We start from the raw sequence: 72,089 nt of genomic DNA on the forward strand, positions 1-72,089 counted from the left end.
GTGAAGACGGAGGCAGCAATTACAGTGATTCAGCTGTAAGCCAAGACGTTCCAAGGATTTCCAGCAACCACTAGAGAGTAGGAAGAGGTGAAGAATGCATTCCACAACACAATAATGCCATTTGAATGATAATGTGGGAGTACTTTCCTCCAAGGAGTTCACTTATAATTGGTCGCAATATGACCAAATAGTCTAAGTCATACAGGATTTGGCATCACAGAATGGTTATAGTCATAGGTAATATTTAGCAATGAAATGCCCGAAGTAACCAGAAAAAAACACTTTTTTCTTTTTTCCTTTTTTGAGTAATGGTGGGAGATTTTCAAGGTGGCGCTCAACAAGGGAGTTGTCCCTGCCCAAAGTCGGGGGAGTCTATAAAATCTTGCTGCAGCACCCCCAGGCACCAGAAGACGGCTCTGGACAGTTGCAGCAGGCAACGGCAGTTACAGAATTCACTCAGCACTGCGCATGACTGATCAGAGCAATCACAGCGAGAATTCTGGATCACGGCTGACTAATGCACTCTCGACCCAGGTCTCAAGCGATCGCAGCCAGGTGAGAAGCCTGTACGGTAGCATATCAACCTTGACAGAAGGATGTAACCAGCCCCCCGTGAACTGCCCGGATCCATGTTGAATAAGAAGGAAAATTCAGGACAGGCACACTAGGAGCTACACAGTGGTCCGTTCACTTCAGGATCCTGCTCTAGTTATACCTGCATCTAGTTACGGCACACGAGTGCTTGTCTCAGGGTCTTTGTTAGTAAACTGTCCAGGGCTCCTCCACCACACGGGTTTGGTTCCTCTCAACCCCATATTTCCCCTGACTTTACAAAGTCCTAGAAAAGAAGCCTTTTGGATGTAGTGGAAGAAAACCACCTGGCCCACAGTCTTAATGATAACCACAGTCAAGACACCCACAGCTCAGGTAAGGAGAACTTTTATAGAAGAACTCAGCCAAAATGAGACCTCTTGCTGAGTTGGGGAGTAGAAATGTGATCCCCTGGAAGAGAGAACGGATCCATAGTTCATCAAGAAAATCCACAAATCTTCAAGTGATCCATAGTCCCTTTATACACTGACTGATCACCCAGAAAATCATAGATATATTTCGATATTACGTGGACTTATGTTCTCCCACCTCAAAAAGATGTATGCATAACACGCTTTTACTCAGCTGGGCACTGACTAGGGCACTTGGATTTCCTCGGAAATCTGACAGTGTTCATTGTCATCAATCCCTTTCTGGACTAGAACTATGCTCAGTGCGCCAGCTATCAGCTTGCCTCAACTCTTTCCTTGAACCAACAGGAAGCAAATGAGTCAGTGTATGAAGAGCCTTGAGTTCACAAACCAGCAGAATTTTGAAATATATTTTGGTTGCCCAATGCCCAAGGGCTGATACCAGGTGATACCAGGTCTTCCAGCATCCAACTTTTTGGGTCCCACAGACCTGTTATTCAGGGCACAGGTAACCCTTGTGGATATAGGACATATTTTAACACAACTTTGGTTAGCATTCATTTGCCACTCTCAGCCCTCAGGTTCTTGAACAGTGACAACCATCAGCACACACACTTCCCTCACCCACCCACCCATACACACTATGTTTAGAAATGCCTGGAATCATTTTGCTGGCCCTTTGCCCCCCTAGTGATCAGATTTGCCTTTGCGTATCGTCCTGTGCCCCACATTTCAGGACCTAGACTACTCTAACCATAGCCTTTGATTGTCAAGAGGTAGCTGGTGTGAGAAGACTCTGCCTCCACATCCCACTTGCCTAAACTTTTGGCAACCCTAAAGGGGTGCCCAGATCTCCAGAGGAACAGCCCAAGAAACTCTGTCCCAGCTGAGTTTTAGCAGGAAGAGAGAAGGTCTGATTCAGCAGGCAAACAAAAGCTAGATCCAGAGGCTTAACAAATAGTTCAGGTTAGAACAGGACCAAGGATCATAACCACACTGAAAAGGCCAGAACACTAGGTGACCGGTGACCTCCTGAACAAATACAACCAGGGTGGTTCCTACCTTTCACCTCCCTGCAAGAAGCTGGCATGTGAGTAGGACACAGGCACGCAGAAGACTTACTCTGCATCCCCATTCAGAAGCATGCATGGCAGCTGTGCCCTGCCACACAGAGATTGGCTGGGGAGCCCACCATTGGTCTAGCAGAATTTTGTCAATGCACTTCAGCTCTGTCATCTCCTAGCTGAGTAACTTGGAAAAAACAAAATTTCTGAGTTATAGTTTCCTCATCTGTAAAAACGGGGTCATAACCCAACAGAATGACCCATGCGTGCGAAGTTTCTGGTTTTCATAGTAGGCACTTATTACTGACATCTGTCATTATTATGCACCTCACAGTAATCATTATCCTAAACAGCAGAGAACACAATGCATGGTGGGAGGTTATAAAGTAGTGAGCTTCATTTCATACGCTGGCATGAGGGTCATCCTCTTTATATTGGGCGCCTTGGAAAAATGTACACTTGTTCGAAAGCTTCTGCAATTGTTTACAATAAAATAAAATAAAATAAAGTAAAGTAAAGTAAAATAAAATAAAATAAAGTAGAGTAAAATAAAATAAAATAAAATAAAATAAAATAAAATAAAGTAAAATAAACAGGGGCGCCTGGCTGGCTCAGTGGGAAGAGCTTGTGACTCTTGATTGTTGTGAGTTCGAGCCCCACTTTGGTGTAGAGATTACTTAAATAAGTACAACTTAAAAAAAAAGCAAATAAACACAAAGAACCTCCTCTTTGGGAGCTTTTATTCATAATCCATTTATTACCCCATTTGAGATCTGCCTTATCATATGGTTTTGACTACAAAAATAATATATTGTTCATTCTGATCTAAGAAATACATACAAAGTTGTATTGGGGTTTTTTGAAAAAATAAAATACACCTTCAAAGGCCAAAGATTTCCCCCACTGAAGAAACCAAATAAGACTGGAAAGAAGGAAGGAAGGAAGGAAGGAAGGAAGGAAGGAAGGAAGGAAGGAAGGAAAGAAGGAAGGAAGGAAGGAAGGAAGGAAGGAAGGAAGGAAGGGAGGGAGGGAGGGAAGGAGGGGAATAGGACCAAAGGGAAGTTCAAACCAGAACCCCCCAAATTTTCATCAGTGAGTATCCTCAGAATAAGTGTATAATTTTCAGGACAACTGTTTTAAACGTCAATACATTTATTTACATTCGTTTAAAAAGTCAGTCTGTTTGCATTAATATCTACACCTCTAAAAGAATGTATCAAAACATAGGATGTACAAATGTATAAATCATTCGATTTATTTTTTTACTGGACATACATATTATCCACTTCCTTTTACTGACTTTTAATTAACGGTTAATTCATTCATTTGTTTGTTCATTCATTCATTTATTGGTTCAACAGATATTTATTGAAGACCTACTATGTCACCCACAATGCAACACTGCAAAGTAAAAGTTCAGATAAATAACTTCCAGCTGGGAAGATTTCTTCATCAAAAATATCTCCTGTTATTTTTTCCATAAAATGACTTTGAAGTTTTAAAGGCATCACAGTCAAAGCCTTTGGGTGACAGACACTCTGTGAGGGCATGCCATGGACTGCCTAATTGATATTTCAGAGGCTTCTACTTCAAGATGGTGAACTGAGGCCAAGAATTTGCCTTCCCTCCTTCCTGAGATCCTTTTGAAATGATAGAAAGGAATTTTTTAATGATAAAATCAATAATAGTGAAGAGAATAGGAGGGGTGCCATCTTTGAAGAAATTTCGACAGATCTCAGGAAGACAGAACGTATTTGGCAGAAGGTCAGTACGTCAACAGATAAATCAAGTGGAGGTGTCTTCAGCCCAGAGTACATGAGGTGAGTGACAATGGGGGGGACAGTGGAGAAGGGACTACATCTTATAGGCAGGACTCCAGGCTTAACCCAAGCCCCCAAAAATCAAGTTTTCCCTCTGAAGAAATTCATTATTTTGTTTAGTGTGAGTATTGACATCCTAAAGTAAGGTTTTCTTGTTCAGGAATACCCTGGAGAGAAGCTTGCCAGTTGATATGACAAGCCCCCCTACGCAGAAACTGACAGCATTTCTTTCTTCATTCTTAAAAATGAGCTGACACCTAAATATGAACAAAAATTTAAAGGAAAAAGATAAACAAACACATCATAAAATGGCATTCCTATTTATTCATTCTTAAAAATTAATGGACAACTAAGGAAGAACAGATACTTGTGGGGGGGGGGGGGAATAGAAAGGCACACCGTAAGAGATAGAATTCAAGAAAACAAAGACTTGAACAGACATTATATCCAGAAGGGAAAACCAGGAAACAAGGAATTTTTTTTTCTTTTAATGAAAATGAGAAAACGGTAACTATTTCTGGGAAATTAAATTGCCAAAATAAAAACTAACATACTTTAATAGAAAGATTAGATGATGTAATTGAGGAAATTTCCCATAACACTGAGTGAAATGACAAGGGAAGGAACTGATAAGAGAATAAGAGGCATGGAAGCTAAATCCAGGAGGTTCAATAGCCAATTAAAAGAAGTTCAGAGACAATAAAATAATTCCAAGAGCTAAAGGGAAACACAAATATTGATCAGAATTAATTAAAAGACCAAGCCCTTGGCACACCATGGTGAAATACCAAATCACCGAGGATAGTGTTCCTGAGATTGTGGCAGGGGTAGAGGGCAATGTAAACCAAGAACCATAAGGGAATTTGAATCAAAACGGATCAGACTTCTCATTAACACTGAAGATGCTGCAAGACACTCAAATAAAGGCTTCATGGGACACCTGACTGGCACGGTCAGTTGAGTGTCCAACTTTGGCTCAGGTCATGATCTCATGATTCATGAGTTAGAGCCCCACGTTGGGCTCACTGCTGTCAGCACAGAGTCAGCTTCGGATCCTCTGTACCCCCTCTCTCTCTGCTCCTCCCCCACTTGTGCTCTCCCTCTATCAAAAATAAATAAAACATTTTTAAAAATTGAAATAAAGGCTTCAGAATATGAAGGTAAAATTATGTTGGACCTAGACTTCCATGTCCAGCTTAAAAATGAGAGAAAGAACATTGTTTTCAGATCTTCACATTTGGAAGATTTTGCCTCATGTCTCCATTTTCTAAAGAATTTTACCTATGGATGTGCTCCCAAAAAAGAGAGCAGTGAGGGGCGAGTGGGCAAAACCAAGAAAGGGAGAACTGTGGAATATGGGAAATTATAGAGCTAACCAGGATTCCAGTGAAAAGAAGCCCCTGTTACAAAGTCAACCACAGGTCTTGAAAGCAACTGGAAAAAGTCACCAAATTTCAAGAATATTGTCTTAAAGAGGAAAACTGAAAAGGATTCTAAGAGTGTAATTAGACAAATTCTAAGAAATAATGAAGAGCTGGATGATATTTGGAATATAGTAAGAATATGTGTCTTCCTCTTTATAAGAAAAAAAATCAAAACTTGAAGAAGTAAAATTTGTACAGAATAGGGGTGCCTGGGTGGCTCGGTCTGTGAAGCGTCTGACTCTCAGTTTCGGCTCAGGTCATGATCTCAGAGCTTGTGGTATCGAACCCTACGTCAGGCTCTGGGCTGATAGCGTGGAACCTGCTTGGGATTCTCTCTTCCTCTATCTCTGTCCCTCCTCCCCTCACTCTCTATCTCTCTCTCTCGCAAAATGAATGAACATTTTAAAATATTGTACAAAATAGTTATGGTCTAAATGGAAAACCACCCAAATTAAAGTAAGTTTAAGAGGGGGAGAAAGTACATTTGACCTGATGCTAGGGTGCTTCCCTTTGACTAGCAAGGCACCATGACATTGGACCTAGAAAAGCCAAATACATGCTAATGGGAAAAAGACTGTTTTTTCAACATGTGGTGTTGGGAAAACTGAACAGCTACATGTTAAAGAATGAAACTGGACTACTTTCTTACACCAGACACAGAAATAAACTTAAAATGGATTAAAGATCTAAACGTGAGACCTAAAACCATAAAAATCCTAGAAGACAGCATAGGCAGAAATTTCTCTGACATCTGCCATAGCAACATCTTTCTAGATTTGTCTCCTGAGGCAAGGGAAATAAAAGCAAAAATAAACCATTGGGACTACATCAAAATAAAAAGCTTCTGCACAGCAAAGGAAACAATCAACAAAACTAAAAGGCAGCCTTCTGAATGGGAGAAGATATTTGCAAATGATATATCTGATAAAGGGCTAGTATCCAAAATTTATAAAGGACTGATATGACTCAACACCCAAAAAACAAATAGTCCAATTAAAAATGGGCAGAAGACACGAACAGATATTTCTCCAAAGAAAACATACAGATGGCCAACAGACACATGAAAAGGTGCTCAACATCACTGATCATCAGAGTAATACAAACCAAAACTCCAGTGAAATATCACCTCACACCACTCATGATGGTTAAAATAAAACCATAAGAAATAACAAAGACTGGTGGGGATGTGGAGAAAAAGGAACCCTCTTACACTGTTGGCGGGAATGCAGAACTGGTACAGCCACTGTGAAAATGGTATGGAGATTCTCAAAAAGTTAGAAACATAACTACCCAATGATCCAGCAATCGCACTACTGGGTATTGACCCCCAAAATACAAAAACACTAATTCAAAGGGATACATGTACCCCTATGTTTATTGCAGCACTATTTGTAATAGCCAAATTATGGAAGCAGCCCAAGCGTCCATTGATGGATGAATGGATAAAGGATATATCTATATATAGAGATAGATAGATATCTATCTCTATATAATGGAATATTATTCAGGCATAAAAAAGAATGAAATCTTGCCAGTTGCAACAACATGGTTTAAGCTAGAGAGTATGATGCTAACTGAAATGAGTCAAACAGAGAAAGACAAATATCGTATTTCACTTGTATCTGTAACTTAGGAAACAAAACAAATAAGCAAAGGAAAAAGGTGGGGGAGTGCTGGGGAGAGAAGAACCAAGGTACAGAGTCTTAACTCTAGAGGACAAACTGATGGTTCCCAGAGGGGAGGTGGATGGGGGATGGGTGAAATAGGTGATGGAGATTAAGGAGAGCACTCGTTGTGATGAGCACTGGGTGTCGTTCTGCACAGCAAAGGAAACAATCAACAAAACTAAAAGGCAGTGTTGAATCAGTGTTGAATCATTATATTGTACACCTAAAAGTAACATAGCTCTATATGTTAACGATACTGGAATTAAAAGGAAAAAAACTAAAAAAAAAAAAAGAGAGAGAACGCATGCTGCTTAGTTCTGCACTAAACAAAATTGACATAACGTAAATGCTGATTACTGGCTTTCAGTTTTTAGAAACATTGGTAGACAAAGCACAGAAAACTGAGTAGTTACAAAACAGAATGTAATCATTATCTAGAGTGATAATGTAAAAAATAAAGATACAGCTGTACAGAAGCAGGGAGGGGAAAAGAGGGAAGGCTTGAGAAGGAAAGGTCTTCATTTTGCAAAAATGAAAGGTTAAGAGACAAAATTGAAAGCAATGGAACAAGAAACAGAAGCCTAAGTATATGTTATTTAGGGGCGCCTGGATGGCTCAGTCGGTTAAGTGCTGGACTCTTGATTTTGGCTCAGGTCAATGCTCTCATGGTCGTGGCTCTGTGCTGAACACAGAGCCTGGCTTGGGATTCTCTCTCTCCCTCTCTTTCTTTCTCCCAAAATAAATGTATAAACTTTAAAAGCACAAAACACTTCAAGAGTGATGATGTTCCCTTTAAAATAAAAATAGACATATAATTTAAACCTATATGGCGACCAGTAGAGGAAGCTAAAAATCTTACTATAACTATCAAAAATTGGAATGATCGAGGGAGGAGAGGAAGGGGCGATGTGAGAGAAATTCTCATCCAGCCCAGCAGGAGGCATAGATAGTGTCTCGAGTCCATAGAGCCCGAAAAGTGGCCCTGGCATGTTATTTTGAGGTATTGGAACAACTTATTTAAGGTAAAACCAGAAAGGGTTTCGAAGTTCTTGCCTCTATGTATTGGGTGGGGGGCAAGGAGCGTTTGGGGAAAGGATTTTCATTCTCATCATAACTGTTTTCTGACTTGTTCATTAGTACTGCATGATAAATATTTTTCAGAATTAAAAACCACAAGCTTCACATCAGGGCTTCAGGCAGGGGCCTGGCAGGAAACAGGTGGCACACTCACCCTGAGCCATTGAGCAGAGCTTCCCAGGACTATTTGTAATTATGTGGGCAGGGAACACACAGAGACCTGTGGCCTGCCAGCCGTGGGCTGTCTTTACCAGCCCACAACCCCAAAGGGTTGGGAGCGCCTGCCGAACCCGGTAGATAGTATGGAGAGGGCTGTGAAATCGCGATTTATAACAAGAAATATGTATTTGGACTTCGTCCCCACTTCTGGCACAAAACTCCTAAAACGTTGGGAATTTAAGTGGTAAGAGCAGGACAGGTGTCCTGATGGTCACAACAAGCCCCTCTCAACCCTTTCAACCGCACCTGAGTTATGCTAGTGAGGTGACTTGTGGACAGCCCTTGAGGATGACGGGCCAGTTGCCAGGAGAGCCAGCTGCTTGATTAGAAGGTTGGAACTTTCAATTCCACCCCACTGACCTGTGTGGGGAGAGGGGCACCCGGAGGTCAATTGCCAACGGCCAATGATTGAACTGATCACATAAGGAAACCTCCATACAACCCCAAAAGGTCAGGTTTGGAGAGCTTCCAGGTGGGCGAACTTGTGGATCATGGAAGCTCCACACCCCTGTCCCTGCACCTCACTCTACGCATCTCTTCAATCTGGCAGTTCCTGAATTATATAATTTATAATAAACTGTAATCTAGTAAGTAAAATGTTTCTCTGAGTTTCTCTGAGTGAGTTGCCCTAGCAAATTAATCAAACCCATAAGAAGGTTGTTGGAACCTCTGGCCTATAGCGGATGGGTAAGCAGCACAGGCAATGAATGGCCTGGACTTCCTGTTAGTGACTGACTTAGAAGGAGGGGACAGGCGGCCTTATAGGACTGAGCCCTTATCCCGTGGGATCCGATGCTATCTCAGGAAATAGTCAGAATTCAGGTGAATTGCTGGATAATTGCTTGGTGTTGGGGGGTGGCGGGAAATGCAAATGTTGGAATTGGTGTCAGAATCCAGGACTGTGTGTCAAGAGCTGAGGTCTTTGACAGAAGACACAGCCACCCCGTGATGACCACATAAGACAGGGCCAAGGAAATCAATAACTCTTATTCTCCTTTTAGCCCCCTCGTCTCCCGTGGGTGCTTCTTATTGGCCAAACCCAGCCAAAATCCAGAACTGTACTGTCCAGGACAGGAGCCAATAGGCATATGTAACTATTTAAACTAATTAAAATTTAAAATTGAGGTCCTTAGCCACATTAGTCACACTTCAGGTGCTCAATAGCCACATATGGCTAGTGGCTCTCATACTGGACAGCTCAGATACAGAGTATTTCCATCATCCCAAAGTTCTACTTGGACAAGCTTGATAAAGGGCAAGGGAGAGCCACCGTGCATGGCGGTCAGCCTCTTGGGCACAGAGCAGGTAAGGAAGGCTGGGGACTGGATCTGGAGGGAGACACAGGGGATATGGAGCATGTTCAACATTTACAAAAGCAGGTCTCATAAGATACTCTGAAAACTATAATAAAATTGGGGGGAGGGGCAGTTGATGGTCGTATAAATTTGACAAACTCTATACACTGTTTTGTTCTCTTGAAGACTCAAGATATATATCAGCCTAGTAACAGCTGTGAGAAATCCTGGAAATGTGTTTAACACTGTTTAAAAGCAGGTGTTTTCTGAACTCTTTTGGCTACGAAATCTTTTTTTTTTTTTTTTTAATGGAATGAGTTACAACACCTTTCACAAAGTTCTTTTTTTATACTGGATATTTATCATTTCGGGGCTTCCAAGATCCTGTCGACCCTCCTTGTTTGGGGTGGAGGATCCTGGATCCATCTGCCCAACACAGGAAGCTGACCAGTGGCTGAGAGGCCTTCTACCAAGAGACCCAGGGGAGACCATCAGATGCCCCCACCCAAGCGGCAGTTGCAAAGAAGCCCTACTCAGATCTCCAGCTCAGGGAAGCATGATTGACGGACAGTCCCAGATGCTGCCCCTCTGATCTACCCTTTGTTCATGCCATGCTTCCCCTGGGCTGCTCCCAGCCAAAGACTAAACACAGCGGGGGCAATCATGGGAGTATCCCACACAGACACGGGAGTCTAAAGTCACCTTTGGCTTGAGGATTCCTCATTGGTCTGGTTGGGACTTTCTGAGGGCTGCCCTGCAGCCCGACACTCCTATCTGCTCTCCTTTCCTCCTACCTCATTTCAAAACTATCAGACCTGTATCTCTGACCGAAGACTCTGGCTTCCTGCTTTTTTTTCCTTCACAGGAATTTCCCCCAATAAATCTCTTTCAGGCATGTGTAATACCATATTGGTGTCTGCTTCTTAGAGGATCTGAACCAACATAATTTAAGATCCGAATCTTGAGTAGTGTCTCAAAGAGGTGGGAACACACAGAAATAATTCAAGGCGGAGCTCAGCATCACGGACAATCCTTGGACATGTTTTGTTGGCCAGGCTCGAAACAGTTACTGAGTAAACTTCCCAACCTATTTAAAATCGCCTGATTTTCACGTTGGTTAGCCGTGAAAACTGAACTCTTCACACCGGCATCACTTGCTAACGTGCTCTGACCATGTCAGGAAAGAGCCACTGCCTTGTCGGTGGTCCAAAGCCTCGCCACACGTTATCCTCCTGATTGTCTGGGGTGAACAGCTCCTGGCCGTGGCCACTGAGACTTGTATTCTGTGGAAGACCAGACTTTGAGGAGAAGAAATGGGTGTTTTGAATAAAAGGCACTGTTCTTGTCTTGTATCAATACATAACATAGGGTTTGGGGGTATACACTTACCATCAAGGCTCAAAAAGATGGTTGGTAGCCTTTAGAAAGTGCAAAACAGGGGCGCCTGGGTGGCGCAGTCGGTTAAGCGTCCGACTTCAGCCAGGTCACGATCTCGTGGTCCGGGAGTTCGAGCCCCGCGTCAGGCTCTGGGCTGATGGCTCAGAGCCTGGAGCCAGTTTCCGATTCTGTGTCTCCCTCTCTCTCTGCCCCTCCCCCGTTCATGCTCTGTCTCTCTCTGTCCCCAAAATAAATAAACGTTGAAAAAAAAAAAAAGAAAGTGCAAAACAGGGGCACCTGGGTGGCTCAGTCGGTTGAGTGTCTGACTTCAGCTCAGGTCGTGATCTTGCAGTTCAAGCCCTGCATCGGGCTCTGCGCTGACATCGCAGGGCATGGAGCCTGTTTCGGGTTCTGTGTCTCCCTCTCTCTGCCCTTCCCTCGCCTGTGCTCTGTCTGTCTGTCTCTCTCTCTCAAAAATAAACATTAAAAAAAGAAGAAGAAAAGAAAAAGAAAGGGAAAAACAAGTTTTTTTCTTTTTCTTTTCCTCTTTCTTTTTCTCCCTTTTTGGAAAGCTGGTGGTGAAGTGCGTGCCCTGGCAGCCACCCCTGGCTCCCTACAGTGAAACTACCTCAGACCCTGAGGATGCTTGTTTGGAGATGGGAGCCAGGGTGGGTGCTGGAAGGTGGGAGGTAGGAGCTGTGCCTAGCTTTCCAGCAGAGGTGCTCTTGTGGCCCCCGCGGGGAAGGGTTGAGAATCCGGGGGAAGAGATGGGGAACAATGCCCAGCAACTTCAGCTGTGGGACCAGGCGGGAGACGGGAGCCCTGGCCATGGCCCACCAGGCCACTGCTCCTCTGTCTATGGTCCACATCGCCCGCCACTTCGTGAACATGTCACTTGCCGAAGGAACCACGTTTTGGCCAGTTTTGGCCTGCACCTTCACCTGCCAGCACCGTGCTAGGCCTAGGAGGAGACGAAGGTGAGTCACAAGGTGTCCTTGCCTTTAAAATCTCACAGAGGAGTGAAGATGTCAGAAAAAGGGAGAATGAGAGAGAGCAATGCCACTGGGTGGCACCGACCACGGAGTCTAGGTGGCCTGTAGGAGCCAGTGAGGCTCCCGAGGGCAGTGACTTGGAAGCTGGGAGGTGAAGCACAAGCAGGACTTTGCCAGGCGAAATCTGGAAAAGAGACTTCAGACCAGGAGAAGATGCCGTATGAATCTCAGCGATTGAAGTCCCCGAATTCCCAAAGCATGCATGCTGACGTCAGAATGACTAGTTTAAATAGTCTCTGTACTGTCTGCTTCTCCAGCAAACTGGAGGGATCCAGTGCTCTCTGAGTCTCAGCATCTCCACCTGTGAAATGGCGAGAGTCCTAGGTACGTGACGGCAGGGGGCTGGGGACTAAATGAGATGCGGTCTGTGCAAACATTTTACGGCACTGTATGCAGTGCTCTCTCTACAAAAGCCCATTGCTCTCATCATCAACGTGAGTGCTGTTATTATTCATTAATTCAGTGCCAGCGGCTCTGCTGGAGACTGAGGATTCAGAGGTGAATAAAACAAAGCCCTGCCCTCCAAGTGACCACAGTCTAATAACAAGAATTCACGCGTGGGGCTTTTTATGTGCCGCCTCTGTCCCCAGCCCTCCAGCTCCGTGTGTAGTCATTGTTTTACCCTCGAGACAACCTGAGAAACAGGTGCTATGACTACTCTCATTTTGCGGGTGCGGAAACTGAAACACGGTGGGGGCGGGGGGGGTGTGTGTGTAAAAACTTGTGCAAGGCCTCACAGTGGACGGGTGGGAGTGCCCAGACGTGAACCCAAGTAAGTTGGCTCCAGACGCTTCTTTACACCGCCGTCCCTAACAGGGAGATGGACAGTTGAGAGGCAACGATACTATGACGTCAGTACTGTGAGCATAAGTTGCGTGGAGGGCAGGGGATTTTCAGCAAACGCTCCTTGGAAGAGACGGTCCCTGAGCTGCGTTCTGGTGAGGAGGTGAGGAAAGGTGTGCTGGGAAAGAGAAGCATCAGAATGAAGCCCTCACGGGGTGGGTGACAGCCGAGCTCCTCCTGCCCTTCAGGGTGGGAGAGGACAGGTTTGGAGAGGTGGACAAGAGCAGGTGCTGAAGGCCTTGAGCGCCATGCTAAGGAGACAGACGGTCCTCTGAGGGCAGCAGAGACTGTGCTGGAAGGCTCGTTCTGACTGGGAGAGGCGGGGATGATGACAGGTGAAGTGGAGAGACAGCGTGGGGGCTACCACAGAGGTCCAGCTGCCATTCCCGGTGACTGCAAATAGAAGTGCGCCAGCAGAGACGGAAGTATGAGGACCTTTAATACACAGAGAATGACGAGAGAGAAAGCGGGAGAGACATTGAGAGAGACCACAGGGTCCTGGCTTGCATGACAGGTGGGGCAGGGTGCCAAGCACCAGGACCTAAGGAGGAAGACCGGGGACCTCGCTGGTAGAGTAGGGCACAGGAAGCAGGGCCAGAAGGTGACAGACTGCGAGTGAGCAGAGGGGAGTGAGGAAAAGAAGCAAGTATCTGCCCAAGAATCCCAGCAAGTTGAAGGGCAAGGGGGTTGGGTCAGACACCAAGAATCTACTTCGATGGAGTTCTGGGTACTCAAACCCCGGCTTAGGTATATCTGAAGACTGTGCTTGTCCTTGTCATTTGAAAAGTCCTTGTTTTCAGTCCTATTTTTCCCCAGTCTTCACTTGCCAAGACTTCATGTTTCACTGCCTCCACTGGCGTAGAACTGTTGAATTAACTTCTCAATATCTTTGTCTGCTCGTCACTGTTCCCTGCACACATATGCATAATAGGAAAAGGAGCAGGTTCTGCCAGTGGGTATTTGTAATGTGCCGAGGCTGATAAATAAACCGATAAACACGCCATTGCCGTCGCCAGTAATAATAGCAACCGTTCTCAGCTCCTGTTTATTGAGCATCTATTATGCACCAGGTGTTCTGTTGGGAGTTTTACAAACCTGGCCACTATTCAGAGTAGAAATGACATTTCTCTCTTACAGGGGGAGAAACTAAGGCTTGAGGTTATGTGAGCAGCTGAGGATGACAAAGTACAGGGTAAGTAGCAGTGGGATGTATGTGCTCCACCTGCCAAGGGCACAGCCTTTAGGCAGCCCTTCAAAATGTGTTTGCATCTAAATGACTTGATATCCTTCCTATGATCCTTGGGGAGAGAAGAGTTGTGTGTGGGAAGTAGAAGAAGAGGGGGCAGAGCAAAGGGAACAGAGTTATGTGAACTTAAGTCAGGGGATTACTGTCCCCAAGCTCAGTATTTACAAGCTGTCACTATGCCTTCAAACAGTCAGTCCCGATGGGCTCCTTCAGAAAAGAACAAGCATCTGAATGGGTTTTCGTGTTTGCCACAGATGTTTATCTAAAGAAATGGAACACGTGATGCAAAAATTCCTGGTCAGCTTCTTTTTCTTATGTACGTATGTACGTATATATGTATGTATTTTAGTGTTTATTTATTTTTGAGAGAGAGAGAGAGAGAGAGAGAGAGAGAGAGAGAGAGAGAGAGAAGAGAGAATGAGCAGGGAAAGGCCAGAGAGAGAAGGGACAGGGAATCTAAAGCAGGCTCTGTGCTGACAGCAGAGAGCCCAACACGGGGCTTGAACCCCTGAACCGTGAGATCATGACCCTGAACCGAAGTTGGACACTTAACCGACTGAGCCACCCAGGCATCTTCCTGGCCAGCTTTCTTTCAAGAACATAAATTACAAATCATCCGTTCGCTTACCAAGTATGTATGCAGCACCTACAGAATGGCAAGCGTTGGGTTAGACACCAGGGGTACAGTGGCAAATGTAATCAACCACACCAGTATGTGAGACTGAACACAGGGTGCCCATCCCTGAACTGTCTCTGCAGGGGTGACTGGAAGGCTGAGAGTAGTCCCCAGAAGAGACGGAGGAGGGCCTTTTGGGCAGAGGTGTGGCTTGAGCAAAGGCCGCTTGCCCTCACACTGTTTTTGCCACCTCTTGCCACCTATTGTGTCTTGCAAACTCTAACTCGCCCCTTAAAACCTTGGGCAGGCTTGCTTGGTCTAAACTCCCTGGCTGGGTCGGGGAGCTCTCCTGTGGGTTTCCTCCATACCTGTCGCATACGTCTATAGAAGCAGGTATTTGCAGGGAGCCCAGCCTGGGTGTCCGTCTCCAGTCTGAGCCCTCTGGAGACAGGTGGTGAGACATTTAGTTCCATGTTCCCAGAGCTGGCACAGAGCAGGTCCTTGATACATGCAGTGGAATGACAGTAGCATGCTGGAGGAGGTGTCTGAGAACCCTTTAGGTGGTCCTGGCCAACACTGCCCCTTTAACCACTTAACTGTTTGTTTTTGAGGAAGAGAGATTGGAGGCCTGAGCTCTGCCATGATGACTGGGGCATATCACTTAAGATTTGGTTTTCCTCCCTTACCAAATGACAAAGTTAGATCAGCATTGTGGGCTCCGGACAATATACAACCTACCAAAGTCCGTAAGAAGGGCTGTTTGTGCTGAAGGAAGTCCATGGTTAGCCTACACCCTATAGTCAAGATGAGCAAAGAGAGCTCTTCTGGAAGGGAGGTAACCAGCACATTTGGTCTTTGATTTCGTTTACTCTGACCCACAATTCTGTGACATAGTGTTGCTTTTGTCTGTAATTCACTTGAAGCTTAATCTTTCAACAAGAACACGAAGTTCCTGGCATAGAATGCAATGGTAGCTAAATAATAATAGGTAACATTCATGGAGAACTTTACTTTTTGAGTAAGTAAAAGGATCACATGTCCAAAAATGAAAATGATATAAAAAGAGGTACATGGAGCACCTTGTCCCAACCCATGTTTGTACCTGCCCCATTTTATACCCCTGGTCTCTGCCCCATGAGCCACCAGTTTCAATAATTGCTGATCCGTCCTTCCCAAGTTTTTTTGTTCAAGTTCATATTTTCAAAAACACATCTTCAGCATCTAGGGAAATGATCATTTGACTTTTCTCCTTAGATCTATTTTGTTTCAACGTTTATTTATTTTTGGGACAGAGAGAGACAGAGCATGAACGGGGGAGGGGCAGAGAGAGAGGGAGACACAGAATCGGAAACAGGCTCCAGGCTCTGAGCCATCAGCCCAGAGCCTGACGCGGGGCTCGAACTCACGGACTGCGAGATCGTGACCTGGCTGAAGTCGGACGCTTAACCGACTGCGCCACCCAGGCGCCCCAACCTTAGATCTATTTTGAAACACTGTCTTTGCATATTTAGAATAAGCTGCATTTGGTCATGAAGACTTATTCTTTTCCTATGCTGCTGCATTCTGATTGCTAATATTTTATTTAGGATTTATGCGTTAGTATTCATGTAGGAGATTCATTTATTGTTTCCTTTTTCTACAGCCTTTGTTATCAATGTTAACATATTGGGGTCAAAAACAAAAGTCATCCTTCCTTATCTATGCTCTGGAACAGTTTAAATAGCATTGGAAACATCCACCCTTTAAAGGTTTGGTTAAATTTGCCTGGAAACTTTCAGCCCTGGTGCTTTTTAAATATTAAGTCCTTTACAATATTATCTAGCTTTTTTTACATGAAAATTGGCTTATTTAGATATTCTGCAGTTGGTTTCAGTAAGTTATATTCTCCTAGAAAAGTATGCATTTCTTTCAAATTTGCAAATTTAGATAAAGTTGGGTAAAATTGTTTTTCAAATGTCCTTGCTTTCTGCATTTTTCTTTCTTGCCATTTTTTATTCATTGCCTTTGTTTTTTCCTCCTTGATTTTGGAGAAGTCTTCTCTGTTCTACCAATTTTGCCCCAGTGATGTGGGTATTCACTTATTCACTTTGTTTTCCCACTTTGTTTTACTATGTTAACATCCTTTGTATTTTCTTTCTTCTGTTTTCCTCTGGTTTATTTTGTTGTCCTTTTTCCTAACTTTTTCGATGGATTCTTAATTCTTTCTATTCCATTCCTTTTATATTTAAATAAATATTCCTTTTTTTTTTTTTTTTTAAAGAGCAGATAGAGAACTGAGGTTGGCCATTTCTTTTTTTTTTAACGTTTTATTTTTTGGGGGACAGAGAGAGACAGAGCATGAACGGGGGAGGGTCAGAGAGAGAGGGAGACACAGAATCGGAAACAGGCTCCAGGCTCTGAGCCATCAGCCCAGAGCCTGACGCGGGGCTTGAACTCACGGACTGTGAGATCGTGACCTGGCTGAAGTCGGACGCTTAACCGACTGCGCCACCCAGGCGCCCCTAAATATTCCTTTTATAGGTTATGATATTTCCCATAAGTGCCACTTGAGTTCAATTCTTTAGATATGGAATCTAACATGTAGTAATTTTTCGTTATCATTGGTTTTTAGAAATTCTTCAATTTGAATTTGTACTTTTAACCCAAAAGTTATTTAAAGGACAACTTTCTTAAAATTCTCTGATCTTTCATTAATTTAAATTTTTACTGCATTGTGAATAGAAAATGTCCACTCTACCTGAGTTTTTGAAACTTACTGTGATTTCATTTGGGGTCACCAATGGAATGGCCAATGATTGTGGCTGTTCCATGGACACGCAAAGCAAAAATACATTCTCTATCTTCAGGGCACAGAGTTTGATATATATTCATCCCATCTACCTTTATGATTCTGTTACTTAGGTCTTTTGTATCCTTATTCATTTTTGGTCTAATTGATCTGAGAGAATGTGTTGCTATTCCTGAGATGTGGAATGTCTGGGGAGGAGCCAGTTCCAGAGGGAAGAGTGGGTATGGAAAAATCATAAAGTCCATTGGATCATCTCCAACCAAAAATCATTCTTGCCAAACACTAATTTGCAAAGATGTATGCACCCCTATGTTTCCTGCAGTGTTATTTACAAAAGCCAAGATATGGAAGCAAGCCAAACGTCCACTGACAGATGAATGAATAAAGAAGAGTCGAGATATGTGTATATATGTGTGTATATATATAATAAATATACATAACATATACACATATATAATGGTATATTACTCAGCCATAAAAAAGGATGAGGTCTTGCCATTTGCAACAACATGGATGGACCTAGAGGGTATCATGCTAAGTGAAATAAGTCAGACAGAGGAAGACAAATACCACATGATTTCACTTATAGGTGGAATCTTAACAACAAAACAAATGAACCAGCAAACAAAAGCAGAAACAGACCCACAAGGACAGAGAAGCTGACGGTTGCCAGAGGGGACAGGAAAAAAAGTCACTCTTGCCATAAAGAAAAAGGTCTCCCCAAAGTGACCAAGGTCTGTATCTTCCAACTTTTAATGGTACTACTCGACAGAAGAGTCAGTCTTTCATTTAATCAGATAATTTTGTATTGTTTTCTAATTTTTTCATACATGGAATTTTCCCTCCAAAATCAAGTTTAAAAGTTGAGTCCTCTTTTTCATTTCTGTGGAGGATAGGACAAGGTCCTATTCATGGCTTGGAGGGATTTTAGATGGTAATGTTGCTGATAATGACATTTGAGCACTTGCTATGAGCCAAGCCCTCCTTTAGGTACTGTGTATCTCTGACAGTATTAAATGCATAGCATTTAGGGGCGCCTGGGTGGCGCAGTCGGTTAAGCGTCCGACTTCAGCCAGGTCACGCTCTCGCGGTCCGTGAGTTCGAGCCCCGCGTCAGGCTCTGGGCTGATGGCTCAGAGCCTGGAGCCTGTTTCCGATTCTGTGTCTCCCTCTCTCTCTGCCCCTCCCCCGTTCATGCTCTGTCTCTCTCTGTCCCAAAAATAAATAAACGTTGAAAAAAAAATTTTTTTTTAAAAATAAATGCATAGCATTTAATAAACTCGTAGCATCCCCATTTTACAGATTCACAACCATAAGGCCAGTGGGGCTGAAAAAACAAAAAACAAAAAACCTCAAGTTCAAACTGTTAGTGAGTACACGGCCAGGACCCTGACCTTAGTCACTCTCCTCTGTTGCCTCTTTCAGAGATCAGCTCATCCAGTGGCTTCATTTTACAGGTGAGGAAACAGAGTCTCAATGTTGCTGAATCAGCCAGCAAATGACTGGCTGGGCTAACACTAAATCCTTGAGGTTTAGACCTTCATGCAGAACCTTCCCACCATACAGCACTGCCCTTCATGTGTACAGAAGCAATATCCTGCAATATAAAGAGGTTGTAATTGCCGGATGATATGGGCTAATCATTTGATAGCAATTCCTGCCTGTCTGCCTCACCTCACAGGGCTGCAGAAGTAATGCAAAGATGTTTTCATCAAAGGCTACTTAAATGACGTATACTTTTGATTTCTGAATAAGTCAGTGTAAAATAAACTCACTTTTAATAGGACCAGGATATATGAAATAACAAAAAACTAAGGTTCTACAAGGGATAAATGCTCTAGGTGGGACGACTTATGTGGTTTTGGTTCTTTTAAATTTATTTATTTTTGAGAGAGGGGGTGAGAGGGGAGAGAATCCCAAGCAGGCTCTGCGCTATCAACACAGAGCCCCACTTGGGGCTCCATCTCACAAATCATGAGATCATGACCTAAGCTGAAATCAAGTCACTTTACCGACTGAAACCCCCAGGCGCCCCAGGGCTTGTGTTTTTAATAGGCATCTCCTGCACTCTCCAATTCTCTTGCACATGATCTTCATTTTTTGCTTATGGGTTGTAGGTGTCAGGCTCCGAAACAGGCACTTTCCCAGAACAAGAAAGAACCGAAGATAGCCGATGGAAGAGAACACTAATCAATCGTCAGGGAAGAGGATGATCATTAAACACACACACACACACACACACACACACACACACACACACACTAAGGGTGAGTTTCTTGTATTATCTCCAAGTTCAGCTCTCAGAGCCTTTCTGTTGCCAAGAGTGACCTAACATTTCTCTCCATGTCTCTAGCTTGGCTTTGGAGGGCAAGATTTGTTTTGTTTTGCTCCATTCCATACTTATTCCAGTAATTATGAAAAGAGGAAGGGGTTTAGGACATATGGGGAGGGGAGACTGACTCAGCGTATCAACTTGACTAAGAAAGGACATAATGGTTTGGCAAAATAAGACCATTTCATCCTGAAAGTGTAAACACATCCTATACTAGTGGAATTATTTGGCTTGCCAAAAACCAAAGGTATTTAGCTGAATATGGCAGGGACCTAAGCCAAATGACTAGAGGTGGTACCCTGTACAACTGCACAGAGGCTTCCAGAACTGGTTAGGGAACCTGATTCTGATGCTGGAACTGGTGGTGTTCCACTTGGATTCATTTGGGATGGGATCCACAACAAGCCCTGGAAACCTGTCCTCTAATGGCACAGAATCTCTGGGAAACTGCTCCTTGTCTTGAATCATGACATCATGAAAAGATTTGTCCAAAGGTAGTCTTACAAATTGCCAGCTTTGGGGCTTGCAGCAGAAACTGAATAAAATGCATTCCTATCATCCTAAAGAGCAAACCAATCTCCTCAGCCTTCTAACCTAGCATTTGGTAGGTGCCAAATGACGAGCTAAAAATGTAGGATGGATTCCTCAGAGAGGTTCTAGACTCTCCTTTCTCAGTTTGCCTAGTTTTGTTTTTGTTTTTGTTTTTTAAAGAAAAGACTGAAATGGTTCAGTTGTGGGTGGCCTAGCTCAGATTCTAGGCAATCTCTTCAGTAGGGTCTCCAGCCTTGCTGACCTAAACATTCTTGTTTGCAAAAGAAGAGCCTATTTCAAAGGAAATGTGGCCGATTCGTGCTTTACCACGTAGGTTATCAGGAGCCTCCTCTGTTGCACCACGTGAGAAAGTTGAGCTGGGAACTTTCTCACTTGCCTCAAATTTAAGTCACAAATTAAAATGTATCTGGCAAAAATGGGAAAAGGGTTGAAAAAAGGTGAGTTTTGTATGAAATTGGGTGCAAGTATTTTCTAACCTCAGAACTTCAGGTTTTATGGGGGTCTCCAAGTTCAGTTAGTTCAAGCCCTACATCTGATTGTTTCCAGTGATCTGGATGATCTATTTGGTGGGCAGTGTTCTCTTCCCAGGAAAGACACGAGTTATCTGTAAGGCATCTGTAGCTTTCATATTACCCGGAATCCAGCCTTAATCAGTGAAGGGAACATTAGTAAACTATCTTAGTTTACTAATGGTCACTTAGTTACAAAGAATGGAAAACCACTCAATTTAAATCCTTTCTGGGGCACCTGGGTGGCTCAGTTGGTTAAGCATCTGACTTTGGCTTAGGTCATGATCTCATGGTTCCAGAGTTTGAGCCCTGTATTGGGCTCTGGGCTGACAGTTAGGGCCTGGAGCCTACTTGGGATTCTGTGTCTCCCTCTCTCTCTGTCCCCCCGCCCCCCATTCACACTATCTCTCCTTCAAAAATAAACATTAAAAATTGTTTTACTCCTTTGTAAAGAGTTTATTGGAAGGAATGTGTAGGTTTCCTGAGGAGGAGAAAGATATCAGATGGTTTTCCTCTCTCTCTTCTCTTTTCTCATTTCCCATTGTCTGTTTGTCTCAGCAACTACCTTTCTCTTGCATTTCCAGCTTCTGCTTCATTATGACTTTTTGGCTCTGATATAGGACACCTGTTTTTGTTTCTTTTTACATTTACCTTGTTTTTCTTATCATCATGTCCCAATTTTTTCTTCAGAGAATCAGCCATGGGAATTGGTTTGGCAATGGACACCTGACTCGACCCCAGCCAACAAGATGGTGAGAGACCCTGGCCAAGGTTTCTGGAAGATGGCATGTGAATGGAGGAGGACACGAGGTTGGTGTTGCCAACACCATCCTGCCTCTGTGAAGCCCAAGCCCAATGGCAACACAGCAGTAGAGCAAAGGGATAGAAGCTACATCCTGATGGCAGTTTTGGAAACCCGAACCCCAGCTACATGTGAAGCCAGTTTCATGGGCCAGTAACTTTCTTGCTTGCTTGCTTGCTTGCTTAAGTCATTTTGGATCAAGCACTCTGTCAAGCATAACCCCCAAGTCCCAACTGATATAGCCATTGGCCCTGGATTTCCACCCAGCCAACCCCACTCCTCGCCATGACCTTGCCATTCTGGTTTCCTGATTGGCCTGGTTAGGAAGGGCGTGCTCAGGAAGGACTGGTTTAATGTGGTATGTAGGGCTATTCTTCTCAGAGCCAAAGGGAGGGCAGAGGGAGAGGAAACAATTAACTTCTTACGTTTAGAGTCATTAGAGTCCTTGATCTGGCAATTAGCCTAATCATATTTTTTTCCTGTCTTCATTAGGGTCATGAACATCAAAATATAGGGAATAAGATGCAAAAATCAGTTCCAACTTCATAAATAATGCTTGTGATGCGTTTTCGTACACAAATCTAATGGAAATTTAGAAAATGAACGGGTCTGCTTTGTCATTATTCTCTTGTGGGTATGCCAACAGCTTTGAAGTTTTTCAGTATGCCAACTTTAATTTTATAACTGAAAACAACAGAGTAGCTTGGAAGTTCAGGTTTAAGTCATAAACGAAAATGTATCTGGTAAGAAGTGCATTACATTCTATTTCTTTATTATGAGAATATTTAACCCAGTTCTGACTTAGGGGCGCCTGGATGGCTCAGTCGGTTAGGCGTCCGACTCTTGATTTCGGCTCAGGTCATGATCTCATGGTTCATGAGATAAGAGCCCCGAATCGGGCTGTGTGCTGACAGCACGGAACCTGCCTGGGATCCTCTCCCTCCCTCTGTCTGCCCCTCTCCCGCTTGTGCTTGCATGCACTCTCTCTGTAAAAATAAACTAAAAATACTATAAAAATATCTCCACTATACTACATCATGACGCAGATAGTCTTTTCCCACACCTCTTCCTTCAAGACATCTAACTTACTTCATCAGAAAATAATAAATCTCAGGCTCGGAAGCCATTTCTTTGCCAAGAATTGTACCAGTGAAGTGGTTCATTGTTCCAATTAACATTTACATTTGTTTAGGAAGGGCAAGGACATGACTGTCACATACATGTGACACATCCAACGTTTCACTTCCATTTCACACCTGTGTTGACATCACAAGCAGAGCACAGGTGCAGCCTGAGAAGAATGAGAGCTTGGGCTCCATCCTGAGCCGTGGAATCTACCTACGTGTGACGTTGGCAGATTATGACCTCTGTAAGCCTCTGTTTCTTCACATATAAAGGACTGATCTTATATCTTTGTAGGTAATAATACTGACCTCATAGCTTTAATGGGGTAACTAAATAAGGTAGTATATGTAAGCATATAATTAATGCTCAGTGTTATTTACCACCTATCACTTAAGGTAACAAATAATAATGCCCTTCACAATCAAAACAATCACAACTCACGAATGTCCATTTCCTACCAGTTGTCAACACTGCCATAAATCTTCCATAGTTATGAAATAGAATCTACCTTTTTTCATAATTTGAAATGTTACCGCCCTCTTAACACTACGGAAACATCTCGTTCTGCTACTAACAGGCTATATGACCCGGGACAAGCAGGTAAGCAACGTGAGTTTTGCTTCTGTATTTGCAAAATGCCCAGATTGGGCTGTCGTAGAGGAATGTTAGGGTCCCCCCTAGCTCTACCATTCTTCTCTGCGCATCTCAGAATTCAGTTCTGTGGCCACGTGATGCATGTGAATCATCATGGGATAATTACATCCTGATTTCAAACGAGCCCATAGTCTGCTCAGAAAAACCGCTGCCATCTAGTCTCCCCAACGAACATCAGCCTCAGGATAAAAGGAAAGAGAGCATAAGAGGATGTAAGAGTATGGCAATTCACAGGCTCAGAGTTTCCATTTTGGAAATGTCTAAAACTTATTTCTCAAAATTTGAGGACGAATTTTGTGATGCAGGGGTAGTGAGAGAAAAGTGTGCCACGGGGCATGATGGATGCTTATCCCCTGGGCTTACCGTCTACTGTTCCACAAAGCTCCAAACACAAGTTGCCTTAGTTATTGGAAATGCTAATGATTGGTATACTTCTATTTTTCTGCAACTGCAGAACAGAACTGCCTAATTAACCATTCCTTTGGTATTTACTTTGAAGCCAACTGTGCATTTCTTGGCCTCTTCACATACAATTGATGCCAGCTCCCACGCAATTCCACAGAATTCTTGTACAGTTCTCACTTGCTCTGCCCCATCTTTTTTGCTTAGCCTCCCCTCTACTACCTGACAAATGGTGCACGTTCCAGAAATTACGATACCATCAGAAGGTCTCTACACACTCGTCTAACAGACATTCAGGGAAAGATGCAAAAAAATGCCTTCGCACAGAAGTGGGGAGAAGGGCCTAAATTAAATTTCTAATGGACACAGCAACAGAAGAAAGTGCTCTGTGTGAAGAGCCCAGACTCTCCCTGACAGATGGCATGCAGTGAGTGCATGCTGTTAGCTGGGCAGTGCTCAAGGGCTTGCTCCGTTGCAAATACAGAAACAATAAAACTGTTTATTGATTTTGAAGAGATCCATAATTAAGTACGACATTTTCAAAGATAAAGGTTTACCAAGGCAGAACAGCCAGGATTTAAGGGGTCTTAAAATGGAAGACTATTTAATTGATTCAAATGTCGTTCCTAGGATGGCAACACTCCAAGAACTCCAGCTTGTACGCGTGTGCGTCTGCACGTACGTCTGAGTGCAAGGGTGTGCGCACAAATCATTGGAAGTTTTAAAGTGGTGCATGGCCATATGAAATTTTCTTGAGGTTGGAAAAGCAAAGGTTGCAACCCTTACATTCGGTTGCTTTGGGCAAGCAAAAAAAAAAAAAAAAAAATCTGTCAAGACCCAGGTCTTACTGTTAAGGCTGGAGTTGAGAAATGCCCTCCAAATGCCTTCAAGTCAACATTAGCTATGACAGAAGCAAGACTATTATTTAACAGTAGCAGCAAATGTCAAAAACAAACTGTGCCTGGCGTTTTGACAAGACACTACTGAAAGAGAACCACTTTTTCAGCACTTGTGTAACCGTGGGGGAGAACGCGACAATTAATATCCTGAGGTCTGGTAATAGGATTTCCAGGCTGCTTGGTGCTTTCCTTCTGATGCACATAAGAGGACTAGCAAGTGGCGGACAGGGGCAAAAAGAATCCAAAACGATGAGGCCTGGAGGAAAGGACTGATACATCAAGAAATCAGGTACCTGTATGGCTAATTAAAATGTAACTCCTTCTTCGGGAAACTACAGTCTCACAGCGGTGACACTGTAAAGTATGAGGACAGAGCCATCATCCCTAGGCAAAAATAAGATGCTGACAAAACCTATCTCTTATTTCCCACATCCTTCCTTCCCTCTGGTGTCCTCACGCCATCCTGTGGCACCTCGTCTGAGCTTCCGTCCCTGGAAGACGTTCCCAGCCTAACCTGGCCAGACCTCCAACCCAACACTCAGTATAGTAACAACTAGCCACTCTTCTGCCCCACTTTTCTGCCTGGGGCCTGTAAGCAACCTGCTGAGTGAAGCTCTGGGTGGTGGGCGGTGGGTGGGCATAGTGGATTTGGGCATTACGTATCCTTTCATTTTGACAGAAACATTAGGAGAGTATCTAAATGCAAAGGAAGCACTAATGTGTTGGCTCAGTACCTGTACTTTGAAGTGGGAACCGAGGAAAAAGGAACATTTATGTAACCGAATGCCTGTTTACATATTATTGCATTTGATGTTACCAGACCCCAAAGGAAAATGGTAGTGTACCTCCATTTCAGAGATGAGAAGATGGAAGTTTAGAAAGCTTGGGGGACTCGCCCAGGGTCCCGGTCAATAAGGAACTCATGCAGCGTTCAAGCTTGGGTTTGCCGGATTCCCAAGGCTGGCTGTTTCCCTGATTCACCCTGCCAAACCTCAGGATCACACCTTGATCAGCCTCAGAACATCCTTTTTCAAAAAAGTCTGACAGTTATGGTGATTTATAAATAAAGGGGATGCTGTGAACAGTGGGAGACAGTGTAGTCGCGATGTGTAAGCCTCAGGATGATTTCCACAGGCAGCTGTGGACCCTTCCCAAGAAGCTATGCCCTGCTTGCAGGCTTTACAGGGGTCATTTAAACCCCAAAAGAGAAGTGTGTCCCCATGTTTCATGTCCCACCTTCCATCATTTCCTCTGTCATCCTCACTACTTCCAGACTGGACTTTGGATTCTTCAGAGTAGAGTCATCTGTCTGTCCATGTTGTTTTCTTGTCCATCCCATGCCAAGGAGAAATGCCCTCCCCTCCTTGAGCTGAGTTTGACCCTTCCTTCACACCTCACCCCTACACGTGTCCCCACCCTTCAGACCAGTGGGGTTAATATCATGTCCTTTCCTGACCAGTGGGTTAATATCATGTCCTTATTCTCACAGAAGGTATCATCTATACAACCCATCTGCACAGATCCCCCAACACCAGTTCTCCAGTATTATGGGGCACATCAAAAACGATACCACCAAGCATAATAATTCACACAGACTTCTCCCAGCCTGAACTTTTTAGAAGGTCAGAAGTCAAAACCTGTTTAAAAAAATTTATCTCCTTTCCATTCTGTCAGATTTCCACATGGGATGGTGCCTGTGGAGGCCACAGTAGAACATCTATTATCAAGAGAGGCTCAAGGCCCATGTCTAAAGCATTCATGGAAGGCAGAAGCCGTGAGGTTCTCTAAGAATGCTTACACTGGCTTTCTAAAATAACCCAGGTTCCAGGGTGGAGTGGCATATTAAACATAAGGTATGTCTGTGAAGTGGAGGGTGCATCTGAGTTAGCCACGCCCACCACGCCAAGCCACTCACTCTAAGGGATGGCCTTAGAAATCTGTTGGAAATACACATGGAAACCACTTGCAGGGACCGTCAGGGACAGCACGGTGTGGTGATGAGAGGAACCCTTGGTCGCTAGAGCCAAGTCAGACCAGAGTTTGAAACCCTGTTCTGCCTTTCAGAAAAACATGGACAATGAGGTGCCTGGGTGGCTCAGTCGGTTAAGTGTCCCAACTCCTGATTTTGGCTCAGGTCATGGTCTCTCTCACAGGTTTGTGAGTTCGAGGCTCGCGTCAGTCTCTGTGCTGTCAGCACAGAGCCTGCTTGAAGGATTCTCTGTCTCTCTCTCTCTCTGCCTATTCTCAAAAATAAATAAAAAAAAAAAAAAAAAAAGGAAAGAAAAACCTAGACATTGGAAGCTATGAAACAGTCCATATCTGGAGGGGTGTGGTGGGGATGTTCATAGGAGGCACAAAGCAAAAGCCTGATTCATTTCCTCCCCCTCACTTCTTCTCTTAGATGGTAGGAAAAGGCAAAAGTGAGCCCCTTCCTTCTTTCCCACCATTCTAGAACTTGGATACTAAGTTTTTATGCTACGTGTCTTAAAGACTATAATTTTAATTTGACCACCAAAAAGTATTTTATTTTCTCATAGTCGTGTTCACTATGAATCACTTAGGAGGGAAAATATGCTAGCGGGCAGAAAGTGCTACAGAACGCCTTACGCCAACCGTGGCCGACAGTACCACTGATCACTGGTATCTCGTTGTCCTGTCCCCCAGGGAGAGGGATTACACATCCCAGCCCCTTTACAGTTAGTTGGAGCCAGAACCAGAACTAATACTATCAAACATTTAAGGGTCACTGATTTATTCTTTCTGGAAGAAAAGCTGAACCTGACTCAACCTTATTATGAATTTTACATACATTCTGGAAAGATCTGCTTTGATGTATACTGACCCGCTTTCTCTTAGACAGGCATGACACTGACACACACTAGGTCTGAGGCACAGGAAATTCCACAAAGATTTGTCTTTACAAACATCTTTAAGCTTCATCTTCAAATTGTCATGCCACGGGCTCCCTGGGCCAATGCACAGACTACGCGCAGCAGCCGTATCCAGCTGATCCTAAAATGATGGGGTAGCACTTTGTCTTTCTGTAACGTCCTGCTGGAAAATCTCAGGCTTTTGTAAACGCAGAAAGGACTGTTTCAAAACAGAACTGCCACTGTCATACTTTGGTTGGGTAGACATTCCCAGAAGGTCTAGGAGTGACATGTGATGACTATAAAGGGAATAGAAATGAGTTTCATTCAGTGGCAGAAATTCCCAGGGAATGCATTTTAGAAACTTTTCTTCTAAAGCAAACAGATTCAGCACTTGGGTTCTTTCTTTCCTTTGTCTACTCAATTGCTCATCACAATGAATTGGTCCGTGATCATTCTGTACAAGTTTCCTCAAAAAGTGTTTCTAAAGAAGAGACGGATCTTGCAAACGCAACAATCTTACGGAAACAGTAGTGCTGAGTGAATTTGTTTTCTGAACGGTAATAAAAAAGGGTTCTTTTTCAATGGCAGTATATTTCCTACGTGCTCATTCCTACTAACGCCCACCTTTGGGGAAGCTACAGGAAGATTAGCAGTTGCAAATCCTGCCACAAAAAAGCAGAAGACAAGGGTGCAGTCACACTAGAGCACAGTTCTGATGTGGAATCAAAACTGCCCCTTGTTCATGAAATCCTCACACAGACCACAGCCGGGGAAACGGTGAAAGGGAAAAATTGCCCATATATGGCAATCAGTTTTGACACGAGACTCATCAATAGCCCATTCTTTCCCAGGCACATCATTATCTATCTGATCTGCCAAATCTGATACTTAACAACATTGTCTTCGGAACAGTTGACATACCCTGGAAAAGTCTGTCTTGTAAATCACAAAGAAAGATGACAGGTTTCACAGATTTCATCAGTGGTAAAGAGAAGGGAGGCATAAAGGAACAGACACTAGGATACTCATACTCTCTGGCACAATGAACCCTATGAACTGAATGTATGTCGAAAGGGAAAATACTCTCCGTACCTCAATTTTTATTGAGGCCAAACAAGAAACCACTGACTTAACCTATTTATCTCAGCTCCTAACTAAATTGAGGTTTCGGCCTGTAAAGACAAATGAACAGGCAGATGGCATGATCTCACGGTATAAAAAGGAAGTGGAGAAAGCTGAATCAGGGCAGCAGACCCCTGAAGCCACAGCTTCTCCCTCCTACCCCCAATCCATAGAAATAACAACAAAAATTAAAAAGAAAAGGAATCCATAACTATATTGTCAAGTAAGACCGTATCCTTCGTGGACCAAACACTACAAGGAACTCCTGGAAGTGAGAAAACAATCCAGAGCAGAGAGATGGAGAGAAACCACAGTTCCGAATATGAAAGGAGGGGACTTACTATAAACACGAAATCAGAGATTCTAAGCTCAGAGGTGGCTGATGCTCTGAGACGGAAACACCAAGAGTAACTGACCTGATGCATTCAAGCAGGCTATTGTGGAAGCAGCCACCTGGCCAACTACATGTCTACTCGCCCACCTTGGACGGGGCAGAGACAACACATTATCTGCCCCCAGGTGAAAGTGGTAGGAGTGGAGAGGCATGGCAGTCCACCCAAGCCAAACAAGGGAGCACTCACATCCAGACACAGGCTGGTGATACAGGCTCATCCTGCCTTCCCCTGCAATGGCTCTGTAGAAGAGTTTAGAACTTTAAAAAAAAAAAAATTTAATGCTTATTTATTTCTGAGAGACAGAGACAGCACGTGAGTGGGGGAAGGGCAGCGAGAGAGGGAGGTACAGAATCTGAAGCAGGCTCCAGGCCCTGAGCTGTCAGCACAGAGTCTGACGTGGGGCGCAAACGCACGAACTGTGAGATCATGACCAGAGCCGAAGTCGGATGCTTAACCAACTGCATCACCCAGGTGCCCTGAGTTTAGAACTTTAAAAGAAGAATAATTACTAGCCTCAAAAAATACAAGAAAAATATAAGAATAGCAACGCATTTCCACATACATACATACATAGCTTTGAAATTAAAACTGTGACCACTGAAAGTAAAAGCCTAGTGATGGCTGAACGCTGAACGATACAGCTGAAGAGCAACTCACTGAGCTAGAAGATCCAGTTAATTCTTCTAGAGTGTAGCACAGCAGAGAAAAGCTAAAGGATACACAGAAAACAGAAACAAAAGGTCAAAGATCTCTTAAATGGAGGAATTTGAGAAGAATAGAGGACAAAAGAATAATAAGAGCAAAGACAAAAAGAAAAAATAGCCCAGAATTAAAGAGGAGATGTCTCTGATTGAACAGGATTAATAGAAAAAGACCTACTCCTCTACATCAGAATATGTAGGATGATGAAAAAAAAAACCTAAAAATAAATCAATAAAAGAAGGGAGAAAGGACTCTAATTAAAATCCCAATACAATCAAGGCAGCTGGATAAGTATTTCATTCACATGGTCAGGAGGACTACAGATCAGATCTTTCTTTCCACCTGACCTCTGAGATTTTTCCAGGTAACACCAACACCACTGTTAACAGCTGGTCACCCAGGCCTTGGGTCTCCACTCCGCTGCTGTGCTTCTCCACCCACTTCAGGGAACTATGTGAACAAAGTTGTTTACATCGCACCTTGGACCTCAAGAGTTGGAAACGTTCCACTAAACTGCTGACTACAAACTCTATTTGTAGAAGCCTATGACCTTCTTAGAAAAAATGTTTTTTACCTCAAGATGTGCAGTCCTTGTAGCTTACCTGATTCTTTCACACTGTCAGGTCAGCACTGCTGGTTCAACTTCCTTCTCCAATTTGCCTGGATCCCAAGCAAGACTCCTGATCTTTTGTTAGGAGCCTCCATTAATTTCTCACATGGCCGTTATGCCACGTCTTCCAACAAATTCCTAACTAGAATCAATCTCTGCCATCACAACTGCCCTAACTGCTGGGCTACTGAGCCCCCAGACACGGCATAACCAAGTTGACTGTTGACTCCATGTCAAGTGTCTCATCTGGGGCCTCACTTGAGTCCTTGACGGACACAAAACCGTCTAGAAATTCTTTCTTCATCTCTGGTCAGTCCCTGTGTCCATTCTTCATAGAGGCTGTCCAAACCTCCACCATCTTTCAAAGTCCTCTAGCTCACCTCAGCTCCCCTCGCTCATAATAAATGGCTTAGTATATGATCAGGCGTTTCCCAAATATCTTTTGAGAGCTATTAGTATACAATGAAATAGTTTAAATGTGAAGATACAATAGGTTAAGAAAAGCATTTTTCGGGGCGCCGGGGTGGCTCAGTCAGTTGAGCGTCTGGCTTTGGCTCAGGTCATGATCTCACGGTTTGTGAGTTCGAGCCCCGCGTCAGGCTCTGTGCTGACAGCTCAGAGCCTGGAGCCTGCTTTGGATTCTGTGTCCCTCCCTCTCTCTCTGCTCCTCCCTGACTCATGCTCTGTCTCTCTGTGTCTCAGAAATAAACATTAAAAAACAAAAAAAGAAAAGCACTTTTCAACATAAACCCCTTTATCTCTAAGGTTGGTTATTCCTTCCAACTGCACTTCATACTACCAGCTCTCCTGTCTGGAACTGCCTTCTGCTCTGGCTTGAACCACATCACTCTTCTCTTTCTCCTCCCACTTCTGACAGCACCCTCCCCCCCTCCTCCAACCCCTCTGCTAACATGCCAGCATGCCTCAGATCTGTCTCCCTTCACGGTAACATGCTCCCTAGGGGATCACAGCCATGCCCACAGCTTCAAGGACCATGGACATATGCCAACAATGACCTCCCCCATTTACATCCGATAACCCAGACTCAACTATCTGACTGCTTATGACGCATCTTTACCAGACGTCCCCGACATACCTGGACCTCAACTTATCAAACTAGACTCACTAACTTTACTCACTCATCTGCTTCCCTATATTCCTCTTTGGTTTACAGAAATGCCTCCACCTAGTTTTCCAAAGAATAAACATTAAGTCACACTTCCTCTTCCTTCACCTCCACGCTCACGTCATCAAGTTCAGATGACCTAGTCCAAAATGTATGCCAATGTTTCCCTTGCTCTTTGTTCCCCAAGTTACAATATCTCTCTGACCTCAAACATGCTCTTCATCTCACACGAATCCACACCAATGAGTGGCAATCTGGGCTGCACATTAAAACTGCCTGCAGAATTTATGAAGATCCTAAAGTGCGGGGCATACCACAGGCCAATGATTTTAGAGTCTCCAAAGGTGGAAGCCAGGCATTAGCATTCTTTACAAATTTCTGTATAATTCCAATAGGCAGCCAGATTTAAAATGTTTCCCGAATTGAAGATGTTGAGCACACAGATTCAAAGTGCATAAACAATGAGTTAAAAGTCTTCAGCATGATGGGAGCAGTGGGAAACCAGGAACCTAGAATTCTAAGGCCTGATAAGATGTTCTGGGAGAAAAGAGCAGACTCTTCCAGATGCACAAAGCTAGGACTCTGCTACACACAGACCATCACTGGAAGAACTACCTTCTGAAGAATACACAGTTTGATTCTTCAACAACGTGGGTTTGAGCTGCACGGGTCCACCTACAAGTGCACTGTTTTTTGATAAACAGAGTACAGTACTGTAAATGCATTTCTTCTTCCTTATGATTTTCTTAAGAACATTTTATTTTCTCTATCTTTATTACAAGAATACAGTATATGATACCAACTATTTATGTTATCGGTAAGGCTATGAGTAGTTAAGTTTTGGGGAGTCAACAATTATACATGGATTTTCGACTGGGTGCGGGTAGCACCCCTACCCCCCACATTGTTTCAAGGGTCAGCTGTACTCCACTGTGAGCCAAGATCAGAGAGGTATTTAATACTGAGCAAGTCTGGATTCCACCTAGAAAATACAAGATGTGTGAATGTATGCACCACTGAGAGGTTCCAGTGACCTTAATAAAGGTAAAATCGCTCCATGCAAAGAAATACATTTATAACAAAAGTATTAGCAGGATTCTGGCTAGTTAACTGTTTTCTTGTGCTTTTGCAGAATTTAGTCTCAGTTTTCAAGCATTCAATTTCCAGAACTTTAATAAAAGGAAACAATGACAATGTAGCAATGTTAAAAGATGTTTACCACTTTCTTTCATTGCAAAAAAAAGATGTAATATATTCACATACTTATCAAAATATCAAAACAATTTTATTTTTGCCATCAATATCTTGTTTTCTAGATGATCTAAAAATAATTTAAGAATTCCAAAATGATAATCATTCAATTCCTATAACACTCAACTTGGTTCCCTTTCATTATTTCTTAGCAAATTCAACCATACATGTTAATTTTTTATTAAATTAATCATCCGTATTAGATTCTAAGATTTACCACAGGGAAGAAAAAAAAGACTCTTAACCAAGATGATAATTATATATTTAATACATCTTGCTTTTAACAGCAATTTTCAAAGTAAACACATCATAGACCTTATAACTTATTAAAGATTTATAGTGCTTACAAAGTTGATTCTAAAAATATACCTTATTTGTTCTAAATGAATAACATTATCTGGAAGATAGAATAATAAATTATAGTAGTATGTTTACCACCACTATAGTTAAGATTGTGTACATATATTCAATATGAAATCCTTTTAGGATTTTCTCACTTTCAGCCTTAAAACATAAAAGCAGATTAAAGTTTGACATACAAGATCTCAGACTGATAGCAATGGTTTTAAAACCAAAAATTACAAGATATCTAGTTGACGTATTATGAGAGCATGGGCACATGCACATACATTTTTACATGTACATCCTCTCTCTCACTCAACGCAGTGCACGTGCGCACGCACACACACACACACACACACACACACACACACAGTAAGCAGAAAGCCCCACCCTTTTGTATCAGACAACTGCCATCAATAAAAACTGGGAAAAAATTTAGCTAAAAATATGTTTAAACCACACTTACATGGTTCCAGGTGTTAGAAGGAGATGCACAAAACTGTTATCAAGATCTTTAACATGCACAATATGCCATCTCAGTACATTCTTAAACAGGCTTAAACTACTCACTAATGGGCATATGAATACCTAAAAAGTGATGTGCTCATCCATTCCCCAGATGGCATTCCAATGATAACCAGTCACATGACCCAGCCTGGCTAATGTGGTTTGCTTTACAGAGCCCAACAGATTACAGAACCCAGGAGAATTAGAAACTTCATTTTGATCGGTTTGGGGTTTTTTGTGTGTTCCATGTGCAAAAGGAATGGGATTCTGTATTACAAATGACAATATCATTTAACACTTTGTGGCACTGTAAAAGGTCATTTTTGTATTTCTAAAACACATTCATTCCAGCTAAATTTCCCAACGGTACCTTCTTTTAATTATATATAGTCTCGCAGATTAGACTTAAAACAATTTAATGCTGATAACCTCTCCTGCTCAACACTTTTACCTCCAGTGTAATTCCTTTTTTGGACTCTCTCCAGTAATGCAGGTTTGAAAATGTTCTACAGACGTTCATTTTCATTATAAATTAAAACACCCAAAGCTCTCTGAGATAACATTAAAATAGAAACTAACCACACATTAGGGCACCCATAGCTCATACTGCTGTGATTAGAAAAATAAAAAGGCACAACAGTAAGCAAAAGAGAATATGCCAGCTTTCCATTTTTGTTTTTCTTTTTTTTTTTTTTTTTTGGCTTTCCTCCTATTTTATTTCACTAAGTTTATTAACAGTTCAAGCATTCTTATACTCTGCATGACAATAACAGAATATTTTGGCACATCAACATTGTGATACAATATATGGTATGTTTAAAAAATTAATTTAAAAATTTCATCTATTAATGAACATGTTTTTAATGTAGTGCATATATATTTTATAGTTATTTAAGTCAAATACATAAAGGTTTGTAACTGATTTACAGATGAAGCAATCACAGATTGCAGTAATATATGCGTATGTGCATGTATATGCATATGTGCATATGTGTGTATGTATGTGTGTGTAAATATATACATATATATGTATATATACACGTATATACTTGTGTATATATACATATATATGTGTATATACATATGCATATATATAAACACACACACATACACACACACACACACACACACACACACACACACCTATACACCAATCAAGGGGAAAACTGCATCCTAGCAATTTTACAGTCTGACGTTTTGTTGGTATAGCTATCATGCCCTTTTCAGCTTGTTTTTCTGTACAAAAGGTATATTTTTGCCTTCTTCATTCCTGATGAGATTTTTCTGCGATAACTTTACATTCATACTGTAAAAATTAAAAGGTTAAAAGGTTAACAGATTAAGGTTTATTTGGGATACCAATTCCCATATAAACTAAAAATTAATACTTTATTAACACATGCCCACTTTATCTGCCAAAGAATCTGAGAGTTATGCGATGATTTGAATTAAATGACAAATGTGATAGGGAAAAAGAAAGTTCACAGTCTAGAAGTGAAAGGAGACATAGAAAATGCAGGCAAAAGACAAGGTTACTGCATTTCAAGCAAATAACAACAGTATGATTCAGATCAATCTTACAACATGAAAGGAAGCAGAATGGGTTTCTTTGAGTGCTCAGTAAGGTGAATCAGCAAAGGAAAGGTCATGAACTTAATGACAGGACTGATACAGTGAATTCAGATAATATTTTCTCAAATAGCTTTACAATTTCAAGGAAAAAATCTGTTACATTAGCAAAATCTTCTGGTCAAAACAGTTATTTTAAAAGTACAGCTGTAGATGTACACCCACAATTCAAAATAAAGGAAACTAGGAGGCTTAAGATAACTGGGTGGCTAGATTATTAAAACGACAGTAACATAAGCCACTCAATTCGCCTAGCTGGCTACAACGATAAAAGTGACAGCACTTATTCATGAAACTGCTGTGGCCCTTGAATGCTTCTGTCTGACCCTTGCCATCTATGACTGGGGTTATCGACAGTGTCCTTTTTCTTTTTAACTAAAATGATCAAACACCTTGATTTGCCAGAGACGGTCCTAATTTATAACCACTGAAGCAACACAGTTACTAGTCATGTCTCTTTTCACCTTTAAAATTGTCTCTTTGATGGAGTAGAAACCTATAGATTAGTTTTTTAAAATTAGAGGATAAGTCATAGCACCTTATCCGTAACACATTTTAGTTTTTCTGTCCAGTGGTTCCTCTGACTTCTAGTATGCTTGGTTTGGAGAAGACCTGTCTCCCATCTCAATAACAGATGAAATAAGCATCAGCTTACCATTGCCAGTTGTCGACCAATGTTTCCCATTGTTATGCCTCCAGCAAAAAATATACACGGTAACCAAGAGCGAACATAGAGAAAATCTGGAGATGTATATCTAGAATAATAGAAATGTTTTTAACAACCCACCGAGGAAGTACAATGACACTTATTAATGGAAATAAGCTGTTACTCTGTAAAATGGCTAACCCAATTTTAAAAGCTCAATTCTGAAATCATTTGTCATTTATTTTAGGAAACAAGCACCAAAAAGAATACTTACTGATAAACACCATTATAGACTAGCAGTTGAGTGACCAAGGTTGCCAAGAAAGCAATTCCTACTCCAAGGCCAAAACCACTTCTAGATCTATCAAATGTCCACCACAGTCCAATGGAGAGTGCAGCCAGTGTGAGAGACAACTGTATGTTGTTATCAAAATCCACTTTCTGAGATCTGTGTTAAAGAATCATCTTAAAACTTGTAACCACATAACACCACCTGTTCGTTTTTCTAAAATAAGAGATGTTACTGTTGGGACGGGAATTGATTGCTTATTCCAGAGCGTGGTCAGTCTTTTCATACAACATATTGACACTGGGTGATACTAACTCTCTCTGATATTTATTAAAGATACACAGAGCGCATGATAATTTCATTAATAGATCCCACCTACCTGTAATTCCTAAAAAAAAAAAAAAAAAAAAAAAAAAAATTGCACTCTATCTAACAGTCACAATTATAAGATCAGACCCATTATTTGAGAAATGCTTTCTTGGCTAAAAATGTAACCAGAAGCCTCAGAACACAAGTATTGCTAAAGGAACATACTTTTGCTAAAAAAGAAACCAATATCACTTCTCAAACAGGTTCAGAATTACTTGAGAATCATACAAGAACTTGAAAATAGAAGAGTTGACAGCTATTTAACAGGGTACCACATTCTCTATATGATTTACTGACAGACACATTTTATAATAATGCAGTTCAGAAACAAGAGTACCAAGGACACAGTATCCCTTTCTATTATGTCAACTGTTCTAGTTTTAATTTGTTGAGGATAAAGCCTTGAAGTGAACATTATCTTGCAACCTGCCAAGCTATTTTGGTGCCTGAGACTTTCTGGTATAGGACAGTTTGCTCAAATGATATTTTATTTCCGTCACCTACTTAAGCATCTATTCACAAATGTACGGCCCTTTTCTACTCCAAAATCTCTGGGCAAAACGAAGCTTTACAAATTCAATTTTCTCATTTCTTTGCTAGAGGATTACACTAAAGGAATTAATTTCAAGTATCATTAAAAGGGCATTATCTATGTCCCAAAGGCCACATCTTGGCACTATATCCAGCTCCCCAGGGGAGACTAGATATTTCGCCAAGCTAACTGGCCATGCTGCAACTAGAGAAGAGAGAAGAAGTTCAAAAAATGCGTACAAAACTATTTCTTACTTCCTTTTAACATCCTCCACCATCCCCCTTCCCCCACCACACCATCTGGTATCTCCAAAACCTGGAATTCAGGTTTGCTTAACTTCTCAGTATCCGAGGGCTATTGTTGGCCACTCCCTCAAGGTCATTTCTTGATTAGGCTTGACTTAACAAAAAACCTATAGTTTATTGTATGCTTTCTGGAAAAGCTTCCTTATTCTTTAGCAGGCATTATACCTAAAACTCCAAAGAAAAGGTTATATGCTCTGATTTTTCTATGCAATAAACATGCTTTTAAAGAGCAGAATTTGATATTAACTCAGTGCTACCTATGATAACTAAATTAACTTCATTCAGGGTCAAAGCAAAATAAGGTAAACAGGTAAAACACATTAATCTGAAAAATAGTATCATGTCATTTCTCAAATCTAAGGGACCTAATATCAAGTCTACATTATAAATTTATGCTAAAATTTTGCAAACATTTTGGATTTTACTTAAAGGGCAGGCAGAACAGTTAAAAATTGCTATATTCAAGTGTTTCATTGACAGAGAAAGAAAATGACCAAAGCAAAAAATTTAAATTAGACATATAAAGGTTTTTAAATCCCAGAAAAGGCTATTTAAATGTCTCTATTCAAAAACACCTAAAACATCTACAGTAGAGCCATCTAATCTACCAGTTGGAGAGGAATTTACCCGCTTATAGGGCTCTGGAATAGAAGAAGCAGCCTTTCGTAAACTCGAGTCAGGATCTCCGGGATCCAGTCTCAGCTCTGTCCTAGCCTTGCGGTATGAACGCTTTAGCAAAGTACCCAACCCCTCCAGCTTTCATTTGTCTTACTATCTTTAAAAAGAAAATGTAGAACTGGGTGATTTCTAGTTGTCCTCTAGATAGAATATTCCAGGAGTCTATCTTTTTAAACCCTTCTAATCACTAGATTTGTTTGTTATAAAATCCTAAATCTCAAAGATGTCACCAAGCTAAACATGTTAGGAAATTCTTTCATGTAAAAGGAAATGGGAAACCAAAATAATAACCGCCACTGAGGGCCTTCCAAATTCACAGAGCCCTAAGGGCTAACACAATTGGGAAGAGAAAGGAGATGTGTTTGTGGAATCGAGGACCCTATCGCTTGCCTCCATTCCTCCTCCCAAGCCTTTCCAGAATACCGCAGTATTTTCTGTAAAAGACAAGGAATCTACCTGCCACGTGACCTCGCCTCTCTCCAGCTAACTGCCAGCCCTGAGCCTGGTACAGAGCCACAGGAAGGAACCCTGGGCAGCCTGGCCCACATTCCACGCTCATCCCAGCACCAGAGCTCCTGCCCCTCCACTCTCTAAGCCACATCTTCTAGAAAAAAGGGATGACTGAACTAGCATGTCCCAGACTCTCTTTTACAAAGGAAAGTCAGGGGTGGGGGAGAAGAGAAGCAGGGAGGATGACAGGATAAAAACCTTATGAGGCCAAAAACGTTTGTTCTGGGGTTGACATTTTTTTCTGTGCTGTTGGGGAGAAGACAGTGGGGAGAAGGGAAACAGAGGCCACTTCACCCTTCTAGCAAGGACACTATAAAAATACTCATTCAGGGGCGCCTGGGTGGCTCAGTTGGCTAAGCATCCAACTTCGGCTCAGGTCATGATCTCATGGTTCGTGAGTTCAAGCCCTGTGTCAGGCTCTGTGCTGACAGCTCAGAGCCTGGAGACTGCTTCGGATTCTGTGTCTGTCTCTCTCTCTTTGCCCGTCTCTCACTTGAGCTCTGTCTCTCTCTCTCTCTCTCAAAAATAAACATTAAACAGATTTTTAAATAAGAAAACCCCCCCCAAAAAAAATACTCATTAATCACAAAATAAATTGTCAGAATCCTTAAATGATCAAATTTTAAAAATATGTACCTTAAGCAAAAAAGTTCTTTTTGGTCAATGTCCAAGCTGAATATTTTCATTATGCCACCTTTAAGGACATTTATGTGGTTTGCTGGCATTGATTAGAACCAATAGATGAGTCTGACTTTTTCTGAAAAAATTACAGGTTCCTTAAGTTAGAAACAAACTAAAAAAAAAAAAAAAGAAGCCAGCATGAAGCCACCACATGTCCTTTCTGGCAAGTCTTAAATGAAAAAAGAGGAAAGAAATCCTTTGAAAATGTACCTGTTTCAATCTCAGAGTTACCGAAACTATACGGAAGTAATGAAGTAAGCTAATTTAAGAAAAACATGCACAGTTTTTAAACATGAGAAGTTTCTAAGTGATACTGAAGATGTAAATGAAAGGCTCTACCCCTCCCTGTAAGCCCACAGCTGCTCCTGTGATGTTTCAACAACACGGCACACATTCTTTTTCTGGCTAAGGAGACACAGCACAGTTTGACAACAGTGAAGTTGCAAGGGACTGTTTAACCTTTGGTTTGTTGGAGCTGCTTTGTGATTATGCATTTTGTTACAGCGGAAAGGATACAGCGCTGGCATGATTTATACCAACAAAGACGGCTACGCACCGCATCACACTGGACCACTCTCTTTTAAATTTATGTGGTTCTCCTAGATGCCTGTCAATGCAGGGGTATAATAACCCAATCACAGCTGTGGAAAAAAGGAGAAAAAAAAAATTAAGTCATCTCCAATGCTATACCGGCAAAACTTAAGCTAAAAGAGCTACAACCCCCATAACCATTTGAAAGACTGTTTAAAAATCTCTTCAAGTTACTTAACATCAATCACGGATATTTTTAAACTTACGTCCCAAAAGAAAAAAGATACCACGGCTGAAGAAAGTGCTGTAAATGCTTACTTACCACAGTATCCTCAACTGTAACTGGCAGAGCACCATTTCAGTGCATGATTCACAATTTAGCACTTTGCACTAGATGATTCATGCTACTTTTCTACTACTACTATCCCTGAGATTTGAAAAGCATCAAACCAGTTGGCAGTTAAGCAATGTTCTCTCTAAACTACATAACCATGAAACATGCTATATAATGCCACAAACTATCTAAAGAAAGCTAGAAGCGTAAACGCATATAATAAGCTCATCACACACACTGTGCTCGTTCGGATGGCGATGGCTGTCCTGCTACACAGATTATCTTAGTTCCTCCCGCTTGTCTCCTGCACCCAGTGCTGGGTCCCAACATTCCCCTGCACCCTGGCCCTCTAATGAGACTCTAGGTCATATTGTCAAAACGGGGAAACTTACAACAGAAATCTACATTTGAGCCTCCTTCTGCACATAGAAAAAACTTAGGAAATATAATCTATAAGAACTATAAATTTCAGTTAAAATTTAAATTTACTCTTAAAAAGATAAGGAGGAATGATTTTAGTACATTTCTTAGTTTTAGAAAAAACATCTTTAATGTTAAGTGTGTAGTTATGAATAACTGTATGCAAAATGTCTATGATTGAGACTCAGAATACTTGCACCCGATTTTTAATTAAAATACTTGTCAAACTTCAACATTTTATTCATTTAATGGGAGAGGATTTTAAAAGCTAAGTTAGTCATTAAAAAAAGACCTTAATGAATCAAAACAGTCTTCAGCAAGTTATAAGGAAAATGTACTTTTACAGATTAAATTAAACAGGAAATAGCTAGGCAGCTTTGATTTGCTAAACTTCCTAAAAACATAATGGATATGTTGCCATTAAGTTAAAGACACAACTGTTACAATAGTTGAAAAGCACGTTTAGAAGGCCCAATGCTACCTATGATGTATCTTGAAATTACTGTACCAAGATCTGAGTGCCTGAGGACCAGGAACCCCTGCCTGGCCCGGGAGTGGCTAGCTATACCTTAACAAATGATGCATCCAATCATTAAGGAAAAATGAAAATCAATTAATATCACAAATCGCAGGCTAGCAGACCAGTGGAGCAGTCTACCATCTGGAGGTGAGCTGCTACAATGATGTATCTGTGTCCTAATCTACAAATCTGAAAGCGCTCTCCTGAGTTAGGCTTTTGCTGAGCATAGTGGGTTCGCAGACCATCAAGAGATTAACAACAAATTTCAGCAATGCAGACCTCCAAAATCTGTTAGTAAATTTAAAACTTTCATATCCTATTCCTATTTAAAACTCTCGGCTCTAAAATCCTGTGAGATTAACTGACAGCACTTCCAAATTTCTACAAAATTAAAATGGCACCAAGCATGCCTAACAGTTGAAATATATCTAAACGAATGCTACCTCTTTTTTTTTTTTTTTTTCTCAAGGGGTCATGAAACTAACAGCTCATATCATTCCTCACTCTCGCTCTCCCTCTCCTCCCTCTGCCTGTTGCTGAGTGAAATCAACTAAGATCAGGCATTCCAAGTCAATTTTCCTCAGCAGCTGATGCCATAGGTAAAGAATTATCACATAGAGAATACTGACGTGTGTGCAAAGAAATAAGTAAGTAAAATTGACTAGATTTGTATGCATGTGATGTCAGACTCACAAGGGAGAGACAACTGAGGAGAGAAAGCAAAAACACAAAAAGGAATTTAAACTGCCACGCTGCCAACCTTGGGATTTGCCAATAAAAATCAAATCCATTGAGTATGCATGGTTCTCGGATGCTCTCTGAGAAGGAGAATTGGAGGAAGCCTGTCACTTCCCATTAAATGTCTTCTTCCTTCCCTTTAAATAAAGGCATGGCAGAGTCTGATCACAATATCTACAGCTCAGTGAGGCTCCACTGTTTGAGAGCTCAGCAGAAGTATGCCTGGGCCTCTTTTCGTCTTTCTCCACTTTCTTATCCTAACAAGAGAGACCGTTAAAATCGTGCCAGTGTAACATTACATGCAAACATCGTCCTGCTTAATCGCAGGGTTCTCTGATGCAAACTAACACTGCTTGGGATAGATTTAAGCTATTTCCCAGGGACCAGTTACTGCCTACCAAGCCAAAACCAGAATAAGTTTGTAAGACATCAATATTAAGTCATCATGTTTTCTGGATGGAAGTGTGTTTAATTCAGTGATACACTACAAGGGACAGTGAAATCAAATGTTTTGCAAGGAAAGGGGGCTGAAAAAACAAAGCCACTGAACGAGATAGACTTTCATGGAAAACAGCTACAGGATAAGCAACGTTCCATTCAATAAATACTTAAGCTCCCATAATGTGTCTCGTTCTTGACGTTTGCTGGGGATTTGAAAAGAAAAAAGAGCAAAACACGATCCCAGCCCCAAAGTGATCACAGCAACAATTCAATACAGTAATACGTTAGGGGTAGCACTGACAGCGCCTGGTGGGGGCCCAGTCCTCTCTTGGCATGTGCTGAGGGAAAGTGGGGTGCTGGGGTTTCAGGAAAGCTTCACAGAAAAGGTGGCCCTGAGGCAGCAGTGCTCAGCAGGTCAGCGTGTGGAAAGGGCTTTCTAATCCAAGGGAAGCATTTGAGGAAAAGCACGGAAATTGCCAAATACGCACTATCACCTGCAAGTTGTAAGCTTCAAGCAAAAAGGGAGCTTCAGAAAGCCTCAGAGGAAGATAAAAGTCGGCAAGGGCCATATCAGAGACTTCACCCTGCAGACACTGGGGAATCAGGAAATAATGCCATCGAGTTTGAACCAGATGGTTCAAACCAGATTTGGTTTGAACCAGATAGAGCGTGTAGGAACACGCTCCTACAGTAGCACCAAGTGCACCACACAGGACGGGGTAGCAGGCAGAGTTCAAAATCAGAAGCCAAAAAGGAAAAAATTGAAAATTCCCATCAGACTGGTAGAGGGCCTGCCTGGACCAAGAAAGAGACGGAGGAAACACAGAAGTTGGACACTTGGAGGTAAGAGCGGGAGAAGTCTTGCGGAGCTCCCCAGGAACTGGGTAAATGACTGCCTGGCCAACCTGGAAAGATTTGTTTTTTCTTTTTACATTAGACATTAGCTTCATAGGTTTGAACATAATTTGGTTACTTAGGATTTTTCGAGTCAGTTTCTCTAGTTAATGTTACTCACACAATGATGGTTCTCTTTTTCCTCTATTCATTCTTCAGAAAGATTCCTTTGCAGCCCTCGGTAACATTCAAGAGGTTTCTAACTGATTCTAACGCACTGCACACACAGAGAAGTTAATCAGCTTGAAACACCAGCCATTATTAAATTAAAAAATAGAGAACCATAAAAAGGAAAATGAGAGCAAAGGCAATTTACCAGACTTCTCTACTGGGTGTCCCTCTAGAAGCATGGCTAGCCAATTTTCCAGCACTGTGTTATAGGGAAAGGTAGCAAATAACCAGGGGCCCTTTGGTTTGCATGTAGAAAGTGGTGATTCTGGAGAACCTCCAGAAGGGAGCTCAATCTATGAATATTGTTGGACAGGAAAATGAAAGTACAATTTTCAGTTTTTCTGACTTAAGATGGTTAAGAACCTAGAGTTTTGAAAATGCATTCCAGCACATGTACAGAAAAACATATACATACTTTGAACGCATGTCAACTTGTACGCGCTATGTTTCTTATACCACTGACTTTTTATTTCCTTGATACTTTCCCTAAAATTGGGGGCAGGAGGGGCAGAAATCCATTTTCTACCTTTGGCAACTTTCACAAATCTGGTACTTTGCTCTCATTTACTAAATACCATGACCTACCCAACAAAATCAGTAGCAGGGTTAACTGGAATCTAGATTTCCAAATGCCTCTCTACCTTCACTTGCCCAGTTACCTCGTGGAATGCACTGCTTTCAGAAGAAACACTTAAGCAAGAAATGTAAGTGTAAATACCCCAAATGGAGAGCTGTGAAGTTTGCAAGTGTGACAAACCTAGTGGCTGGGGAAAGGAAGGAAAGCAGGGACAAAGTGACTGAAATGCAGCATTAACATTTGGACTCTTCCTTCCTAAATATGAGTTTGTGGCAAAAGTGCCCACACCACAGGGGAGGACACAGCCCCTGGTCCTCTCTTTAATGGAGGTACAATGAAACCTCAGTCAAGTTCACTTGCCCCCCTGCCCCCGCACACCCCCCCCCCCCACGAACGTACATCACACAACACTATGTTCCATCCAAGCCCGGCGCTTCATCTGCAAGCTTCAAAAGAGACACCCTGAGGAGAGGGAAGTGTGAGTAGCTTTCTCTTCCCCTTCTCCAGCATGTGACATCTGACCTAGCTGCACCACTCACTGGCCCTCAGACCCTGGGCTCACGGATACCCTCTCTTTATCTCAGGTTCCTCATTCCCCCAAAGGAGGCACAATGCCAAAATATCACTCCCAAAGTTGCCCTACACATCCCTGGGGTTAAGGGATGTGCCTAGCATGTGAGGAGGCATTCAATAAGAATTTCTCTCCCCTGACCTTCCTTTCGTCTATCCTGAAAAGATGTGTTCTTCCAAGTCCCAAAGAGCTTCAATTAGTAGCCAGACAGCAGCTATACCATAGGAGAAAATAAGCAAACCAGGGGTGCCTGGGTGGCTTGGTCAGTTAAGCGTCTGACTCCTGGTTTTGGCTCAGGTCATCTCACAGTTCAGGACATGAACACAGCGCGTCGGGCTGGGTGCTGACAATGTAGGGCCTGCTTGGGATTCTCTCCCTCCTTCTCTCTGTCCCTCCCTCCCTCTTTTTCTCTCTCTCAAAATAAATAAATAAACTTAAAAAAAAACTAGAAAAAGATGGTGGGAAAACTTAATTTTTCTCTTTTGAGTTTAGATGAAAAAAAAAGAAAATACATGAGGGCTAGTAGATATGACAGAGAATGATAAAATATAATTTTGCTTTCTCCTGTATTTGGACTAGTTTGCCTATTCTCTCAGAAAATGTAATGACCTTGGGGCCACTAAGAATCCCTGCCTTTACAAACCTTAATGTGAATATTGTGATAGCGACATCGATTCATAAACCACACTGGAACCTTACGACAAAAATGCCCTTCAATCCATGCAACTGTCCACTAGATTCCATGAGGTCATTCTAAAACATCTCACACCTAACTCCTCACTCTTCAACCTCCAGCTCTGGGATGGAAGTCAAGAAGGATCTACATTATACTGCAGTGTCGCTGATATTAAATATGAGACACCAAGTGGACATTCCAAAAAGCAATTTCTCTCTCGATCAGAATTTTCTTCTACCACACAATGATGGATCCCTTCTATCACTTTCTTTTTTATTATTAATCTATTGGTCTCCGTCATTGGAAAAAGCTAAAGAGTATCCATTATGGAAGCTCGGCATTACAAAGGCTTTCTGAAATGCTCCACCTTATTCATTACACATTGTCCACCAAAAAAGATCTACAATAACTCCTGAAATAGGATAACGATTTTTAAGCAAAGAGAATCTACCTTACGTATCTCTTTAAGTATTCTCTATTCTTAAGCTACATCTGAAACCAAGATACCAAGAAGAAAGCATGTCCAAAAATCTAAAAAATAATAACATGAAGCTTTAAATTTTTTTTAAGTTGATTCATTTACTTTGAGAGAGAGCTTGTGCACACACACACTCAAGCGGGGGAGGGGCAGAGAGAGAGGAGCAGAGAGAAAGAATTCTGAGCAAGCTCCACACTGTCAGGATGCGGGGCTCAAACCGACAAACCATGAGATCATGACCTGAGCTAAAACCGAGAGTCAGACGCTTAACCAACTGAGCCACCTAGCGCTCCGAATTTGGGTGATTTTGAAAGTAAATTATTGCCCACATGAAGCTTTAAACTTGAATAAAACTACTCCATCTTTCAAGTTTTCATCTACTTCAAAAACAAGGCCATAACACACACAGATCCAACCCTTCAAACCAGTGACAATGATCATCAAAATAACTCAGAGTAAGACTTAATATGAGGTGGGTTGAAGAAAGGATAAAATTAAGAAGTTAAAAGCCTCAACCTGAAGGCAAGCAAGATTTGTTTTAGGATTAAATTTTTTTTTTTTAATGCTAATTTATTTTTGAGAGAAAGAGAGAAACAGAATGCGAGTGGGGGGGGGGGGGGGGGGCAGAGAGAGAGGAAGACTCAGAATCCAAAGCAGGTTCCAGGCTGCGAGCTGTCAGCACAGAGCCCTATGCGGGGCTTGAACCCACGGACCACGAGATCATGACCTGAGCCGAAGTCGGACGCTTAACCGACTGAGCCACCCAGGTACCTCTTAGGATTAAGTTTTTAATGTTCACAGGTCAGACAGAAATCAGACACGCTGGTACCTACCCAGTGATTCCATTTACATTACATTACATTGTCCCTACTAATCTAAGGACAGAAAGATCAGTGGAAGCCTGAGGCTGGGGGTGGGGAATGGACTGCAAGGGGGCACAAGAGAGTCCGTGGGTGACGGAAATGTGCCACAGACGGGCTGTGGTGGTGGGTCACACAACTGCACGCATTTGCCTAAACTCATCAAACCACTCATTTAAAACGGGTCTGCCGTACTGCATTTAAATTAAAGCCAGGAAAAAGAAGTCCTGCTCAGACAACATCAGAACTCATGTGCCCTGCTTGCTTCCTTTCTAAGCATCACAGAAGCAGCCTACACATACCTGAGGCTGTGCCACAGCAGGGCGGCACCCACCACGCTGAAGAAAAGATGCTCGCGATCACGTCGGGCGGAAAGAGCGTCACATTTCTCTGAATCTGAAGTAAATTTAACACTAATGCAAGAAACACTCCAATAAAAAACAGCACCACTCCACGAATCATCAAGTTCACGCTCCTGCTAGTGACAGATGAAATATAGGGGCCACGCTTTTGGGGCCCAGGCGACTCTGTCTTTCCTTCTGCCATGGTTTCATAAGTTCAGTAAACCGGCAAGACAAAAAAAAAAAAAAAAAAGCCTTCCCAGCGGAAAAACCAAATGTCTGTGAATCGAAGCAGGCCGGTGATCCTACAGTTACAGCATCTTGTCCTAAAAGAGGACCTACCAGAAATCCTGCAAGAGATAAGAAACAAGAAATCAATGTTTGTCTAATAAGTGATCCTGCAATTTTTCTGATTTCAATACTAGTTAATTTCAAAGTACTAATAATGAAATGACAAGCTTATATATTTATGTAAATTAGTTACTTACTGAATAAGAAGTGACTTAAAAAGGATTTTTTAGGCATGATGTAATAAAAAAGTGTTTTTTTTTTAATTTACCTGTGTTTATATATTTACCAGGACAGAACAAGTGACCTGTGAGGCTCACAGGTTAGATGAATAATAAAAACAACTTGCCCCACCTCGGAGAAGAGCAGAGCAGGGTACCTGAGACAGTACCACCAGAGTCTGGAAGATGAAAATCCAGGTTTCTGTTTCTTCTACCTAAATCTCCAACCCTATCAGTTACAACAGATGGGCCTGGAGATTTAGGTAAAAATCTGTATACTTTACAAACGATAAAAGAATTAACACGTAAGATCAACATATTCTGACTGAAAATTGTGTAATGCCCACAATAACATGTGACTTGCTCATGAGGATGACCTCCCGAGGGGAACAACATGACCTGTTTTACTGTTTACTGCTTATGTATTTGAATTTTCGTGCAAGAGCATCTTACAAAACACAGACCACCACCCACTCACCTACATACACATCAAGCACAGAAACCAGACCTGGCCTGCCCTCGGCAGGCCACAGCTGTGTCCCACCCCTGCCTGGACCCAGTCAGCCCTGACTGCAACCCCAGGAGCCCCTGTGATAAATCTTTAATAGGAAGCAGAAGAAAGGACACGAAGAAAATGAAGGGTAATCCATGGCTGGACTCCAAGGAGTCTGAGCCACACGGCTCTTGACTCCCAAAGCTTAGAACTGTGCCAGTACCATCAGTTCTGTATGGGTATCTGTTCCTCTAACCAAAGCGATCTTTCCTTTGTGTGTGGCAAATAACATCTGATGCAAAGTGATCTTTCCTTTGTGCGTGGCAAATAACGTTTGATGCATTCTATGAGCAAACAAAACCCATGTGTAAACTGGGTACTGGGGAGGGGGTGCTGACTTTAGAAATAATCAGTGTAGGGGCACCTGGGCGGCTCAGTTGGTCAAGTGTCTGACTCTTGATTTCATCTCAGGTTGGGATCCCTGGGTTGTGGGATTGAGCTCCACATCAGGAAACGGTGCTGAGCGTGAAGCCTGCCTGCGACCCCTTCCCTCTCCCTCTGCCCCTCTCCCGCTCACACGCATGGGCACGCATGCTCTCCCCCTCTTCCTCTTAAAAGAAAAAAAAAATTCAGTATGAAAATGAGAATATCTGTGAGTCCTAGTAACTTTCACAGCCTATCAGTTCCATGTGATTAACACAGACAAAAGACATTTTTTCCCTGAACCTCTGCCACATCCAAAGCTCTGTGCCCAACACTCACAGAGGGAGTTCTGTCCTCATACTAGTCCTCACAAACCTAACTTGGTCTACAGCATAACTGAGCTCTACAGCCTAGAGGACTACAGAAAGCAGTATGTATTATGGCTGATTCATGGGAAAATATTCTTCAATACCAACTCAAAAGTCTAGAAAACACCTCCTGATCCGCTTTTGCAGACTCTTCCTTGCTGTCGTATCCTGCATATTAGCATGCCGTATGTTCTCTTTACTTTTGCCAAGGTGTTCAGTAGCCACAGAATTCTTCATCATCATCATGGTCATGACTACTGATATAGCACCCACTGATGGAGGGCCTACTCCATGCCAGACATAGTTAGCTCGAATCTTCAAAATCATCCAAAGGTTAAGTATTACCATCCTCATTTCACAAATGAAATACAAAGTCAAAGAGATTTAGCAAAACTTGCTTATTGTCACATGACATGCAGTATCAGAACTGGAATTTTACCGTAGGTCGGACTCCAAAGCCCATCATCCTCTTCCCTCTAAACCCTGAGTCCCATTCCAGCCCAACTGCTCAGACTTGTTTTTCAGCACATGGATACATGTAAGGGTATTTGGTCAGTGAAAAGATGATAGACATGGAAAAACTAACTCAAGTGTAAGAGATTCTCGATATAAGTGGGCAACTGTATAATAGCACAAAGATCGTAAGTGTACCAACGTCTTGAAATTTCCTTTACATCAAGGTGTGAAAAGATGTTTCCAAGAAGAAAAAATCCTATGGCCAGTTTGCATACTGTGTGACACCAACGTTTACTGTGTAAGTTCCTTCACTTCCCAGACTTCCAGCAGACACAGTAACCCGCCCCAGCTCCTGCTGTTAAAACAGCCACTCGAGCACAAAGAGTGTATATACATTTTAAGTGGCCCCAATTCCTCTAGCAAATCATTTGTTTATGTCTGTGCTTTTTCCAAAAGCGAGTTAATGGCAAAGCATATGTGGCATTGAATTATGTTTCCAAAAGAGCAAAATAACTTCAGCTTTAAAAAGCGTTGTTCAATTGTGCCAGGCTCAGCTCACAATCACCAGTGTTTGTCAGAGGGCACTGGCATTTTGGGCAGGACAATTCCTTGTTGTGTGGAACTGCCCTAAGCATTGCAAAACACTTAATGTCCCTGGCTCGTCCCCACTAACTGCCAGCGCATGCCCCCTCCCCCACTTGAGACAACCAAAAATAGCCCTACTTAGATTTCCAAATGCCCCCAGAGGGCACTGCCCTCCCACTAAGAGCCACCATTGCTACAGACTATTTCCTCAAGCTAGAGACTTTCTAAACTATTTACGTGATTCTACCATAGATGTTTATTCAACCTTCCCTGGCAATGCTTGTTTGTAGTCTCCTACTTCACCCCAAAAGCATTCATTCTTTAAAAGTAACACAGTATTTGTTTGGTGTTTGAGTGTTTTTTAAAAGCTAATATTTTGGGGTGCCTGGGTGGCTCAGTCGGTTGGGCGGCCGACTTCGGCTCAGGTGGTGATCTCGAGGTCCGTGAGTTCGAGCCCCGCGTCGGGCTCTGTGCTGAGAGCTCAGAGCCTGGAGCCTGCTTCAGATTCTGTGTCTCCCTCTCTCTGACCCTCCCCCGTTCATGCTCTGTCTCTCTCTGTCTCAAAAATAAACGTTAAAAAAAAAAATAAATTAATTAATTAAAAGCTAATATTTTAAAAACCCAAGAAGCTGACTTTGATGACTATATAATAATATAATAGTATATAATTACTGGAGACAAAAATAAAAGAATGCTTTAGAATCACAGTATCCTAAAATTTAAGAAACAGAAGGGAACTGAGAGACCATCTCTATTCTAGGGGGTATGTCAGCCTGATACAAAACAAAAGAGTTGTGTGTGTGTGTGTGCATTTTTCTGCAGAGTTCCACAATTTATATCAAGTACTCAAAAAGTCGATGATCCAAAAGAAAAGTTAAGAACCAGTGATCTCACAGTTTTCTCATTTTACCAGCATAGCAAATGAGACCCAAAGTGGTCAAATGAGGGGACAAGATCAAGACTGTACTACTGGATCTTGCTACCACGAATGTGTAAAGCGTACTCCTGGAAATGACCAGACTCATCAAAGGGAGAAGAAATTCCACAAGATCACTCACTCCCTACCATCCAACAGCTAAGTTCCTAAAAAAAAAAAAAAAAAAAAAAAAAGCATGCTGTTTATAGTATCAGTCACACAACAGGGAAGTGAGTTATTTAAATTAAAGCTCTTGGAATTAAGTATCCCCCAATTTGTTTACTTTTACGTAAAGTTCAGTTTTCTGATTACGTATTGGAATTGTTTTCTCAAAACAAAATGTACCTATAACTTTAAATGTTACTGTTACATCAACGATAAATTTGATTCCTCACCAACTTTTTTTAAGTCTATATTTGAAAACTTTAGACTACTCAACACATAATTTGCTGATCAGGGAAGAAGTCTTTGGTATAAAGATTTAAAGAACAGTCCCTCAACAGATCCTCAACAATAATCCTGGTAAGTAGGCAAGCGTATTTAATCCCCATTTTACAAAACAAAAAATGTTAAGTAACTTTCTGAGATGATAATACTGTATCCTAGGTAGTATCAGGACTAGCGCTCTCCCCCACCTCCCCAACACTCTGGCTTCATGGACAGTTCTTTCTCATTTCACCACAGTGCCCCACCTACGAACATCATACAAAAACAATCCGTGTGCCACACAAGTGGCAGCTTTTAAAGTCATACTGATAAATACTGTTAATACCAAAATAATGTGTGGGGTTTTTTTCCAAAAATTAACAAAGAAAAATCTCCCACGGTACATAAAAAGCTTTTCATCTTCCTTGAGTCCTGACCTACAGTTTCTATAAAGTACATTACTGAACAAAAAGAAAAATGGTTCAGATAGTTTAGATACATCAATAACAAATCATCAAAACTGGAAAAACATTAGTTCAGGTATATGACTACCTGTCATATAATAAAATTAAATCACTACTGCACATCTTTTGCATCATGTGCTCTCTTAATTATAATGGCATTCTCAACATAGAATAAGCATAAACATCAAGAAAAACACACTTACATCAATGCAAAAGTTTAACTCTCCTTAAATAAAAGCACACGAATGTGAATCATAGTCTAGGGACACTAAAACTTCTAGAAAGACAGACATGTGTGCCTTGAAGACACTGCGATTCATCTTTCCTTTCTACGTCAACATCCAAACACAGAAACCATTAATCAGGCAGCACTCACATCCCATTACTACTTTTAAATGTCAAATCTCAGTCATTAAAAAGGTTACACTATCATTTGGGAATAATTTTCTGATAACGATGAAAACAACTGGTCTCCAAATTTCTGAACTACATTTTATCCTCTCCTTTACTGCCCGATCCACACATAAAAGCAACAGTTGTCAGTTTAAAAAGAATCAACCCTTTCCCAAATGTACACGATTCACTGCTTGGTCACTTTATGTCAGATGTCAGATGTGTACTGAGAAGTACAACAAATCACACTCGTCAACGTAATGTCCAGAGAAAGAATCAAAGGGGGAAAACAGGAAGAGTACGTGACTAATATTTTTCTGTGGAGATCCTATAATTCAGGGAGCCTATAATCCCTTCACTCATTTTCACTCACTGGATGGCAATCAGAGCCAAGCGCCAAAGTTGGAAAACAATCTAGCCACTGCCTGCTTGGCTGCCTTCATTTTTCCTGTACTTAGGACTGGAGCACGCCTTCCCCTGCAATCTTCAGCTCCATCGCAATACTGATCTGGGCCAGTTTCCGTGGCGCAGCTGTCCAGTCTACCCATTCCTTCTTAAAGCATCTCCTCATCAATCCTACAAAATAGTAAGCTCTTCATGGTATATTTTCCTGGTCTAGGGAGCTACACCATACTTTCATAACTTTTTCCCAACACTAACAGGGCATGGGGTCACGATCCCTTGTTTTATTAGCACACTTCTCCCCACCCCCCTCCTCCTCTCCTATCATCCACACCGCTTTCCTTTTCCAGATTGCCAATCCCCACTGAGCAACCCTAAAATCCCAGTAACTATCACCAACCGACTTCTACGTCCTGACAAGAGTTCTCTCTGCATTTACCCACACACCTACTCCAAAGGTGTCCAATTCCAATCCAAAATGCCAAAGTCCCACTCCTCAACCCAATATCAACACATCTTTCTGCGGATTCTAAACTTACTACAAAACCTACCTTTTGGATCCATCCCCTTCCCAAACCTGAGTCTCTCTGGCTACAAGCTTCCCAAGTCCTGACAGCTCTATGCTTGACAGCTCGCCGACCTCCACCCTCATCGGATCTCCAGGGTCGCCCTTCGCGGCGTCCTCCAGCCTTCTTTCCTCTCCGACACTCTTCCACTGTCCGGGGAGCTTGGGCCTCTCCTATGACCTCCGCCGCCCGACCCCGCTTGTCCCCTTCCGCACCTCCCCGACCCTTCTCCAGGTAAGCGGAGCCCCTTGCCCTTCAGGCCCCATCTGTGGTCCTGGCTACCCGCATCTGCCAGCAAGGTTCCCAGGATGCAAAACCACAAGCAGTTCCTCTCCCCGAAGGCCATCCCCCTCCCCAGGCCGCTTCCCTCAGCACCAAGTCCCCCGCGCTTCGCAAGGGTACCCCAACTCACCCCCGCCTCCGCCATCTTCTGGGACCGGCTCCCGCCCCCCTCCCGCTCTTCCTCCTCCCCTCCCACAACTCCGCCCGACCTCCACTGCGCCTGTGCCGTCGACGAGGAGGCGCTCCGACGATCGGGGCAGAAGAACTTCCGGTTCCTACCGGCACCAGTCGGTGGGCCCGCGAGACGGGGCAAAAAGGCTTCCGGTCTTCGTGCAATCCGAGGCCGCTGGTAGGCGTGGACTGTTTAGACGGTGGGAGGTGGCTGGGTCAGCTGTTGTTTGCTGCTCAGGCCACCTTGAGTTGTGACGAGTCTCCAGACCCTGGGGGCGGTGTGAGAGAATCGCGCGCTGACACACGCACACTCTCTGGGAGGCGTGACCCTCAGCATGTCTCTTTGCTCCAAGGGGAATTGAGGGCTCTGGAGCGTAGGCCGCCGGGTTCTCCCGCCGAGGACGGTGACTCTCAGTATCTTTGTGCTTTTGCTTTTCCTTTCCCCACTAAGTCATAAAAACATAATGGATATTTGACTCATCTCCATGCCACAGCACTTTATGAGGTTTTTATTGATAATCGTTCCCCAGGTTCGATCAGGTAACACCGTTTGGGGACAGTTGTTTTCGTAGAAAGAGCTTTAGAGGTTTATAGCAAAGTAGAGAAAATACAGAATCTTGTAACCGCCCCCCCCCCCCCTTTGTCAGAAGTGGTGCTATAATGTGGATGTGATGAGGTTACAATGGCCTTGAGGAAAGTTTTAGGTGAAATTTGGGCCTAGCACAATTGCTTAAGAGCTTTGCATAAAAGTGTCAGTGAAATTCCTTTTTTCCTTCCTTTGAGCTGGTGAAAAATAAGATGGATTTTTATGTTTCTAAACTTGATAGCAGTACATTTATTTCCGAAAATTAAAGTAGAAATTAAATCTGCAACAAAATGCATCTAGGCAATATGATCTGTCTTGTTTTCTCTAATGTTTCCTCTAGCTCTTAAATTTCTCTCCTATAGGTTTTTACACTCCCAGGAAAATAAGATCTGGGCAGATTATATGAATGGATGAAGAATTTTAAAAGGAAAAGAGAAGGGCACCTAGAAACAACCTGAGGATGTCCTGATACGAAGGCTGTCTGCAAAGCAATATAAGTTCTATTCATCTAGCTCTGCCTCCCCTAACTCATCTTTTTCAAACACTTAGAAATTGCCTTCAAGAAAAGCCTTATGGAAAATTTTAGCCTACAGAGCATTTATTTTAGTTTATTTAAAGCTGGAAAACCTTGTGCTCGCTTCGGCAGCACATATACTAAAGCTGGAAAACCTTGGTACATTCAAGGAATTGAAAAGAAGGCAGAACCCCAGAGGGCAGTGGGGAGTGGGATAGCAACTGAGATTGAGGTTGTGTATTAATATCATGATTGAGCACATATTGTATGTCCGGTACTATGACAAATTTCATTTCATTTCACCTGCTCAAAAACCTCTTTAAAATAAATACTATATAGTAGATGAGAGATTAAGGCCAAGAGCTGTGATACTCGATACTGGCTGCATATTAGGATCACCCGTGGATCTATTAAAGTTTCTCGTGTCTGAGCCTCGTCCTCCATATCTTCTGACTTAATTGGGCTGAAGAGGGGACCTCAGCCACTTTAATAAATTCCCTGTGTAATCCTAATATGCAACAAGAGCTGAGAATCCCTGTCATAGAGTCAATTTGCCCAGGGGCACTTAGCAACTAAGTAAGTAGCAGAGGAGGCAAAAATTCAACCTAGATCTATCTGATTCCAAAACCTGTGCCCTTAGCCACTCACCAGTACCGCCAACAATTCAACAGCATGTGGCACACGCCACTTGCATGCTAGGAACTTTGTTAAACCCTGGGACACAGAGATGAATGAGACACAGCCTTTGCCTTCAATAAATTCACAGCCTTGTGAGACAGAAGTCCCAGTAAATGAAGCTAGGCCAGCTCACACAAGGTAGAAGCAGTCAACCGACAGTCAACTGAAAACTCTCTGATATGTCCTTCCTATTTTAAGCTAGATTGGCACAGCAGGTGCCTGGTGGCAGGGAATCTAGGTAGGCGTTATTGCAGCTGTCAGCTGGTTGCAACATCTGGTTGCAAGCCTAAATGAAGACAACGGCAGGGGTACAAAGAGAATTGGCAAGACTTGGTAACCACTAGTGAGAGGCTCAAGGAAAGAAAGAAGTGGAAGATGACGTCAGAGTTTGGAATTTGAGTGGAAGTAACACCATTGATCTAGAACAAGAACACAAGACTTGAATGTAGGGTTGACTGAGTTTGAAATACTTGTGGAACAGTCAGGTAGAAGTATCTAGTAGAGCACCAGAAGTGTGCATCTGGAATTCAAATAGTCTGAAAATAAAGATCTGGAGTCACTGACTTATAAATGGTACTTGAAACCATGCTTTGTATAATGTGTATGCTATGTATGGAATTTTTTTAAGACAATAGAGATCAGGAGGAAAAAAAACCCACCAATTTTGACATTGCCATATTTGAATAGTTCAATAAAGCTATTTTTATCTGCAGTGATATTAAATACAGTCATCTCATGATCATCCGTGATGAGTTTTTAATACTTTCCAGACTTTCCCTGGCCTCACAGCAAATTCAACAGATGATGCATAGCCCTGGAATGCGAACCAATTTTAAATATTGGCTAAATATTTAAGAACACAATATGATGCATTCAGAAATGTAATAGAAATATCCTAGGGCAGTGTTTCCACACATAAATAATTTTTATGTATCCCTAGTTTTGACTTCAATTATTTTATCCTAATATTACTTAAATCTATAAAAATTACACTGTTCTAAAACATAAATCTGGACCAAAAAATTCTTAGGCTTAAGCTCATATGCCTCTATAAACCAAAACACCTGTAACATAAATATGAACAAAAGCATAAAATAAGTAAGCTTCAAGTTATAGTAACATGAAAGGTGTTTTCTTGAAATTGAAGACTTTCAGTAAATATCTAAATCATCGCTCTAGAGTGGATTATTTTTAGATAAAACATGCTTTTAATACTGTATGTCACATGATGGCTCAAGCCTCTCACTACTTTTTATTAAACCTATATTTTTACAATGAACCCCACCATTACTTGGTCTTTATTTGGAGCAAATGGTCATTTATATACATCCCTCTTTTTTTTTTTAATCAATGTAAAACAGTTACAAGCCAATCTGAAGAGAAATCATGTAGCAATACTCTGTTATAATGTGTTTATCAACATAATCCAGAACATGCTTATATTAATATTTTGAAGGTTGTCATATAATTAAAATCACATCATTTCAAAATTCTTCAGAGAAGTTATGGATAACTGAGAATATATTCATGCCCCCTAAAGATCTGCAAACACCACTTTGGAGAAAGAAAAAAAAAAAAACTACCCTAGATTATCCAGCATTTTTGATTATTTATGCCTTATAAAATTCCTTAGCATACATCTCCAATTCTCAAAATACATATTGTATTTCACACAATCAGTATTAACAGGTAGTTGTGGGGGAGAATGGGGTTCTACGTTTGTATTTGGCAAGCAGTGGATTAGAAAAAGAAATTAAACATATTTTGAGAGCCTTTAATATGCCAGGACACAGTTTGTCCCGTGGAACACGTGGTTCTTTCCCTCCTTCAGGGCATCTAACAGGGCTAGTATTTGACTATGTTTAGATATTGTCAAACATTCCTATCTAGTACGCTTAGGGAAAGTTGAAAAAATGATGTCGTATTTTACACTGAAGGCTGTTTGTAAAATCCTCTGTCATCTCTATCAATGACATCTACCTAGAAAACAGAAGCATTGGGGCACCTGGGTGGCTCAGTCGGTTAAGCATCAGACTTTGGCTCAGGTCATGATCCTGTGGTTTGTGAGTTCAAGCCCTGCATCGGGCTCTCTCAGCAGAGCTGGATTTGGATCCTCTGTCCCCCACACTCCTCTCTGCCCCTCCTTCTCTCTTTGCCCCTCCTTCTCTCTCTGCCCCTCCCTCACTTGTACTCTTTCTCAAACATTAACGTTTAAAGAATTTTTTTTTTTAAACAGAAAGCAATGCTTCGAATTCTGTGGTCTCCCTCTCTCTCTGCCCTTCCCCCATTCATGTTCTGTCTCTCTCTCTCAAAAATAAAAATTAAATTAAATTAAAATTAAAATAAAAAAAGAAAGCAAAAGCATCATTAGGCATATGGCACACTTTTCAGTGCCTAGCATGGTGCCTGTTTCATAAAATGAGCTCAATAAATATCTGGGGGTTAATCAGCACTTTGTTGTCTTTGTTATTTGTTTTATGTCAATAGCAGTTGCTGCCATTTTCATTTATGAACTGCATATCTTCTGAAGAGAAAACCATGATCACAAAAGCATTTTTATGAAGCCTCTCATATAACCAATATTTATCTTGAAGTATCATAAAGAAATTGGTCTTAGAATCTACACCGTCCAATATGGCAGACACTAGCCATGTGTGCAGCTATCTAAATAAAAATAAAAATGAAAAAAATTTAATAAATTAAAATTTGAGTTCTGCAGTCACGTGTATCAAGTATGCAATAGCTCCATGTAAACAGTGCAAATTATAGAACATTTCTATCATCACATGAAATTTTTACCGGAAAGCCCTGTATTAGATGATTTATATAAATTTAGCTTCCTCGAAATACAAGGTAGGGGGGAAAAAATCAAGACACAGAGGTGAAATTAAATTATTACTACAAGCAATTTGTCCACCTGAAGTTTATGACATCTTTTGGCATGTTGGAGACAGAATTGTATAATGCAAAGGTACCCAGCTGGTCTAGTTTTACTTTAGGAAAAAAGTTTGAGCCTTCTCAGCTTTCAGACCTGGCATCAACCTCTTCTGGAGAGATGCACCAATTTCAAGACAGTTTGGTTTCTCAACAACAGTCATGAATAGGTGGCCAGCAGAAAGTCTGTACCATGCCATGTAGACCAGGTTGTAAAGAAAAACCTCCCACTGAAAACAACAGCGTTTGGGGGGGTGGGGGGTGGGGAGTGGAATATATATATATATATATATATATCACACTTAAATAATACATATATAAAAATATATAATATATATAATATATACATATCTAAATATATATAAATATACAAATATATATTTATATATATTTGTAAATATATAAATATTTATATATATATTTTATATATAATTAATACACTTATAATATATATTATAATACATATTAATTAATTATAATATAATATATTAATATATATTAATTAAATAATTATATTTATTATATATATTATATTATCTTATATATATTTATATATATTATATATAATATATTTATATTTATATTAATTAAATAATTATATTATAATATATATTAATTAATATAATGTATTAATACACTTATAATATATATTATAATATATAAATATATATTTAAGTGTATTTATTTTGAGAGAAAGAGAGAGAGGGGGAGAGAGATTCTCGAGCAGGCTCCACATTGTCAGCACAGAGCCGGACATGGGGCTCCACCCCATTAACTGTGAGATCAAGAATCTGATGCTTAACCAACCTAGTCATCCAGGCGCCCCTGGAATATGTCTTAAGTATCACCAAAGAGCCAACAAGATAAAGAGGGATTACCGGGCCAAAATCTAAGGGAAAGTAGACCCTGGAGAAGTAAGCAAAGCAAGAAAGCAGCTTGTCCTGAAATGTTTTCCTGGTTGGAAAAAAAGTGAAATTCTGTTTTGACAGACTTTTCATACAAGACGACAAATGTAAAATCTTGGGGCCTGCTAATACGGGGACTCAGAGACCTCAAGTTTAAAAGGTGGGACAGCTGGGGCACCTGTGTGGCTCAGTCGGTTAGGTGTCCCACTCTTTATTTCGGCTCAGGTCATGATCTCACAGTGAGATTGAGCCTCGTCAGACTGTTCTGACAGCGTGGAGCTTACTTAGAATCCTCTGTCTCCACTCTCTCTGTCCCTCCCCTGCTTGCACATGCACGCACACACTCTCTTTCTCTCTCTCAAAATAAATAAAAAATCAATAAACATTTAAAAAAAACCCATATAGATAAAAGGTGGGACAGCCAAAGGATAGCACCTTGGGCATAAAGGTGATCTGAAGTAACACCCCTCCCACCCACACTGGGAAAGGAGCAGAGCAGAATGAAATAAAAACATAGTAGGTAAGGACCTGTGGAAATGTAGTCACAAGCTGACCCTCAGGTAAATCTGCCTTCCAAATTTATTCCACCTCAGTAAATCCAAAAGCTTCACGTCTTTAATTTTGTTTAAAGTGTTCTTAGACTATGGGGTCCAAAACAGCTATGAATTGAACCCTTCTACTAAATGTCTTTCCAGCCTTTTACAAATATCTAGACCACACCTAATACCTCTGCAAGTTTCTGTAACAGCACCACCTTAACAAAGTAACCAGAGCTTTTAACTTATTTGTCCTAGAAACAAAATCTGCCCTTTTTACATTTCCATTTCAGCAAGTTACAAATTTTTTGTACTACATTATGCAGTCACAACGACACAACTGGGCAAGGATCTCAGTGGACTCTTGATGGACACACAAAACTAATTGCTGGAGCTGGAAGCACAGGAGGCAGCCAGCCCCAGGAATGGAACATTCTTTACCAGGGAAAGGAGGCCTGCCTTTTACTTCAGGTGTGGGATCTTCTTATACCCTTTCTCAGTGCTGTGAGGTAGACAGGGGAGGCTCACAGAGAGGAAGGTCTTATCCCAAGGCTTACTAGCAGTGGGGGCAGAATAGAAATTAGATCAGCTGATTCCTAATTTAGTGCTTTAAAAAAAAAATAGAGTTCACCTTGATCTAAGAACCATGCTTGAAATGTTTTAGATCATGTAAAAAATTTTTTTCTCCTGTATTAGCTTAACAAACCCTGAGATGATAGTTGATGATTCTTTTTTTAAATTTTTTTTTCAACGTTTATTTATTTTTGGGACAGAGAGAGACAGAGCATGAATGGGGGAGGGGCAGAGAGAGAGGGAGACACAGAATCGGAAACAGGCTCCAGGCTCTGAGCCATCAGCCCAGAGCCTGACGCGGGGCTCAAACTCACGGACCGCGAGATCGTGACCTGGCTGAAGTCGGACGCTTAACCGACTGTGCCACCCAGGCGCCCCGATAATTCTTGGTATATTTGTAGATAAAGCTCTTCTGTGTTGCCTTGATAATATGCCCAGAATATTCAATTTAAGTCATTTATCATTTCATAGCTTACACTTTATTATTTCAGAAACTTAATGTTTTAGAAAATACACAGAAGTTACTGACCGTTCAGTAGTAGTTACAAATGTGAGGTGATGTGAGGGCACCTGGATGGCTCAGTCAGTAGAGCATGCAACTCTTGATCTTAGGGTTGTGAGTTCAAGCTCCATATTGGGCATGGAGCCTACTTAAAAACAAACAAAAATGTGAGGTGATTTTATAATAAGGATGTTTATCTTCTTGAATATAAACTCATTAGCCTGATTTTATAATGTTTTTGTTTGGTGGAAATACTCTACAGAACATTCAAACAAACTGGGGAGGAAGGAGGAAGTGACAGAGGTGCTTATAAATCAATCTAATCACAGCAGGCAAATTAACCTGAATTCTCATGGTTGCACGCTTCAGCCTGTGATTATTAATAAGATCGGTGCTGGCTATAAAAGAAAAACAACAATCACATGTGACCAAAGAGGGGAGAAGGACGGGGAACAGAAGCAGAGTGAACCCCCAAAACTCTGAAAGAAGAGGTCAGTAAGAAGGGCAATCATCTTTTAGTAGTGGCCTCAGTGTAACCCTTTTGGGGTGCTTTTGGGTCTTTTAGGAAGTAGTGGTGACTAAAGTCAATAAATTGAATGTATATTAAGTCAAGTCAATAAATTGAATGTATATTAAGTCAAATGGTCCCTGTAAGGCTTGGTATGTATCATCAGGCAACAAATAAACTATACAAAGCCCAAACAAGGTCACCATGGATGAGCAAGCAAATGCAGAACACAGCTCTAAGACAAAATCACTGAGGTATGAAACATCAGAGTGAGAAGACAACCGGAAAGACTATAGACTATAAACTATTTGTCAGAGAGGCAATGATAGAGACCAAGAACAGAGAGGCGACACTCGCTATTAATTATTACAAGGGGCCATACAATTTGAGGTCAAAAACATAACAAGGTGTTCTCTAAGAGAGTTCTCTCTTGCTAATTCACCACACTGTTGTTTCAGCTCTGTGACACTCTTGCATTCAAACTGAATTCACACAGGAGGGGCTCATATGGTACTCAGTATCTCCCAAATGCGAAATGCGTATTCCAATCTCTAACTGAACTTAAGCTAGACTTGTAGTTGTCTAAGAGCATATATTGTTTTTATATCAGAGACTGAAAAAAGTAGCAGAGCATTTCCTCTGACTTACCAATTATTCATGTATATGCATACATGCTGATTCACAAAAGCAGAGGATTTCATCTGATAACAGATGAAAGACACAAATGATCAAATCGTCGAAAATTTCCCAAAAGAAATATGTATAAGGCTAGGTGATGTAACAGACATAAAGCACACTTACAGAAACTCAGTGGCTTGCATTTAGGTTTCTTCTGGGACTGAGCTTTGCCCAAAACAGAAACTACCGAAAGAAATCATTCATAAAAATAAAGACGTTGCTTGAAATGATTTTAAATTTAATTCCTTTGGAATTTGAGAAGCATTGCTTTTTTTAAAAAAAAAAAGACTAGGAGTTAATACTTTAATAGTGATTAGAGAGAATTAAAAAGACTTAAACTTTTCAGAAGCAGATTTTAGATTCATAAAATTAATGTTAGTATTGACATATGATAACACCATCAGCAGAAAAGATATTCCAAACTGGGAAATAATATGTGTAGCTCAATGGAGGCCTGGAGAGTCATGGTGATGTTCCCCATTTTCAGAAGTTTTATTAGACACCTTAGCTCCCGTAGGGTCCCATTGCTCCTCTGCTATTTGAAAAACTGATATTGTAGTTTATATACACAATAGAATACTACGTAGCAATGAGAAAGAATGAAATATGGCCTTTTGTAGCAACGTGGATGGAACTGGAGAGTGTTATGCTCAGTGAAGTAAGTCATAGAGAAAAAGAGAGATATTGTATGTTTTCACTGTTATGTGGATCCTGAGAAACTTAACAGAAGACCATGGGGGAGGGGAAGGAAAAAAAAAAAAAAGAGGTTAGAGAGGGAGGGAGCCAAAACATAAGAGACTTAAAAACTGAGAACAAACTGAGGGTTGATGGGGGGTGGGAGGGAGGGGAGGGTGGGTGATGGGTGTTGAGGAGGGCACCTTTTGGGATGAGCACTGGGTGTTGTATGGAAACCAATTTGACAATAAATTTCATATTAAAAAAATAAAACATAAAAAAAATAAAAACTGATATGGTGTGCGGTGCCTGCGTGGCTCACTCGGTTAAGCATCCGACTATTGGTTCGGCTTAGGTCATGATCTCACAGGTCATGAGCTCGAGCCCCGCATCAGACTCTGCGTCCTAACAGCACCAAGCCTGCTTGGGATTCCCTCTCTCTCTCTCTGCCCCTCCCCCGGCTCGCTCTCTATCTCTCTTTCAAAATAAATTTTAAAAAAACTAAATTTTTTAAAAATAAAAATAAAAATTGATATGGTGCCCACTCCTAGAGCTCAGTTTTATTTCCGGGAGCCTGGGGAAAATGAAAAGCATGTGCACTGTGTAGAATGAGGTGCATCGGGGTATCAGGTCCTGCTCTCTCTTACCTGCTGGTTATTCTGGGGCAAGTCACATTCCTTCTCTGGTCCTCCATTTCCTCCTCATTAAAGTTTTCTCATCATAAGGAATAAGTGTGATAGAGTAGTCATAAAAGGTCATAGTTGTGTGGGCATCATCACTAATCACTTTGATATTCTCCTTGAACAATGACATTCTTGTTTCTGTTGAATGCCTCCAGGATTAAACCTTCCTTACCTCTTAAAGAAACTTATTTCATCTTTGCAGAGCTCCAGGTACGAGAGAGTTCTTGGAGTTCAACGACACCCAGGTTTTTTATGGTTTCCCACCCACTGACTCCACTCTGTGTGACAACCTTTACATTGTGAAATTCTCATCCTGTTCCACGCCCCGCCCCCCCCCACAGACCCTTGTCCTGGCTAAATATACTGTTTGTTTAGCCCTTTTCCATATAACAGGTTCTCTGTCCCCTTACCATAATGGTTGCTTTCTTCCGGACATGCTTCAGGCCATCAACATCCCTTCTGTAGAGTTACTTCCAGAACAAACACCAAAGCCGTATCACCACGTCCCTCCTTTTGGACACTTCTTTTAACACAAGACCACATTACAGTAGCATTTTTGGCAGTCACATCCTACTATTAAGTTGTATTGAGTTGTTAAATTTAAACAGTTCTTAAATCCTTGCCATGTATGCAAACCACATTTTCTCTATCCTATTCCTTTATAGAAGTGGGTAGAATTTGGGAGGTGTTGAGATTTTTCCATGTTTTCCATTGAGGGTGATGGGTGGGTGCCTCAACAAAAGGGGTTATGATTTTTCTGTTGAATTCTTCTTCTTAAACCATGTCTTCCCCATGCAAATTCCACAGTTCAACATAATGATAAGCCCCCTTAAGCTCTGACGTTACCCTGCAGCCCTGTATCAGCATACTATCAAAATCTTACTCCAAGTCCTTAATAAACATTTTGTGTAGTATGGCACAAACACAGAGGCCTGTGATGGGCTCTAGAGAAAGCCTTGCTATTTGGTTTGACATAAACCCATTCATCATAAAGAATTCTGGGGGCACCTGCGTGGCTCCATCAGTTAGGTCTCCGACTCCTGATTTCAGCTAAGGTCATGATCCCAGTGTCGTGGGATCAGGCCCCACGTTGGTCTCCACACTGAGCATGGAGCCTACTTAAGATTCTCTCTCCCTCTCTCTCTCTCTCCCTGTCTCTCTCTCTCTTTCCCCAATGTGTATGCTCGCTCTCTCTCTCTCTCTCTCTCTCTCTCTCAAATTAAAAAAAAAAATTGAATTCTGTTTACTATATGCCCAGCTCATGTTCAGCGTGATATCATTACAGATTGGCAAATTCATTTAGAAAGTCAGGCTAACCATTTCATCTTCGCTAACTTATGCTGATTCCTTTGCTGAGAGCTTGCAAATCATCTCTTTGATGCTTCATTCTAGAAAATTTCCCAGATATAATGCCCATCTCCCAGAGTTCACAGGATTCACCTCTGTTTTGAGAATGAGACATTTGTCCATTTTCAGCTTCCCCTAATCCTTAAGATTCTTAAAAAAATTACAGGCAGGAGTTCCTCCATTTTATCCCCAAATTCTTTCAGTGTCCCAGAGAGGTAGGCCTCAGCTGGGTCATGAGACATATATGCGTTTTGAAGGGCCAGGGCTTTCTTACAGTTTCCTCATCCACCTTATTTTAAAAACTAGTATCAGTGCTGCCCTTCCTTATCTGGCAATCCTTCAGCTGGAGGATACATAGGAATTACAACAGTGAAGTGATCCTATTTTCCTCCTCTTCTCTTCTAACATTGCAAGTATCAGGCTCCTTAAACCTCAGGCACATTGCTTCAGGCCACCTATGAAACTACGCCTTGCCTTGCGTGACTCATCACATCAGGCCTGAACCACTTACAGTTGGATTGTTCACAACTTCAGTCCTAAATTCTGGCATTCCCCAGTCTACCCTGTCCCCAGTTTTGACCCTGTGACTTATTTTTATCTTTCACTTTTGCTTCGGTTAGGTGCCCAAAGACCCGATACTTGACACATTCTGATTTTCTCTTTGCTCTGAGCTCTGCCTACTGCTTTGGTCACCCAGGGGTAAACGCCCCCCCTCGCCCCCTCAGCAAATGGGTTCTTTCCCTGGGCTGCTGTCCTCAGATCTGACATTCTCACCGGGTGTTCCGGGCGTCCACTGCTGCGTATCAAACCAGGGAGCAGCTTCGTCACCTTTAAAGTCACACGGCATTGCACCTGCCATACTCTGTTGGTCAACCGATCATTAAGGTTGGCCCAGATTCCAAGAGAGGAGACATGGACTCCCACTCTCAATGAGAGGAGTGTCAGCAAATTTGCACACAAGACTTTAAAATGCCACCAGGTTAGCAGAGCCCAGCAAACAGAGCCTTGGCCCCAAGCAGCAAAGACATCTGTTCCTTGTTCTTCCTTCTCTACATAAGTGCACGAGTCCTCGAAGGCTTAGCATGTTTCACATACTCCCCTCCATTCTGGTCATTAGCGCCTAATATTCTTACCAGCTGCCAGGGCTGTTTTATCTTCAAACTCGATTGCCCGTCTACTTTCTGTTTGAATTTGCCAGAGAACACCCTGTGGAGACATTTCAGTTTATTAGGGGCTCTCCCGTTGCTTCCACGCCACTCCATTGCCAAAAATTAAACTTTGAAAATACTTCATCCCCTTTCTTAGAGTCCCTCATAAATGGAATGCTGGCAATCTTGTTCTCTCCTGTCTGCATAACCCCCATTTAACATCAACATGCTAGATACTGGCCTCTTGTTAATGCCCTCATCCCCTTCTTAGGATGGGGAAGGTACGCTACATAGTTAAGAGTCAGAGTTCCTCTCTGCTCTCCCTCACTAGCTGTCTTGGTAATCTGGAGAACATTATTTTACCTCTTTAAAGCAGTACATTTTCGGGGTGCCTGGGTGGCTCAGTCAGTTAAACTTTCGACTTCCGCTCAGGTCATGATCTCCCAGTTCGTGAGTTCGAGCCCCATGTTGTGCTCTGTGCTGACAGCTCAGAGCCTGGACCCTGCTTCGGATTCTGTCTCTCCTCCTCTCTCTGCCCTTCCCCCCACTCATGCTCTGTCTCTCTCTCAAAAAGAAATAAACTTTAAATAAATAAACAAACATTATGTGATAATGGGGATGACAGTAGGATTCAATGCCAGTGGGATGAAATGAAACATGTAGTGAATATAGCATAGTAGACACTCACTAAACAGTAACTGATAATTGTATTCATCTCATACCCTTATTATCTTTTAACTGAAAATGGCAACAATCTCTCCATTCTGGACTCTGTGCATCAGACAGCACCTGTGTATCTGTACCAAACACCCTGGCAAGTGACTCTCTAAGACCTTGTGTTCTTTGTGAGTTGTTGCGTATGTTTTTGTGTGGCTTTGTCAGCAATTTCAGCACCATCTGCTAGAGGCATGGTGACCCGTTCCTTCTCTTCTAGCACCTACCGCAGGCCTGAGCTACGAGGTCCAGAGGGGCATCCCAGATTCCATAAACTGTCCCGACGTCAGAGCCAAGACTGTTGCCCCAAGTTTCTCTCTGCAAATAACCACAGAGACCCTAAGGTGGAAAAATGTGGCTTGTCCAGAGTGATTGCAGGGCTTGCGGGTCTGTAATTAGTCACTAGTCAGTGTGTAAATACTCTGTGAATTGCTCTGTGAAAAGCTCTGCAGAAATACAAGGTATTATAAGAACCAGGGCTGAACACAGGAGATAAGGTGCCGTGGAGCGGGAACAAGTAAGGGATCAGTGTGTGTCACACCTCCCTCCGAGGGCAGGAAGCCCGTAGGTTCTCCTCCCTCGCTTTCTAAGAACACGGACTCCCCTGGGTGAATAATTTAAAGGACAAATTCCCACTCTTCTGGGTACCAAAGCCAGCCCAGCCGTAAGCTGAAATTAAATTAAATCATAAAGTCCTACAAGAAACTGAGGGAAGAGTCAGAAATATAAAACCAAGGGAATCCGGAGCTAAGCATGATATATTAGAGTCAGTGCAATGTCCTTGCCTTCCTGTGCTGATGAAGGGAAAAACTGAAAACCACCGTGGCACAGACTGAAAGGACCACCATCAAATATCCATTGCTAAGTACTTGGTAGTGGCTATTGTAATGATTTCAATTCCAGTGGGGTGGTGGAGGGAGGTGGGGGAGACACCACTAGATCAACTTGGAGTCCTTGCATTTCGGCTAACTAGCTGGGTGACCTTGAACGAGTCACGATCTAATCTGCCCTCCATTTCTTTCTTCTCTGAGTTGAAAAAGATGAAATCAGAGTTTGTGTTTCTAAAGTATTTTTTTTTCCGTATCAGCTCAAAGATCAGAGTGAGCTAATAAAAGCGTTTACAAAATTTGCCGATTAAAATATAGAAAGCTCGTTTTTCACAGCACCAGTCCTAGCATTGCCATTAAAATGCCCTTATACTCCTTAGTATACTTCTCAGCATAAGGCCAGGAGTCAGAGGGGCAACTTTGGAAACAGAAAACTAGGAAGTTTTGTAATAAAACACTGTGTCCCCACACTTGTTTCCTCCAGATGGAAATGGGTGTTTACATGTGGCTTAAGAGGGCCGGTCCCGCCCTGAAAGCAGGAGTGAAGGAGCACTTTCAATACCCTAGACTGGCTTCTGGGAGAGGAACTCAGCATATCTGGACTAAAGTAAAAATCCAACCATCTAGCATTCTATCACCACCGAATAAGGAAGGACTGTGAACGAGTTCCTTTATTTCATCGATGCAAAGCAGGGACTTTGGTAAGCAGCCTGACATTTCTCCTGCTGCCAACGTGGCATATAGCTCGAAAATAAATTAAAGTCTACAAAGCAGATGATGTTTCCCAGGGTGCTATATACTTGAAAGATCCGGGACATGTCTACGTCCAGCGTATTAAGCTTAACTCTATCAACATCACAGCTAAGTGTGATCAGCACTTACTGCCATCACAGGAACAGGTAAATAAAATCCTAAGTAAAATAAAATAACATGCAGCGGTCCTTGGCTGTGCTAGAAGACTGTACCCAACCTCTTGGCCTACATGGATGTGGGCTTCGGTAAAGGCCGCATATCAGGAATGCTCACCTCACTGGTGACACCCAGGTCTTTGGATTTCCCTGGCCAGTAAAACTTCAAAGGGAAAAAGAGAGAACATTATATGGAGGCCAAATTCAAAGTCATTATTTCTCCAAATAAAAATATATACTATCCACAACAACTATCATTTCATAAAGGGAGGTTTTAACATGAAAACAAAGGAAGGACACTGTTTCAAATAAAAGATGGTCCTTAACATTGCTTATATTTAGTTTTCAGACACATTTACTATATTGCTCTTTACTTTACTGAGCAGTCATGGGTCAGTGAAAACTTCATTCTGGCCAGAATGTTCCTTAAACCTGCATTTGGGAAGTCCTGGTCTTTGTTAAGATATTCTCAGAACTAGAAAGCCTCTTTGTCCAACAAGTCCCGTCTTAAATTTCCTCAAAGCCAAATTTTAAGCCCTATTTTTCCTTTGAAGTTTTTCCTACATGCTTTGACTATTAGGATCTTTCTAGTGTCTGAATTCTTACAGCACTTAGAATTTTAACATACAACCTAGCAGTCTGATTTTGTGGGAAAAGGTTTTGAAATTTAAAACTTTTGGTAGATCACGGTTCTACTTTTAACTAAAGACTTTCAAAGTTTTCTCACAAATAAGAGAACCACAAGTTCGACATCTCTGAACAAGACCCCAGTTTAGGAAAGAAAGAATACAAAGAAAGGTACAATGGAGAAGAAACATCTGTTATTCAAACGCATTGGAAGTTGGCTAAGGTCTTTTAAGATTGAAAGTATAGAATCCAGGGGCACCTGGGTGGCTCAGTCTGTTGAGCTTCCAACCTCAGCTCAGGTCATGATCAGATGGTCTATGAGTTCGAGCCCCTCAACAGGCTCTGTGCTCAGAGCCTGGAGCCTGCTTAGGATTCTGTGCCTCCCTCTTTCTGCCCCTCCTCTGCTTGTGCTGTCTCTCTCAAAACTAAATAAACATTTAAAAAAAATTTTTTTAATAAAAAAAAGAAAGTATAGAATCCAATATAGTTTGCTCAGTAGACTGATGTGTTGAACATGCTCTGGTAGTATATTAAGAAAGGGTTACTTGACCTGATTTTAATATTGTCCCTTCTCCTTACCTAGCTAAGTAAGCATCAGGACAATTGCTCCCCTACTTGTTGTTCCAAATGGTCCATATTCCCACTTAAACAGACATCTGTATGATGGAAAATTGTCTTAGAGATCATCTAGTCTACTCTCTTGTTTAACAGATGGGGGATCTAAGGCCCAGGTAAGTGAAGAGACTTGCCCCAAGTCCCAAAAGATCAGTATTAGCACTGGGTTTTCTCTCATGATGTATGATCTTGTAGGTATTTTAAATACAATAGTCTTATATCCCCATATCTCCAGATGGATAGTATGCTACACATCAGTGCAGTCTCTAGAGGGATTATAAAGAAGACAAGTTTTTCCCGGCCCCGGTTGGTTCTCTTTTTGCATTCTTTTTACTCTGGACTAATTCATCTTCTTATCTTTCATCCATTACTCCCACCTTCCTCTCTCCACCCTACTCCCTGTCCAAACTCGTTAAAACCTAAGTTCTCAAGAAAGGCTATGATAAATTTATCCAACCAATGTAAATGCCTCATAGCCCCTATGGACTGAAGTTTGAGTGCCACACATCATGTTGGGCATAGCTTAATTGTGTTCCTTCTACCAGAAGTACCAGAGGTACTTACAATTTTACAAGGGAAAGAGAGAGGCCACCAAATTAAGTCTTTATTCAAGACATAAGTGAGCTTTTCTCTTTCCTTGAAACCACCACATGTAGGCAATAGCTTACCTTCAAGAGCAGCCCAATCCCGGGTGCCTGGGTGACTCAGTAGGTTAAGCGTTCAGCTCTTGATTTTGGCTCAGGTCATGGCCTCATGGTTCCTGGGATCAAGCCCCATGTAGGGCTCTGCACTGACAGTGTGGCGCCTGCTTGGGATTCTCTTTCTCCCTCTCTTTCCACACCTCCCTCTCGCCCCCTGCTCACATGCACTCTTTCTCTCTCAAAATAAATAAATAAAAACATCTAAAAAAATAAAGAAGTAAAGTCAGCCAAACTCTTCAGAGTTGGAACCTACCCTTCTGTGGCCCCCTCATCACCATTACTATAGTCCTAGATATTTTAGCAATATGTACAAATCTATATTGACAACATAAAGGACCCTTCTTCGTTTTCCTTCTTTAGGGTCCAATCTTTTCTTCTTCAACTAAAAACAAAGCCTTAAGCTTTCCACTTAAACACAACTTTGAAACAGCTTAAACATTTTATGATGTTATTATCAAAATCACTCATACACAAACCTGGAAACAAGGACTCCCATTTTTGGAACAAATATAGCACATGACCTTTGCCAATTCTCTAAACTTCTCTGGCCACAAGTTTTCACTTTTGTGAAACAGAAAGATTGTTCTTAACAAAGACTGCGGTATTGGAGGGTTGGGACCACGCCTTTTAATCTTCCGTATGTTACCATATAGAGCTTCGTCTCGGGCTCTGCCCACGCAGATGCTCAGGAAATGCTCACTAACTAAAGATTTTTATGATCACTGATAGAAAGACAGCATAAATGCAAAACACGATTTTTCCCTTGCCCCGAGTTACCCAGGAGCATCATTCTCATTCAGAGATGACCACATTTCAGAAAGTGGGTCTCATAAAACATACAATTTAATGAAGCCATCTGGGAAGATGATCGTCATATAAATGCAAGATATTGATATTATCTGGCTACTTGGGGAAATACCATGTAAATGAAGGTACAACCCAGCTCCATAATTCAAATCAAGTATTGATGTACAAGGTCTTTGGATAATGGACTTTGAAGATTGATATTTTTCGCAAATCTGAGGCTACTTTTCTCTCCTCCTTTGCAATTTTGCTATTTTTGCAATAAGATTTTATTTTACTTTTTGGAAAACATCTTTTTTTTTTTTAACAGGAATCTATCAGTGTCAACTGGGAGTCTTGAAACAGAAAATTTACTTCTGTCTTTATCAGGTTTTTTAGCTTCTCTTTTTTGAAGCAAGAAACAATGCAGACGACACAGGCATTTCGTCCCTGCTCCAGTCATTATGCAGAATGTTGTTGGGTTATTCAACATCCCAGTTGACTCAGCTGCTTTCTTTTCTGTTTTATTCTTCTCGCAGGAAGGTATGTTCTACTCTTGATATTATCCTGAAGACTGTTCTGGACGAAGCCACCCAATGATCGGTACTCTCTGTTAACCAGTGTTACCTCCTTTCTCTAAGAGACAATTACCAAAACAATACCAAGTTCAGTCATGCCACTAATCCCAAAATGAACATTCAGTGAATTCTGGCACTCTCCATCTTTAATGTGCTCAGGGAAAGGGATACAGCATTTTCTCTACACTTAGGATTCTGCCTTACTACCACTGCTGAAGGGATTACCTCTAGCTTGAGGTGGCACCTGCTCCCCCAGTGTAAACCAGCATTCCTCTGGGCTCCTTGCCGTCTCTGTTGGAAAAAGTGCCATCCAGTGTTTGTTCCTGCATTCTGGAAACCCAGAGTCCATTTGGCCCTGGCTATCCCAGCCTCTTCTGTCATCACACAAGCACCAAATAATATATAAATACAGTCAGTATCAACACTCTTCCCAGAAGTTGGGAGGGGGGGGTTGTTCATGGACATTGTCTGTGGTGGGGTTGCTGGTCCCAGGCACCGTACAGAGCATTCATGTAGGGAATGTGCACGACAGGGGTTGGAGGCACAGAGGCCAAGAAGCCATTCCAAATGTTTTGCCTGGCTGATGACTGGGGTAGAATCCATGGGGAGCTGGCAACATATCCTTGATCTTTAATCCTTTTCATGTTCACTGAAGAAACTCCTCCTCCCACTGTTCATCGTCTTGCATCCCTAAATCACAGCCTAGAAGCAAGTGTGCCCAGAGCTGAGGACCAAGATGCTCACGTGCTCTGTATCCTAGAGACAAGTCCAC

General features: G+C 41.9%; 1 protein-coding gene across 1 annotated transcript; it reads right to left on the reverse strand.

Moving 5' to 3' along the window:
- Positions 1 to 32,818: 32,818 nt before the first annotated feature.
- On the reverse strand, positions 32,819 to 53,545 carry INSIG2 (insulin induced gene 2). Its single transcript, XM_043576595.1, has 6 exons — positions 53,257 to 53,545; positions 46,805 to 47,193; positions 39,808 to 39,932; positions 36,202 to 36,368; positions 35,937 to 36,036; positions 32,819 to 34,958 (listed from the first exon to the last, which is right to left on the reverse strand). The coding sequence occupies exons 2-6, from the start codon at positions 47,046 to 47,048 to the stop codon at positions 34,917 to 34,919; spliced, it is 678 nt and encodes a 225-aa protein (XP_043432530.1). The 5' UTR covers positions 47,049 to 47,193; positions 53,257 to 53,545; the 3' UTR covers positions 32,819 to 34,916.
- Between the last annotated feature and the right edge of the window lie 18,544 nt (positions 53,546 to 72,089).

The sequence above is a fragment of the Prionailurus bengalensis genome, chromosome C1 (assembly GCF_016509475.1).
Source record: "Prionailurus bengalensis isolate Pbe53 chromosome C1, Fcat_Pben_1.1_paternal_pri, whole genome shotgun sequence".
NCBI lineage: Eukaryota > Metazoa > Chordata > Mammalia > Carnivora > Felidae > Prionailurus > Prionailurus bengalensis.

Bases quoted from the DNA above. Each gene is read 5' to 3' on its own strand.
- INSIG2 (XM_043576595.1), bottom strand. From the start codon at position 47,048: ATGGCAGAAGGAAAGACAGAGTCGCCTGGGCCCCAAAAGCGTGGCCCC. The intron at 39,933-46,804 runs GTATGTGTAGGC...TTTTTTCCACAG, and splicing joins CTGCTGTGGCACAGCCTCAG to CTGTGATTGGGTTATTATAC. The intron at 36,369-39,807 runs GTATCCTTTCCG...CACAGATCTCAG, and splicing joins GTATAAATCATGCCAGCGCT to AAAGTGGATTTTGATAACAA.